General features: G+C 47.0%; 1 long non-coding RNA gene across 1 annotated transcript; it reads right to left on the bottom strand.

The window, feature by feature from the left end:
* Positions 1-7,766: 7,766 nt before the first annotated feature.
* LOC135058093 (uncharacterized) lies at positions 7,767-41,154 on the bottom strand. The gene is made up of 3 exons (XR_010244594.1): positions 41,028-41,154; positions 39,708-39,912; positions 7,767-8,240 (listed from the first exon to the last, which is right to left on the bottom strand). It is a non-coding gene; the product is annotated as an uncharacterized LOC135058093 (long non-coding RNA).
* Positions 41,155-72,089: the final 30,935 nt, after the last annotated feature.

Here is a 72,089-nt window from a genome sequence, read left to right on the forward strand (position 1 = left end):
GCCAATCAGCACTTTTACATGAATGCAGGGTTGAATAACCCGGGTTGGACACTTTAGAGTGCACATTGACCTGGGTCCAACCCGTGTATAACACTGCTTTTATACCAGGTTGAAATGCAGGGTTACTCCACCCGGGATATTTAAAAGTGGTGCTTTTATATTGTACCTTGACCCGGGTCGAGCTGGCTCAACCCGGCAATATCCCGGGATATATTTGCAGTGTGAAAGGGGTATAAGGGGTTTAAAGCTTCCTGCTTCTCAGTGTCCAGGTATCCAGTGCCATAAGTCACACAGCTCTGTGTGTGAGCTTTGAAGCTGCGCTCCTCTGGGTATTCAGCTACTGCACAGTACCTGCGTTCTCTGAGCTCCTCTATTTGCTACCTGCATTACAATCTGCATTTCCAAGGGATCATCCAGTGTCATCATTTCGTATTCAGCATGGTCAGCACTCCAGTGTCATCATTCCGGATCCAGCCCAGTCAGCACCACGGTCGAATTACAGTCACCATCGGTTCCAGTCCAATAATACAGATACCATCAGTTACAGATACCATCGGTTCCAGTCTGATAATACAGATACCATCAGTTACAGATACCATCGTTTCCAGTATGATAATACAGATACTATTGGTTCCAATTCGATATTACAGATACCATCAGTTCCAGTCTGATACCACAGTTACCTGTAGCACCATCTCTAGTGCTAGCCCAGGTTACCCAGTCAGGGGGCACGGCTGGCCCACCAAGTGCACGGAAACCCAAATCCCCTTGCGGGGTTCCCTTGAGAAGACCACTGGTAGGGTAAGACTCTGCGACTCTGCTCTGGGTTTCGTCAACTACTAATGCTAGTCTCTGCATCTTCCTGCATCCTCTAAACATTAAGTCCTTCCACCTCTATGAGAAGGCACTACATAAAACCTCTGAATTTTCAGCATAACACCGCTGCAGTCACCATTAACTCTGACACAGGTCTGGAGACACCATACTTACCTACTCTCCCAGATGGCTGGGAGGCTCCCGAAAATTGGGTGGCCTTCTCTAGCCCCCCGGAAGAGCAGACAGGTCTCCTGATTTTGGAGGCCCCCCCTGCCCGGCCACCCACTTAGCGAGTGAAGTGAACAGTCTCACTGAATCGCATCATCTTAGCCATGCCCCCTGCTGTGTAATGCTGGTAATAGTGGCATTGTAGAGTGGGGATGTGGCTACAATGATGCAATCACAGCCACCACCCCTATTATAAAATAGTAAATATGTATTTTATTAGAAATACACCACATCTGGCCCACCAGCAATTACATCCGGACTGCTGCCCTCTGTCACTGTCCCCTCTCCTATCCCTGTACCCCTGTCCTGTCACTGTGCCCCCCCCTCCTGTCTTCTCACTGTGTCTCTGTACCCCCTGTCCTTTCCCTGTCCTGTCACTGTTCCCCCCTTCTGTCCTGTCACTGTGCAGTGTGCCCCCCTGTCCTGTCCCCTTCATTGCTGTGTATGAGCCTCTCTTCCTGGGATGCAGTGACAGAAGCAAGCCGCCGCTCTCCACACTGCCTGGCTGGGGGGGGCACCTGTTGCTCTGGCTGTCATGTCAGTGACCTCCTTCAGAAATACCTTTTTCAATGCATTTATTAATTACATCAATTGTTATTTAAATATTTAAAGGCACTCACCTATGCCAGTGCCCACTGTCCAGTGTCGCACAGTGCAGCAGACAGTGCCAGTCTCCCCCTCACTCAGTCACGACAGTCCCCTATGTTCGCGCGCCGCACGCAGCGCTGCCCCAAGCAGTCCCTCCGCCCGTAATCACTGGTTTGTGGGCTGGTGGAGGCGGAGCTCTGCTAAGACTGACAGTTCTGTCAGTAGTGGGTTGCTGGCCACGCGCTGCCCCTGCGCTTGCCTCCGTTCCCAGGGTCCCCTTATTCCGGGAGAATCCCAGAATCCGGGTGATGGGAAAAGCCTCCTGGAGGATTTCCACCAAATCCTGAAGAATCCCAGAAATCCGGGAGAGGTGGGGGTGTTCTGTCTTCCGCTTAGCATGTAGGACCTGGAGCACTCATTTTTGCTAATTACTTCTTTACTGCACGGATGGGGCAGGAGGGAGAACACTAAACTGTAGAAGGAGGCATAGGGCTGAATAAAGGAGCCCCAGTACATGACTTGCAGGGTGGTAGGGGATGATTAATATGTAGGGGAAGGGTGGATAGTGGAGTGTGCTTAATATTCATCATTTTCTGGTGGGAGGGACGCTTGCTTGACTGCAGATATCTTTAAAAAACTAGAGAGTCCCTCCTTTCAGGAGGTACAGGGGACGTGGGGATCAGACTTCAGGAACCAGAGCAATTTACTAACGAAAACATAAAACTGCACACCAGGCGTGTGAAGCTGGAGCAGGGACCAGATGCTTGAAGGCTGATATTTCTGGTTCTGGGCATAGTAGAGACAAGCTACAAGTGTCCACCAAAAGGGGAGAGTCCCAGCTTTTGGAGTATACCCTCAGAAAAACTCTAAGTCAGACAGATCTCGAGATATCTGGCTGGTAAGAGCAATTATCAGGCTTGGATGGGGACCACTGCTTTGAAGGGGTGTAGTATGAGTTGCCGGCGGTCGGGTCCCCGGCGGCCAGCATACCAGCGCCAGGTTTTTCTTACAGCCTGCAGACAAATCAAAGAGGAAGAAGGGAAGTTGTAGATGTTTAGCATTATTATTATATGGTTATTTTGTGCTTTGCTACTTTCTCAAGAGACCACAAAGAGGCGCTAGTCACTCACATATATTTATGCTGATGCATGGTGATCATTGTGTCTTTATTAAAACTCTGCCATTCCACTAAAAACTTAATAGATTTTTTGAATAGTGTATTCATCTTTTTTTCTAAAAAAAGAAACAAGTGGAGGAAGCAACAAACAGATATTGCTATATTCACGTATATGCTTTTCGTAGACTTTAGTACCCATTATAAACAAATGCATCTCCTACTGGACACTGGGCCTTATTCAGACCTGTTCGCACGCTGCAGTTTTTTGCAGCTGTGCGATTGGGTCTGTATTGCGCATGTGCACGGGTCGCAATGCGTAGGCATGTCACTGGCCAGTGACGGCCGTCGCCGGGCAACGACAAAACGAACGAAGAAAGCGATTGTAGGAAGATTGACAGGCAGAAGGCGTTCGTGGATGGCAACTCACCGTTTTCTAGGAGTGTCCGGAGAAACGCAGGCGTGCCAGGCCGTTTTCTGGGAGGGTTCCTGATGTCATCAACATCCCGGATCGTTGCAGCGGGTGAGTAAGTCCTGAGCTGTGCAGAGAAGTTTGTGCAGCTCTCTGCACAAGTGTTTGCATCCCTGCAAAGCCCTAACCCCCTCCCCTGTAGACGACGATTACCTGGTCGCAGCAGTGCAAAAAATAGCCTGTGTGTGATCAGGTCTGAATTAGGCCCACTGTCTCTACAAACGTTTGTTCACCTCCCAATAGAGTTTGCATTCATAAACTTTCTTATAAGAGTAATGTATGCAAATGAAGACTTTTTTTTTATCTTATGTATTTCTTGCATCACACTTTTCTTTTCCATTTGTGCAGTAGATTATTACCCTGATTGTTCTGTACTTTTGAGAGATATCATCTCAACCTTGATGTAGTAAAATACATTTTAAAAGCAATTTATTACAGATTATTAGTTTAAGGTGACTCAACCTAATTCATTTTCCAAAGCAATGGTGTAGTTCTCTTAAAACAGTGTTTGCCAACCTCAATCCCTAAAGCATACCAACAGTCCAGATTTTAAAGATAACCATGCTTGAGGGCAGATGGCTAAATCAAAATAACAGCGGTACAAATTTTAGTCACCTGTACTCAAGTATGGCAATCCTTAAATCCTGGACTGTTAGTGTGCCTTGAGGACTGAGGTTAGGAAACACTGTCTTAGAATGAGGTTTATATAATCTTTAGAAATTGTTATTTGACAGCACTGTTTAATTGGTACAGTAGGGCCTGAGTTATGGTGACTGGCGCTTGAGATGCATAGCAGCACACTGGAGTCTGAGGCAGCCAAATACAAGGAAATGACAAGCGCTCTGTGGGAGCCAGGAATATAGGATACTAGTGAAGTTGTTCTGGCAAGGAGCAATGGACAGGGAGAGTCTTAAATAGGGTGCTCTGGCTGATAATAGGCCACTGGAGTCATTGCAGGCACAGGAATGGATGGAAAGCGATCAGCTGATTGAAGGCAAGATAGGGGCACCAATGTCATGGTGGCGGCAGACTACACATGTAAAACAAACAGCTACAAGCAGCAGCACAGCGTCGGACACATACAGACAAATTAGGAAGCAGATGCAAGCAACGAAGCGGCAGCACCTGGTAAGTTTACCAGTCCAGCATGTGACAGAAGATATGCAGGGGGAGAGAGAGATGATCTGCTGGAGTAGAGGAGGGATGGTCTGCTGGAGGACAGGAGGGATGGTGTGCAGGGAGAGCAGAGAGATAATGAGATGCGGTCAAAATCCCAGCAGTCGGGATCCTGACAGTCATAAGGCCAACAGCAGGATCCCGATGAACAAAATTCTGACAGATCCCACCAGTAAGTAGTAGGTTAGAGTTAGGCACTATGGGGAGGGTAAGGGATCGGCTGCAGGCAGGGCCATTTCTAGACTATATGGCTCCAAGTGCGAACAGTAAAATTATTCCCCTCCCCAATATTTAAACAAAGCAGGAGAGAGACATTTGTGTGCACAGATGGCGTGCATGTGTCCAAAAGGGGGCATGACCTCACTGAAAGGGGCATGGTCTTGCAGGAAAAGACTACCTTACACCTGGATTTTGCACCCTGCAGCCCCAGACATTGGCCACCACAGGAAAAAATAAAATACACTGACCCAGATAGAAAAAAAAAAAATTATGCCACACACAATAATGCAATAATGCCCCTTACAACACATTATGGCACACACACAAATGACCCTTACAACAAGTTATGCCACACACAATAATGCCCCTTACAGAACATTATACCCCACACAACAATGACCTTTACAACCATCACGGGGCAGAGTGTCTGTGTGTGGGGGGTGGGGGGGGGGAATTATGGGGTGTACATAGAGGGGGAGGGCAAAAAATTGAGTGAATATAAATATCATATGGGGAATAATGCAGTGCTTCTAAATTTGGGGGGGATAGTGTGTGAATAATGGGATGCACTTAAATCACAGAGTGGGTATATAATAGGGAGCACCTGATGCAGTTTGGGGGGGGGGGGGGGGAACACACAAATAATGGTGTGTGCATAAGTCATACTGCAGACCTGCTTTAGCTGTTCTTCTACTTCTGGGGGCCATGGGGCCACTGGACTGACTTGTAATTAGGACACCGTGGAGGTCTGCCCTGTCCTGGAGGCACCTGTAAGGGTGCTCACAGCAGGGGAAAACATCAGGCCCAGCTAATCCTCACATCAGCTCCAGCCAACACTGGACACCCCATGGAGACCCACACTCAGTCCTCAATCTACATTAGAGTCACACACGGTGCCCCACAACCAGTCCCAGTGCTCCCCGCTTTCACCTGACTCTCCCCGCGGCTGGAAGTTGCTATGATGTGGTCGGTGTTGCCTGGGTAACGTCTACCGGTGACCTGGCTTGCATGCTTCTGTGCGGGGCTCTGTAATTACAGCGCATGCATTGAGGGAGAGGCAGAGGAGGCGTGGAGTGGGTGTAATTAGTACACTTCCAGGTGGCCACGCAGGGGTTTGGGGCTGGGTGTTCACCGTTGTTCACAGACATATTGCGTCGGCTGTGCAGCACAGCTGATGGCCAATATTTCTACAGATACATCGGGCCATCCAGGTGCATATATGGGCAGTCCGCAGACAGCCCATAAGCTGGCCATATACTAGGTCGATATTGCGTATGAATGTACGATTTCAACACGTCACTCAATGCATCTTGGGGGTCATTCCGAGTTGTTCGCTCGCAAGCTGCTTTTAGCAGCTTTGCACACGCTAAGCCGCCGCCTACTGGGAGTGAATCTTAGCTTATCAAAATTGCGAATGAAAGATTAGCAAAATAGCGAATAGACACTTCTTAGCAGTTTCTGAGTAGCTCCAAACTTACTCGGCATCTGCGATCAGTTCAGTGCTTGTCGTTCCTGGTTTGACGTCACAAACACACCCAGCGTTCGCCCAGACACTCCTCCGTTTCTCCAGCCACTCCCGCGTTTTTCCCAGAAACGGTAGCTTTTTTTCGCACACACCCATAAAACGGCCAGTTTCCGCCCAGAAACACCCACTTCCTGTCAATCACATTACGATCACCAGAACGAAGAAAAAACCTTGTAATGCCGTGAGTAAAATACATAACTGCATAGCAAATTTACTTGGCGCAGTCGCACTGCGGGCATTGCGCATGCGCATTAGCGACTAATCGCTCCATTGCGAGAAAAAAATACAGAGCGAACAACTCGGAATGACCCCCAATGCCCGGTCCCGTGGGTTGAATGTCCCATCCCCTGATCATGAGTGCAGTCCATATTACCAGTTATAATCGTATGCACATTGTATTATGTTTAATGCACATACGATGCATCGTTCGCTGGAACATTCGCCAGAGTCTACAGCACATGCGTAGGACTCTGAAAAAATGGCCGCCGCGCCATTTTTTTGGAGTCCTGTGCAAGCGCTATAGACTCTGTCTCTAGTGCTCAGTGCGCTAGCAGCGACGGTGACGGCTACGGGAGAGGAGCGGGCCCACACACAGTCACCGATGGACGCCGGAAAGGTAAGTATAGAAGAAATGGGTGCAGTGTGTGTGGTATGGGCCCCCTCTGGACCCAGGGGCCCGTGTGCACTGCACACACGGCACCCATTATAGATACGCCATTGCACCAATGGTTGATTATGGCTAGAGAGGATTTTTTATTTTTTTCTGGCCCTGCAGACACTGATCAAATGTGTTTTAGTACACACACACTGACCACCAATGTTTTATTATGCAGTACTGACATACCCTGTTATCATATTCCATTAAACTATCAAATATGGATTTAATTCACACAAAGGACACTGCTTGTTAATTTTTAGGTAATTATTTTTTTTAAATTGTCCTTTGTGTCATTGAAATTTGTTTGCACATTCCTATACATTGGCAATCATGTACATTTACAATAATTGACACGTGTAAAAGCCATTACAACTTTATTTACAACAACGAAACTAGTGAGCATTTAAAATTTGGTCAAGCAAGTCCCCCATTATTTGGGGGCCTCAATTGTCTATTCCTCTGGCCACCCCCACTGTTGGGGGTAGCCAGAATAAGAGTCCAGTTAGGCCTCCATTATTTGGGGGCCATAAATGTATATCCTCTGGCCACCCCCACTGTTAGAGATGGTCAGAATAATGTCCATGCTATAAAACGTCTCTCTTTTCTTTCTAGATATGTATCTGGAATGGATCAGGAGAGATTTTATCTCCGGATTTATCGACCTCTATAAAGCGCATGAGTGCCTGTGGCTTGTGAAGTCGTAGGAGCATGCAAACATAATTAAAAGAAACCATGCCTACTAGGAGCTCGCCACCTACAGCAAGCCTTTATTATGATGTGGCATCAGTCTTGTGGGTTAGGAAAAAAAGCCAAAATCTCAGGACTGTGTTGCTGAAAGAACATAAAAAGAACGAAGAGTCCAAGAGGTCAGAAGCAAGGACTGAGGACATCTATTAAATCAACCTTTGGTACTATGAACCACTTTTGTTCACAGTCCTGCAGGAACCAGTCGAGGCTGAAGAGGGCTGTGCCGAGAAAGAGGATCTGGGTGAGTCACCTGAAGCCTCATCAGTAATTAGAGTCCCAGCAATCTCAAAAGGCAGAAATGACAATTGCTCTACAGTGCCCTCCAGTTCCCCTTCACTTTATCATATGTACTGTACTCCTCCTGCCATGGCACCACACCGTCTCCATTGAAGTAGGCTATATATTCCTCTCTGACCTTTTTGGACAGGGAATTGTACAGGACAAAGCATGCTAGATGGTAAATGCAGGCACGACCGTTCTTCCCCACATCTATGAACAGAAACTCGTAGTTGGCGTTCATCACCCCCATTAGAGCCACACTGAAGTACCCTTTGTAATTATAGTAGAACCACCCACTGGTGGGAGGTGGGGTAATGCAAATATGCTTGCCATAAATAGTTCCTCTGCAGTTAGGGAACTGCCAACGGCTCTCAAATTCATTCCCAATATCTATTCACTCTTCCATGCTTGAAGGGTACTGTAAAAGAAATGAAATAAAGGATATATATTAATGCATGCATTTTTTTTTTCTTTTAATAGACACCTATGATTCCCAGCACCCCGAAACCGAGTCCCTCAACAACTCTCACCGCCCCCCACCAAAGAAACAGCGCCAAAATAAACAGCACACGGAGGAGAACCACTAGTAAAACAGGCAAGGGATGCTCTATTGAAGCCTCTGGATGAAAGTGACTCGTTTGGAACATATGTCAACAATGCGCATAGAGCCATGGACACTGAACAGAGATAGTTATTTGAACAATTGACGTCTGAGCTCATTTTTAAAGGGAGCAACTGTCTCCTGACCATAGAAACCAGCATGACATCAGACCCCGTTGTTCCCCCCACCCCGCTCCACTCCCCACCCTGCCACCCCCTACTATTCCACCCGAACATAGCCCCAGACATATGAAAAAAAAGGAGATTAAAGGAATAACTAAGTGCGCACAGGAGCTGCTGGACAATTGCACTCTCTCAGAAGGTTCGCACTTCCTTCACCACAAGTGATCAAAAAACAATTTGACATTGACAAGAGGACTTATCCTGCGCTCCACAAGGTAGACACAATTCAGGCAATTCCAGAGTTGTTTTAAGACTCATATATGTGACATAAAATAGAGAAGAGAGATGCACATATAGTAAAGTACAGTTTTAATATGTCACATTGAACATTTAAAAAGTTAAATACATGAAGTTTCCATTTAAAAATAGCAGCGTGTTTTATCCACAGAACTCTCAGTGAAGAAGGTACAGTGGGTAATTACCAAATTAATAGAATTGTGACAAGACAATTCTAAACCAGCTTGCAGGTTTTTTTGGTGCAGGGAGTCCCGGAAATCCCTCATCCACGCTGCACTGGGACAGTAAATTCACCACAGTCTTCCACACAATAGTCCTGTGTCCACCGATGCATTTCTACCCCTTACAGGGATCTTTTTCAAGGTGCAAAATAAATCACACACTGCTTCCGGACTCATTTTAAAAGAGTTGCTAGCCAATCCTGTAATATTCCACACAGCTGGACCTTATACATCAAAATACCTAACAGCGTCCCGTGGTCCCTTGCTGTGTGGAACTTCCTGGTAAATCTGATTTGTTTATGTGTAACCATGGCGACAGTCGCACGTTTTCCTCTCTGCGCCTTCGCCAACCTCCGGAGACCTCTGGCTCGCCGCAATCATAGTTTCCCACAGCAGCACACTCAGGTGTCTTGGGTGTGGGATCTCCCTAAAAGGTCTTGACATAACACTGAGGAAGCCGCTGACACGTAGAGAGAGGCGGAGAAACGCATGTTATCTTCACAGAAAGGACACAGCTCAGAGCCAGACAAAGTTGCCTTATTCAGGGCCGGCCCAAGCTTATTTTTTTTAGTAAGCAAAAAATCTATTTTGGCGCCCCTTGATGGGATAAACGGGGTGTAGTCTTACAAGAAATGGGTGTGGCAACACATTTGTACTCCCCGTGGTACCAGGTGATAGTGGGTGACAGGGAGATAATAGGTTACTGGTGAGGCACGGGTGACAGGGAGATGGTGGGTGACTGAGGCAGGGTGACATTGAGATAGTGGATGACTGATATCCCCAGTGCCAGATACATATGTCCCCACAGCACCAGATATACCCCCAGTGCAGATTCACATATCCCCACAGTGCCAGATATGCCACCAGTGCAGATACACATATCCCCACAGTGCCAGATATGCAGCCAGTGCAGATACATATATCCCCACAGTGCCAGATATGCCCCCAATGCAGATACACATACCCCCACAGTGCCAGATATGCCCCCAGTGCAGATACACAAGCCCCCACAGTGCCAGATATGCCCCCACTGCTGATACACATGCCCCCACATTGCCTCCCACAGTGCCAGATATGCCTCCAGTGCTGATACACATGCCTCCCACAGTGCCAGATATGCCCCCAGTGCTGATACACATGCCCCCCCAGTTCCAGATATGCCCCCAGTGCTGATACACGTGCCTCCCACAGTGCCAGATATGCCCCCAGTGCTGATACACATGCCCCCACAGTGCCTCCCACAGTGCCAGATATGCCCCCAGTGCTGATACATATGTCCCCACAGTGCCTCCCCCACCCCCTTCCCCCCCGAAAAAAAAAGTGCTGCTCACCTCTTTTCTGCTGCTGGTGTGAGGGGAGGAGAGCGCAGCGTGCGCCTCTCATACCCCTCCGTCTCCAGCGGCAGTGTCTATCTTAAAATCAGCGCCGGCCCGTGAGCCAATCAGAGCTTGCGGTCCGGCAGCCAATCAGGAGCCTTAGCAGCCGGTCTGCGAGCTCTGACGGCTCACAGGCCGGCGCCGAATTTAATATAGACACCTCCGCTGTAGACGGAGGGGTAGGGGAGGCACATGCTGCGCTCTCCTGCCCTCTCCTCCCCTCACAGCAGCAGTCGCTGGAGACTTCAGAGTGCGTCGGGCAGTGGTGGCCGGGAGCAGATCGAACCGCTTGCTAGCCACCGCTGCTGTAGAGAGTGAGTCACTGTGACTCACTGTCTGCAGCAGCACCCACTACTGCCTGGCGCTCAACGCGGCTGCGTAGCCCGCGTATGCGTCGGGCCGGCCCTGGCCTTATTGCTAACAAAGTATCCAGCGTGCATGGACAGTTATTAACAACATTATACTAATATAGAAACCATCTGATTACTAACAGGCGTTGGGAAAAGTACTTGCTGCTTTTGTTACACTATTTTGGCATTCTTACTAACCCTGCACTTGGATGTGTGGCTAATTTAAGGACATGTGTTTTATTCATACAATTATTGATAAAAAGCAGTAGTGAATTGTATATGAATACAACTAAATAAGGAGCTTTTTAGTGAGTGTTTACATTGTATGCAGTGTCGGACTGGAGCATGAAGGGCCCACCGGGGTATGCAGTGGTAGGGGTCCATGATTAGAGGTGTGGCCAGCCTACAAAGGGGGTGTGGCCAGCCACCATAGATGTTTGGCTAATCATTGTAGAGTACCTGGTCTGGACTCCTTGATAATTTATATAGTAATTAATACTAGTGCATGCATGATAATGTGCCAGATTAATGACAGCAATGTACTGTAGAGAATACATCATAATCCTGTGCAGTATAAGATAACTCTTTTAGTTTGCTAGGGAGGGGCCTTAGACTGCACACCTATAGCTGCCAGTAATGTGAGGTGCTACCTACTGAGACTTGTAGTTCTACAGAAGAAAAAAGGGGGGTGTTGTAGGTGCACTGTCTCTAGCATTACTGATATCATATAGCTTAGCATATCATAAATAGTGGAGTTTAGTTATGAATTGATCAATGCATGAAGCTGCAACCCCGCGGCAAGTGGAGTCCCTTGCCGCGGGGCTGCAGCTTCATGCATTGATCAATTCATAACTAAACTCCACTATTTATTATATGCTAAGCTATATGATATCAGTAATGCTAGAGACAGTGCACCTACAACACCCCCCTTTTTTCTTCAGTATAAGATAACACATGTATAATATATAATTCAAGTGCACAGTCTAGAACCTGATCCCTAGAGGAGGAGGAGGGCCCCCAGGCAGTGGGGCCTACCGGTGGTTTCCCCTGTACCCCTGTGAGCCAGTCCGAGCCTGATTGTATGTTATATATACTTATTTAAAATATATGCAATGCTGGCCGGCATCGTTGTTTATTGATGTGATTTTATAAAATTAGAGATTAAATCCACAAACAGATTGAATAAGCACTGTCTCGTTGTGCTTTTATGTTTTCTGTTATATACTTAAGAGGTTAGTACCAATTAACCTTGGGAATAGCTGCATTCATCTGATCAATCACAGCGACAGGCATTTTTGGTCTTTGGTCTCCAAACAACTGCATCCTACCAATGTGCTCAAACAACCCACCACCTCCTACCAACTTGCTCCGCTACCCACCTCCTCCTACCAAACTGCTGCACCACCCACCTTCTCCAACCAAACTGCTGCTGTACCACCCACCTCCTCCAACCAACCTGCTCCACCACCCTCCAACCCAAATGTATATTCAGCTTTTCTGGAATCTGAGGAGGAGATTCCGGATTTGTATACACTGTGATTTCCCTCCTCAGTCATCTGCAAGTATCCTAATCCCTATATGTATGAGGCTGTCTGCTGATTGGTGGTTTTTGGCGCAGATTCAGGCTGGTTAAACACATGTTGCAGGTGCAACTCAATGGAGTCAGGGCCATTGATTTGCACCTGCAGCATGTATTTCATTAACTGGCCTGAATCTGTGCCAAAAACTACCGAGCAGCAGACACCCCATATTTATCAGAGATTGTGATACTTGCACATGCTTTTTGTGTAAACAAATGTGTCATGTGGGCATAGTTTGCAATATATTATATAGTTATACTTTTATATATTTGTATATTCTATTTTATAAAGAGTTTGTATTTAAGCAGCCATGCTGCCCACAAACCCAAGACAAAATAAAGTTTTAAAAGTTTTGCACTGATATAATTACACAATTAAAAACAAATAAAAAAACAAATATAAAAATTAAAAACAACAAATATAAAAAATAAAAAATTTAAAAATGTCATGTTTCACTATAAAAAAGCGGTGTGTGTGTGTGTGTGTGTGTGTGTGTGTGTGTGTGTGTGTGTGTGTGTGTGTGTGTGTGTGTGTGGTTTTTTTTTAACTTACCTTACAATAACGGAACTGCAGCACCTTGACAATTGCCTTGCAAGTGTCAGGGATAATGCACCCCAAAGCTTGAGTGGGTCCCAAACTTGAGGTCTTCAAACAACCGTCCTGTAGCCAGGCACCTCAGCGTAGCCACGAGTCTCTCCTTTGAAGGCATGGCCCTCTGGAACTTGGTGTCCTGCCTCTGGATATAGGGTGTCACCAAAAGCAGCAACTCCTGGGAGGTGGCGTCGTCCATTCGCAGGAAGTTGAGATAATCTTCTGGGTCATTCTCATTAATTTCCAACAGCAGGGGCATGTAGGATTGACTCTCCCTCTCCAGCAGCCAATCCTTGGTCCAGCAGGACCTCTCCCTCCTGCTCCTATGCTGGGTTCTCTTATCACTCAATTTGAGCACAGCATAGGACATCAGAACTCTATAGCGACAGTGGTCCATCACCACAAAGTGCAGGATAGAGCACAGGAAATAGAGCAGTAAAGCTAGGCAGAACAAAGCAATACACAGTAGCTAGCAATGTGGAGCGTTCGGCAGGGTAAAAACCAAGCCTCAGTAGTCACAGAGCTTACAGAATTGCACAGAGCTAAAATGGCGCCTGCTTTACATACCCCTTAGTGAAGGCTAGTCCACTATGTAAATTCAGCTCACATCTGTAAGATGATTGCATGCTTTTTGTGAGGCATACGATGGGTCATGAGATGATCTGTCGTATGGGGGCATGCAAGGGGTCATAAGATTGTATGCAAATTGTATGTACATCATGTGTCAAAAAAACACCAAATTATGTGCCAAGAGATTGAAGGGAAATCGTGAGACGACATTCATCAGATGCAGATCATCCTAATGTATGGCCAGCAATATACTGGCTATGGTCGCTGGCATCACAGCTAGGTGGGCAAATTCAATTGTCCGGCCAGCTGGGGATCCTGACCGACATGTTGAGCATCCAATGAGTAAGTGTGTACACTTACCTTGATCAGCTGCTCGGTCGGCATGACGGCAGGTCTGCCGACGTGTCAGTCAGGTGTGTACACACGCGGACACAGACACACACACACACACACAATAGTGCCACTTATACACATAATGCCCACAGTATTAGCACCCCTTATACATAATGCCAAATGTAGTGTTGCTGCTTATACATAATTCCCACAGTAGTAGCACCCCTATACATAATGCCCATAGTAGTAGTACCAGTTTTACATGTAATGCCCATAGTATTAGCGCCCGTTACACATAATGCTTACAGTAGTAGTGCCGCTTATACACATAATGCACATAGTATTAGCCCCCCTTATACATAGTACCAACTATTGTAGCGCCCCTTAAACATAATGCCCAAAGTGGTACTGCCACTTGAACACATAATGCCCATAGTAGTATCACCCCTTATAAATAATACCCACAGTAGTCGTGCCGCTTATACACATAATGCCCCTAGTAGTCGTACCCCTTATACATAATGCCCATAGTATTAGCGCCCCTTATACATAGTGCCAACCGTAGTAGTGCTAATTATACATAATGCCCACAGTGGTAGTGCCCCTTAAACATAATGCCCACAGTGGTAGCATCGCTTAAACACATAATGCCCATAATAGTAGTAGCGTCCTGTATATGTAATGCCCATAGTAGCAGCGCCCCTTACAGGGCCGTCTTTTCGTATGGGCTCAATGGGCTCTTGCCCAAGGGCCCCAGGAGTAAAAGGGTCCTAGGCTGATAGCTGAGGGTCCCCTCTTTCCAGGGGTACCAGATTTTTTTAAATCGGCCCCGGGGAACCGGAGATATCCGACTTCAAAGCAGTGGTCCCCATCCAAGCCTGTTAATTGTTCTTCCCAGCCAAATATCTCGGGTTCTGTCTGACTTAGAGTTTTTCTGAGGGCATACTCCAAAAACTGGGACACTCCCCTTTCAGTGGATACTGGCAGCAGGGCTGTTTCTAGGCAATTTGGCTCCCAGTGCGAGATTTAAAAATGCGCCCCCCCCCCCCCCCTAAGATCTAAAAAAAAAAAAATGCGCGCGTCGAAGGCGCGCGCGCTCCCGACAAGGGGGTGTGGCCTCATTAAAATGGGCATGGTCTCATTAAAATGGCCGTGGCCTCATCTGATATCACGGCCACCACAGGAAAAAAAAAAAAAAAGACCCCATTTTACACACTACGGCAGGCAAGAGTCCCCATTTTACACATTACGCAGGCACATATCCCCATTTTACACAGTAGGCAGGCAAGAGTCCCCATTTTACACAGTAGGCAGGCAAGAGTTCCCATTTTACACATTACGGCAGGCAAGAGTCCCCATTTTACACATTGCGGCAGGAACGTGTCCCCATTTTACACAGTAGGCAGGCAAGAGTCCCCATTTTACACATTACGGCAGGCAAGAGTCCCCATTTTACACACTGCGGCAGGCACGTGTCCCCATTTTACACAGTAGGCAGGCAAGAGTCCCCATTTTACACAGTAGGCAGGCAAGAGTCCCCATTTTACACATTACGGCAGGCAAGAGTCCCCATTTTACATATTGCGGCAGGCAAGAGTCCCCATTTTACACAGTGCAGCAGACAAGTGTCCCCAATTACACAGTGCAGCAGGCAAGTGTCCCCAATTACACAGTGCAGCAGACAAGTGTTCCCAATTACAAAGTGCAGCAGGCAAGAGTCCAAATTTTACACAGTGTGGCAGCTGGCAGGCAAGTGTCAAGTGGGAGGGGGGGAAGGGAGAGAGAGAGACAACTTACATATGAAGGATCTACCCGCTCTTCGGGTTGGCCGTCTCTCCTTCCTCGCGTCTCCTCCTTCCAGCTTCCTCGCGCCTCCTCCGTCTTCTCGAGTACTCCTGCTCGGGGGGGCGGAGTTTCGCGGAATGACGCGATTGTGTCGTGACGTCACGACGCAACCGCGTCATTCCGCGAAACTCCGCCCCCCCGAGCAAGAGTACTCGGAAAGACGGAGAACAGGGAAACCGGGACCTGCAAAGTGCCGCGGCGGGCGCCCCGTGCGGTTGCACGGCTCGCCCGCCGCAAGAAACGCCACTGACTGGCAGCTTGTCTGTACTATGCCCAGAACCAGAGATATCAGCCTTCCAGCAGCTGGTCCCTGCTACAGCTCCACATACCTAATATGCAGTTCTATATTTTCATTGGTGGATTGCTCTTGCTCCTGAACTCTGATCACCAAGTCCCCAGTATCTCCTGAACGTGGAACTCTCTAGTTGTTTCTGTATCCCATTAAAGCTAAGAAATCTATTTCCAGGAACTGTAGATATATGCAGTAAAGTAAGCTGCCCTGACCCCCGGAAAATGATGAATATTAAGCCCCCTCCACTATCCACCCCTCCCCTGTGTATTAAAGACCCACCACCACCCTGGAAGTCATGTACCGGGGCCCCTTCATTTAGCACAATGTCCCCTTCTACAGTTTAGTGTTCTCCTTCCTGCCCCATTTATGCAGTAAAGGAGTAATTAGCAGAAATTATTTCTCCAGGTCCTACAAGCTGAGCGAAAGATAGAACCGCCCTACCCCCCGCGGGACATCAAAGCTCCCGCTGATAGCACCCCCCACCCCTACCGCTGATGGGTGGGTAGGGGACCCACTGCATTGCTGTGCCCAGGGGCCTACACTGCTGTTAAGACGGCTCTGGCCCCTAATATGTAATGGCCATAGTATTAGCGCTCCTTATATGTAATGCCCATAGTAGTAGTGCAGCTTATACATAACGCCCATAGTATTAGCACCCCTTGTACATAATGCCCATAGTAGTAGTGTCCCTTATACATAATGCCCACAGTAGTAGTGCTGCTTAAACACATAATGCCCACAGTAGTAGCGCTCCATATACATAATGCCCAAAGTGGTAATGCCGCTTATAAATAATGCCTACAGTAGTATCGCTCCATAAGCACATAATGCCCATAGTACAAGCTCCCCTTATACTTAATGTCCATAGTAGTAGCACCGCTTATATGTCAGTCAGGTGTGTACCCAGCAAAAGACACCAGATAAGACCCAACCTTTCTTAGATGCCTATTTAGTTGAAGATCAATATATCATCCATGTGCAAAGAAGTGTTCAGCAAAACTGAAAAAGCATTGTGTGAGCTTGTTTTTTGATGCCCTGCACCCATTTATGATACAATCACAGTCTATGTATCACAACAAAGGGAAGGACGAGTCGACTAAAGCTGACCTATCACACACTCCAGGGCGTTGTAGGTAAGTTAGGGAAAGTTAGTGGGAGGTAGGTTTGGGATCTTTCCTTCAGACCTTCCACCAGGCTCAAGAACAGCTGCGCTGCTAATCCCCCAATACAGCCTAAAGGAGCTTAAGTATTGCATGGTGTGTGTTTTTTGTTAGAAGTATTGGTTGAATTACACATTGTTCCATTAATGAAAAATGAGATTTATGGTAAGAACTTACCTTTGTTAAATCTCTTTCTGCAAGGTACACTGGGCTCCACAAGGATAGACATTGGGGGTGTAGAGTAGGATCTTGATCCAAAGCACCAACATGCTCAAAAGCTTTGACTGTTCCCAGAATGCATAGCGCCGCCTCCTCTATAACCCCACCTCCCTGCACAGGAGCTCAGTTTTTAGTTAACCAGCCCAATGCAGTAGCAGGTAAGAGAGACAACTACAGTTAGTAGCCACAGACGACACAATTTCACCCCAGGAGAAAGTGTCAGCGGCTAATGCCACACCAACCCAAAAAAGCTGAGTGAGTCAGGGTGGGCGCTTTGTGGAGCCCAGTGTACCTCGCAGAAAGAGATTTAACAAAGGTAAGTTCTTACCATAAATCTCGTTTTCTGCTGCAGGGTACACTGGGTTCCACAAGGATAGACATTGGGGATGTTCTAAAGCAGTTCCTCATGGGAGGGGACGCACTGTAGTTGGCATGAGAACCCGGCGTCCAAAGGAAACATCCTGGGAAGCGGCAGTATCGAAGGCATAGAACCTTATGAACGTGTTCACTGAGGACCACGTAGCCGCCTTGCACAATTGTTCAAGGGTCGCACGACGGCGGGCCGCCCAAAAAGGTCCAACAGACCGAGTAGAATGGGCTTTAATGTGAGCAGGAGCGGACAGACCAGCCCTCACATAAGCATGTGCAATCACCATTCTAATCCACCTGGCCAAGGTCTGCTTGTGAGCAGGCCAGCCACGTTTGTGAAAACCAAACAGAACAAAGAGAGAATCAGCCTTCCGAATGGAAGCAGTCCTCACATAGGTGGTCATTCCGAGTTGTTCGCTCGGTAATTTTCTTCACATCGCAGCGATTTTCCGCTAATTGCGCATGCGCAATGTTCGCACTGCGACTGCGCCAAGTAAATTTGCTATGAAGATTGGTATTTTACTCATGGCATTACGAGGTTTTTTCTTCGTTCTGGAGATCGGAGTGTGATTGACAGGAAGTGGGTGTTTCTGGGCGGAAACTGCCCGTTTTATGGGAGTGATTGAAAAAACGCTACCGTTTCTGGGAAAAACGCGGGAATGGCTGGAGAAACGGAGGAGTGTCTGAGCGAACGCCATAGGCCCTCATTCTGAGTTGTTCGCTCGCTAGCCGCTTTTCGCAGCAGTGAACACGCTAAGCCGCCGCCCTTTGGGAGTGAATCTTAGCTTAGCAGAATTGCGAATGAAGTATTCGCAATATAGCGAAAAGATTTTTCTTTGCAGTTTCTGAGTAGCTCGAGACTTACTCTTCCAGTGCGATCAGTTCAGTGCTTGTCGTTCCTGGTTTGACGTCACAAACACACCCAGCGTTCGCCCAGCCACTCCCCCGTTTCTCCAGCCACTCCCGCGTTTTTCCCAGAAACGGCAGCGTTTTTTCACTCACTCTCATAAAACGGCCAGTTTCCGCCCAGAAACACCCACTTCCTGTCAATCACACTACGATCAGCAGAACGAAGAAAAAACCTTGTAATGCCGTGAGTAAAATACCAAACTTCTTAGCAAATTTACTTGGCGCAGCCGCAGTGCGAACATTGCGCATGCGCAGTTAGCGGAAAATCGCACCGATGCAAAGGAAAATAACGAGCGAACAACTCGGCATGAGGGCCATAGGTACGGAGAGCCCGTACCACATCCAAAGACCGCTCTTTGGCAGACAAATCAGGAGAGACAAGGGCCGGAACCACAATTTCCTGATTAAGGTGGAACGAAGATACCACCTTAGGTAAACACCCGGGACGAGTCCGCAGAACCACCCGGTTACGGTGAAAAATCAGATATGGGGAACTACAAGACAAGGCGCCCAAATCCGACACTCTTCTAGCAGAGGCAATAGCCAGCAGAAACACCACCTTAAGGGAAAGCCACTTAAGGTCAGCCGATTCAAGAGGTTCAAACGGAGAATCTTGCAACGCCTCCAAAACCACCAACAAATCAAAAGGAGCCACAGGCGGGACATAGGGAGGTTGGATTTGCAACACACCCTGAGGCAAGGTTGCGATTTTTCTCTGAAACCAAACCGACAAGTCAGAAATATGAACCTTGATGGAAGCCAGACGCAGGCCAAGGTCCAGGCCCTGCTGAAGAAAAGCCAAAGCTTGGCCGTACTAAACTTGGAAGCGTCATAATTGATAGAAGCCGGTTTCCGGACCCGCAGCATAGTTTGAATGACCGACTCAGAAAAACCTCTGGCCCTCAAGACGGAAGCTTCAAGAGCCACGCCGTTAAAGCCAGCCGGGCCAAGTCCTGGTGGACACAGGGACCCTGAATGAGGAGGTCTGTCGTTGTGGAAGTAGAAGGGGACACTCTAGCGAGAGGCCCCGTAGGTCTCAGAACCAGTGCCGTCTGGGCCATGCTGGAGCTACCAGAAGCAGAAGTCCTCCTTCCTGCTTGAACTTCCGTATTACCCTGGGCAGGAGTGACACCGGAGGGAACACGTACGGCAGCCGGAAATTCTACGGAACCGCCAGCACATCCACGAATGCTGCTTGAGGATCCCTTGTTCTTGCTCCGAAGACCGGAAACTTGTGATTGTGTCGAGACACCATCAGGTCCACGTCTGGAAGGCCCCACTTCGGGATGGAGGCCCCACTCTCCGGCGTGTACGTCCTGAAAGTCCGCTTCCCAATTCAGGACCCCTGGAATGAATATTGACGATATGGCCGGTAGATGGCGTTCCGCCCATTGAAGAATTCGTGATACTTCCTTCATTGCCAATCGGCTTCGAGTGCCGCCTTGATGATTTATGTAAGCCACTGTGGTGGCGTTGTTTGACTGTACCTGAACAGGTCGGTTCTGTATTAAATGCTGTGCCAGGTTCAATGAGTTGAATACCGCCCGTAATTCCAGAATGTAGATCGGGAGGCGAGACTCCTCCATGGTCCACCAACCCTGAAGGGAGTGTTGCTCCAACACTGTGCCCCAACCTCTCAGACTGGCATCCGTCGTCAGCAGGACCCAGTCAGGTATCCAGAAGGGACAACCCCTGCTCAATCGTTGGTCCTGAAGCCACCAGCTCAGTGACAGACGGACCTCCGGTGTCAAAGAGATCAATTGAGACCTGAACTGGTGAGGCAGGCCGTCCCACTTGGCCAGAATCAGCCTCTGGAGGGGGCGAGAATGAAATTGAGCATACTCCACAATGTCGAATGCCGACACCATGAGGCCTAGCACTTGCATCACCGAATGTATCGACACTTGTGGACGAGATAGGAAGTATCGAATCCTGTCCTGAAGCTTCAGGACTTTCTCCTGAGACAAAAACAACTGTTGGTTGCGAGTGTCCAATAACGCTCCCAGGTGCACCATGCCCTGAGCAGGGACCAGGGACGATTTCTTCCAGTTGATGAGCCACCCGTGGGCTTGCAGAAACTGGACAGTCAGATCCAGATGACGTAGGAGAATTTCTGGGGAATTTGCCAGGATCAACAAGTCGTCCAGGTACGGTAAGATCCTGATCCCTTGACGGCGGAGTACAGCCTCCATCACCGCCATGACTTTGGTGAAGACTCGCGGAGCCATGGTCAAACCAAAAGGTAACGCCCGAAATTGGTAATGTAGATTGACAACCGCAAACCTCAGATACCGCTGATGCGACACTGCTATAGGGATATGCAGGTAGGCATCCTGTATGTCCAGGGAGACCATATAATCTCCAGGTTCCAAGGCCAGGACAATAGAGCGAAGAGTTTCCATACGGAACTTGGATACCTCCACAAATTTGTTCAACGCCTTGAGGTTGAGAATGGGCCAGGAGGACCCATTCGGTTTCGGGACTAGGAACAGCGGCGAATAGTACCCCTGGCCCCTCTAAGCAAGAGGCACCTGTACTACCACTCCTGTTTCCAGGAGGGTCTGTACCACAGAATGAAGAGTCTTTGCCTTTACCTGATCCGAAGGAACGTCTGTCAGGCAAAATCGTTGAGGGGGACGGGTTTTGAAGGCGACGGCGTAACCCAGAGTGACGACTTCCCGTACCCAGGCATCTGAAGTGATCTTCAACCATTCCTGGGTATACCTTAGAAACCGGCCCCCCACCCTGGGGTTCCCCAGGGGGAGGCCCGCCCCGTCATGCGGCAGGCTTATCGGTCTTGGAAGCTGGCTGACAGGCAGCCCAGGCAGGTTTGGGCTTTGGCTTGCCAGATATGGAAGTGCGACCCTGTTTGGTGTACACCTGACCTTTTGCTTTTCCTGAGGGACGAAAGGAAGTACTTTTAACCTTCGGTACAGAAGGGGCAGTACTTGGTAGACAGGCTGTTTTAGCAGATGCCAATCAGCCACTATCTTATTTAAGTCCTCTTCAAAAAGGATATTTCCCTTAAAAGAGAGTACTGTACTTCCAGGGTTTTTCTAGAGACCAGATCCACAGACCACCGGCATCAGAAGCCGCCTCCTTAACATAGTGAGAAGCCATGACAATATACGACAAGCATTGTCTAGCATGGTCAGAAGAGATTTCAGCTTCCAACTCCTGGGCCCACGCTTCAATAGCTTCTGCAGCCCATGTCGTTGCAATAGTGGGCCTATGTACGTCGCCCGCAAGGGTATAAATCGCTTTTAGACAACCCTCCACGCGCTTATCCGTAGGCTCTTTAAGAAACGTAACGGTAGTGACAGGTAGAGCTGAGGAGACCACCGTCCTTGCCACATGTGAATCCACCGGCGGAGGTGTCTCCCAATTTTTAGTCAGCTCCAGCGCGACAGGATAGCGAGCAAATAGCTTCTTGTGAGGCGTGAACTTCTTTCCTGGGTTTTCCCAGGATTCCTGACGAATATCAACCAGATGATCAGAGTGAGGTAAAAGTAGTTTAACCACCTTCTGACGTTTAAACCTATCCGGTTTCTTAGGAGGAACGGACGGTTCTGGTTCATCTGTAATCTGAAGAATTGACCGTATAGCCTCCAATAAATCAGAAACATCCACTTGTGAAACACCCTCCCCATCAGATAGATCAGGATCGGAATCTGTGGGGTCAGTATAAACGCCATCCTCATCAGACGAGGTGTCAGGGACAGCAGTGGATTGTGAGGAAGTAATGGCCCACTTAGAGGATCCTTTGGTCTTAGGCGGGCGAGGGTTTGACTTCTTAGTAGTCAAGGAATGATTTAATTGCTGTAACTGATTGGACAAATGATCTGTCCACGGCAGATTAACCGCGGGGACCATAAACGGTTGCACCAGCACAGGAGATCCCATAGGGGGCGTTAGTTTGGTAACTAGTGTAGTCAGTAGCGTGGAGAAGGTAGCCCACGGTGGGTCATTCTGAACCCCAGTTGCTACAGTCCCACTGGGGGGCAAGGAACCCCCAGAACCAAAACCCTCAGCTGTTACGTTTTCCTCAAATGTATCTGCAACTTCATCACCACTCCCAGTGGGTTCAGCCCCAGAACCGTTACCCTTTTTGGCGGACATGATATATCGCAATACAAGGTAACAGTACAAATCAGCAGCACAATACCTGACCCAAACCCCTGCACAGTGTAGTCAGCAGAAACAGGAATTTAGTAGAGATACGGTGACTAAAATCACATAGAAAAATACACACTGAGTATATCTTGTGAATAACCTATATTAATAATAAACCTGACGAACCTAGCCTCCTCAGGTTATAGAATATAGGTATAGCAAGCTGAGTGAGAAACACGAAATGGAAGTCACACAGCAGGCAAATGCACACACATATAGTCACAGTTGTACAATGCAGAAGTTATGACATGCAATAATACTGCACTGGACTAGCTATAGAGCTATATAGAAAATAGATATAACAATGCACAGTAAAGACTGGATGTATATCACAGGGTACTTGTACTAAATAACCCTGACTAAATGCACTCTTTCTTAACTAGCACTGTCAACATACATGTAGAATACTTAAGTGTCCTCTAAGATGCACATGCAGGCGGCTTTACAGAGGAGGATTTGCCCAAACAGTCCCAGGAACAGTGTAGCTGAGTGTAATGGCGCCCAAACACTGCTGGGAGTGAGGGAGAGAGAGAGATATGCAGCTCCAGGGCAGGATCATATACTCTACATGGCGCCCTGGGGCTGGGGGAGGGGCTACAGGTCTAAGCCTTGCCCCTGCTGGACTTAACCACCGGTACTGTGGGCTGCATAAGAAACGGTTTATGAGAGAAAAAGACCTGTGCCCTTGCTCTGGTGGCCTAGTGGGGTCCCTGTACTGACACAGTGTCCACGCCAGCACGCGCGGCCCGCCTCCAACCGGCCACGCTGGATCGAGATAAAACGCGAGCGGGACCCACTTACCACCTCCCGAAATGCGGCCACGTGATCCCGGAGAGCCCCAGCTGTGTGTGTCTGACCAAGAAGAAAACCGGAGCCTCCTGCTGTGTGTACCCGGCAACCAGGGCGCGGGAGTCTACAGCGCCGCTCTGGGAGAGATGAAGCTGCAGCAGAGAATGTCCCTGACATCTAACCTCCGCTGCAGCCCTTGTAGACTTCACTTTTTTCTTCAAAAAAAGCTCTTTTCTTAGACTGCCTGGAGCAGCCTCCTGTTGACATGCCTGCTACTGCAAGCACCAACTACAAAACTGAGCTCCTGTGCAGGGAGGCGGGGTTATAGAGGAGGCGGCGCTATGCATTCTGGGAGCAGTCAAAGCTTTTGAGCCTGTTGGTGCCTCGGATCAAGATCCTACTCTACACCCCCAATGTCTATCCTTGTGGAGCCCAGTGTACCCCGCAGCAGAAACCCCTTTTTTTACTTAGAAGTGCATGACTTCATATGAAGGATTTTGAAACATTGTAACGGTTTGGGTATGTGTGACCGCCGGTCACCAATTACCTCCCATTGTAACTAATATACTGCTACCTAAGGCAACATTTATATTTTATTTAAACCACAATAATCTGTTATATTTTTAACACCACCCTAGCACGCTTTATGTATATATATATATATATATATATATATATATATATATATGTATATATATAATATATGGGTCTGGGACTCCAGGTCGACAAAAAAAAGGTCGACACACCTTAGGTCGACGCCAATTGGTCGACACACCTTATGTCGACATGGACAAAATGTCGACATGGTCAAAAGGTCGACCGGAACAAGGTCGACATGGAAAAAGGTCGACATGAGTTTTTTATGTGTTTTTGGTGTCGTTTTCTTGCCACTATTCGGATGTAAAAAGGTGTCTCCTGGAATCAAATATTTACATGTTGTACAAGAACACCTTGTACAACCTCTGGCTGTCCTAGCAAAGATACCGGCAGTTTCTGAACGTGTTCTAGAGATATGATTTTTTACTAATATAACTTCTTCCTATCCATATTTAAAACTTTTTCCTTAGTTCGAAGCAATTGATCTCGATCATACCCACGTGCTTGGAATTTTTCTATAAGTAAATCTAATTGGAATACTGCAGCAGCTTGACTGCTGTTAATTCTCCAAATTATTAACATTTGTGAGTAAAGCAACCCTAACTTCAAACTGACAGGATGACAACTATTATAATGGAGTAAAGTATTCCTGTCAGTCGGTTTTGAATATACAGTGGTCAGTGACGGAACTAGCGAGCGGTGGGCCCAGGTGCGACAAAATGCTTTGCCCCCCCCCCCACATCCCATCCAAGTCCACCCCCTCACCCCTGGAGAGGATCTGGTGAGGGGGACCTGCTCAGGGCCAGAGAAATGGATACCTAGCAACAGTGCCGTAACTAGACATTTCAGCGCTGTGTACAAGAAACGGCATCGGAGCCCCACCCCTGCATGCAAAACAGGGGCAGTGCGCGCCGTAGGCGTGCGCAAAAATACATAGTGGCGTGGCTTCGTGGGGAAGGGGTGTGGCCACAAAATAATACCAATTCATAAAACGGTGCACAGTAGTCTCCATTCTTCAAATTACGCCGCACAGTAGCACCACTACACCAGGTAGAGACCCTTTTACACCTTACAGCGGACAGATTCCTCTTTTTACACATTACGGCAGACAGCGTCCCCTTTTTACACATTACGGCAGACAGCGTCCCCCTTTTTACACATTACGGCAGACAGCGTCCCCCTTTTTACACATTACGGCAGACAGCGCCCCCCTTTTTACACATAACGGCAGACAGCGTTCCCCTTTTTACACATTATGGCAGACAGCATGCACTTTTTACACATAACGGCAGACAGCGTCCCCTTTTTACACATAACGGCAGACAGCGTCCCCTTGTTACACATAACGGCAGACAGCGTCCCCCTTTTTACACATTGAGGCAGGCAAATTCCCCCTTTTTACACATTGCGGCAGGCAGTCCCCCATTTTTACACATTGCGGCAGGCAGTCCCCCATTTTTACACATTGCGGCAGGCAGATTCCCCATTTTTACACATTGCGGCAGGCAGATTCCCCCTTTTTACACATAGCGGCAGACAGTCCCCCATTTTTACACATAGCGGCAGGCAGTCCCCCATTTTTACACATTGCGGCAGGCAGTCCCCCATTTTTACACATTGCGGCAGGCAGTCCCCCATTTTTACACATAGCGGCAGGCAGTCCCAACAAAGAAAGAAAGAGACAGAAAGAAAGAGACAGAAAGAAAGAATTATACTTACCCTCTCCGCTGGCTCAGGCTCCTCGGTGCAGCGTCAGACGATTCCCGGGCTGGAGAGAAGGAGGAGGAGTTAGGTGGAGGAGGGAGCCGCAGCAGCGCTGTGTCATTGGTGGAGGCACTGCTGCTGCTGCCCCTCTGCTTCACTATAGGCTGTTCTCGGAAGACAGCCTATAGTGAAGCAGAGGGGCAGCAGCAGCAGCGCCTCCACCAGTAGTAAAGCGCTGCTGCGGCTCCCTCCTTCGGCTCCCTCCTCCACCTCCCTCCTCCTCCTTCTCCCCCGTACACTACCGCTGCTCCTCTCATCTCCGGGCGGCTGTGCGCTGCGGGCAGCGGTTGCCCGCAGCGCACAGCGACATGTAATGAGTCAGTTTGACTCATTACATGCTTTGGGCCCCTGGACAGAGGCGGGCCCCAGTGCAACGCACTGGTTGCACTGGCGGTAGTTCCGCCTCTGACAGTGGTACTCACTTCTCCATTATTCAATGTAATCAGCACATCCAAAAAAGATAATGAAGTCTGACTCATAGTCACAGTAAATTTCACCACCGATTCGGAAGAATTGTGTGTCTCAATATAATTCATCAGTTCATCCTTACTACCTGTCCATATCATTAACAGGTCATTGATGAACCGTGTATAAAAAAATAATTTTACCAGCTATATTCAAATCATCAAAAAAGATTTGCTTTTTGATTTTAAACATATACAGGTTAGCGAGTGCCAGAGCTACCGACGACCCCATCGCACACCCGCTAACCTGTAAGTAATATTTATTGTCAAATAAAAAATAATTCATACTCAATATCAACCTTAATAATTTAAAGACCACAGTTCGCTGTTCAATGGTGAGATCACTGCGCACTTCCAAATGCTCTCTCACTGCTAATATACCATCATTATGCGGAATGATAGTATATAGACTGACAACGTCCATAGTTACCAAACATGCATCACAAGGAATCTGTTTTACTGTATCTACAGTATACAGTATGAGTAACATAGTGGTATCCAACAAAAAAAAATTCTGATTTTGTACAATAGGTTGGAGAATGGAATCTAAATAAATAGCAGTGGGCTGCAATAAGGAATCTCTAGCGGATACAATTGGGCGTCCCGGGGGAGATGTTAGTCCCTTGTGAACCTTTGGTAATGTATATAAGAGTGGAGTCTTAGGAAAGTCCGGAAGTAATAGGGTAAAAATATCTTCATCAATAAGATCCACCTCCAGGGCTTCCAACAGGATCACTTTCAACTCTACTTTAAATTGTGCAGTCGGGTCACCAACTAACATATATATATTTATATAGTTTCAGTATGAATTAACGGTGGCCAGGATTCCGGCCGTCAGTATTCCTGCAGTGGCATCCTGGCCACCAGTATGCCGGCAGCTGGCGCGAGCTAAAAGGCCAGTGGGCTCGCTGCGCTCGCCACAGGTTATATTCTCCCTCTGTGGGTGTCGGGGACACCCACAGAGGGAGAATAGCCAGTTGCGCCCATATTCTGGTGGTGTGTGTGATTTCACTGCTAGTCGGGATTCCGACATTGTAACCGCCGGGATCCCGACTAGCGGTATTTTAACTAGTGATGAGCGGGTTCGGTTCCTCGGAATCCGAACCCCCCCGAACTTCAGCCTTTTTACACGGATCCGAGGCAGACTCGGATCTTCCCGCCTTGCTCGGCTAACCCGAGCGCGCCCGAACGTCATCATCCCGCTGTCGGATTCTCGCGAGGCTCGGATTCTATCGCGAGACTCGGATTCTATATAAGGAGCCGCGCGTCGCCGCCATTTTCACACGTGCATTGAGATTCATAGGGAGAGGACGTGGCTGGCGTCCTCTCCATTTAGATTAGAAGAGAGAGAGTGAGAGTGAGACACTTGATTTACTGGAGCTTAGGAGTACTCAGAGAGTGCAGAGTTTACTAGTGACTGACCAGTGACCACCAGTGCAGTTTTATTATATTATTATTTAATATAATCCGTTCTCTGCCTGAAAAAAAACGATACACAGTGACACAGTAACAGTATACCATATCTGTGCTCAGCCTCAGTGTGCTGCATCATCTATGTATATCTAACTGTGCTGAGTGCTCAGTGCTCACACAGCTTAATTGTGGGGGAGACTGGGGAGCAGTAGCAGGAGTACATATTATTTAACAGTGCACACTTTTGCTGCCAGAGTGCCACTGCCAGTGTGACTGACCAGTGACCACTGTCTGACCACCAGTATATTGTGATTGTCTGCCTGAAAGAGTTAAACACTCGTCATGTGGTGTTTTTATTCTATAAACGCATTCTGCTGACAGTGTCCAGCAGGTCCGTCATTAATTATATAATATATACCTGTCCGGCTGCAGTAGTGATATATATATATATTTTTTATATCATTATCATCCAGTCTCTATTAGCAGCAGACGCAGTACGGTAGTCCACGGCTGTAGCTACCTCTGTGTTGGCAGTCGCTCGTCCATCCATAATTGTACACCACCTACCTGTGGTGTTTTTTTTTTTTTCTATCTTCTTGATACTAGTAGCTTACTTTAGGAGTCTGCAGTGCTGACAGTGTCCAGCAGGTCCGTCATTATAATATATACCTGTCTGGCTGCAGTAGTGATATATATATATTTTTTATATCATTATCATCCAGTCTATATTAGCAGCAGACGCAGTATGGTAGTCCACGGCTGTAGCTACCTCTGTGTCGGCAGTCGCTCGTCCATCCATAATTGTATACCACCTATCTGTGGTGTTTTTTTTTTTTTTTCTATCTTCTTGATACTACTAGTAGCTTACTTTAGGAGTCTGCAGTGCTGCTGACAGTGTCCAGCAGGTCCGTCATTATATAATATATACCTGTCCGGCTGCAGTAGTGATATATATATATTTTTTATATCATTATCATCCAGTCTATATTAGCAGCAGACGCAGTATGGTAGTCCACGGCTGTAGCTACCTCTGTGTCGGCAGTCGCTCGTCCATCCATAATTGTATACCACCTACCTGTGGTGTTTTTTTTTTCTATCTTCTTGATACTACTAGTAGCTTACTTTAGGAGTCTGCAGTGCTGCTGACAGTGTCCAGCAGGTCCGTCATTATATAATATATACCTGTCCGGCTGCAGTAGTGATATATATATATTTTTTATATCATTATCATCCAGTCTATATTAGCAGCAGACGCAGTACGGTAGTCCACGGCTGTAGCTACCTCTGTGTCGGCAGTCGCTCGTCCATCCATAATTGTATACCACCTACCTGTGGTGGTTTTTTTTTTTCTATCTTCTTGATACTACTAGTAGCTTACTTTAGGAGTCTGCAGTGCTGCTGACAGTGTCCAGCAGGTCAGTCATTATATAATATATACCTGTCCGGCTGCAGTAGTGATATATATATATTTTTTATATCATTATCATCCAGTCTATATTAGCAGCAGACGCAGTACGGTAGTCCACGGCTGTAGCTACCTCTGTGTCGGCAGTCGCTCGTCCATCCATAATTGTATACCACCTACCTGTGGTGTTTTTTTTTTTTTCTATCTTCTTGATACTACTAGTAGCTTACTTTAGGAGTCTGCAGTGCTGCTGACAGTGTCCAGCAGGTCCGTCATTATATAATATATACCTGTCCGCCTGCAATAGTGATATATATATATTTTTTATATCATTATCATCCAGTCTATATTAGCAGCAGACGCAGTACGGTAGTCCACGGCTGTAGCTACCTCTGTGTCGGCAGTCGCTCGTCCATCCATAATTGTATACCACCTACCTGTGGTGGTTTTTTTTTTTCTATCTTCTTGATACTACTAGTAGCTTACTTTAGGAGTCTGCAGTGCTGCTGACAGTGTCCAGCAGGTCAGTCATTATATAATATATACCTGTCCGGCTGCAGTAGTGATATATATATATTTTTTATATCATTATCATCCAGTCTATATTAGCAGCAGACGCAGTACGGTAGTCCACGGCTGTAGCTACCTCTGTGTCGGCAGTCGCTCGTCCATCCATAATTGTATACCACCTACCTGTGGTGTTTTTTTTTTTTTCTATCTTCTTGATACTACTAGTAGCTTACTTTAGGAGTCTGCAGTGCTGCTGACAGTGTCCAGCAGGTCCGTCATTATATAATATATACCTGTCCGCCTGCAATAGTGATATATATATATTTTTTATATCATTATCATCCAGTCTATATTAGCAGCAGACGCAGTACGGTAGTCCACGGCTGTAGCTACCTCTGTGTCGGCAGTCGCTCATCCATCCATAATTGTATACCACCTACCTGTGGTGTTTTTTTTTTTTCTATTTTCTTGATACTACTAGTAGCTTACTTTATGAGTCTGCAGTGCTGCTGACAGTGTCCAGCAGGTCCGTCATTATATAATATATACCTGTCCGGCTGCAGTAGTGATATATATATATTTTTTATATCATTATCATCCAGTCTATATTAGCAGCAGACGCAGTACGGTAGTCCACGGCTGTAGCTACCTCTGTGTCGGCAGTCGCTCGTCCATCCATAAGTATACTAGTATCCATCCATCTCCATTGTTTACCTGAGGTGCCTTTTAGTTGTGCCTATTAAAATATGGAGAACAAAAATGTTGAGGTTCCAAAAATAGGGAAAGATCAAGATCGACTTCCACCTCGTGCTGAAGCTGCTGCCACTAGTCATGGCCGAGACGATGAAATGCCAGCAACGTCGTCTGCCAAGGCCGATGCCCAATGTCATAGTACAGAGCATGTAAAATCCAAAACACCAAATATCAGTAAAAAAAGGACTCAAAAATCTAAAATAAAATTGTCAGAGGAGAAGCGTAAACTTGCCAATATGCCATTTACCACACGGAGTGGCAAGGAACGGCTGAGGCCCTGGCCTATGTTCATGGCTAGTGGTTCAGCTTCACATGAGGATGGAAGCACTCAGCCTCTCGCTAGAAAAATGAAAAGACTCAAGCTGGCAAAAGCACAGCAAAGAACTGTGCGTTCTTCGAAATCACAAATCCACAAGGAGAGTCCAATTGTGTCGTTTGCGATGCCTGACCTTCCCAACACTGGACGTGAAGAGCATGCGCCTTCCACCATTTGCACGCCCCCTGCAAGTGCTGGAAGGAGCACCCGCAGTCCAGTTCCTGATAGTCAGATTGAAGATGTCAGTGTTGAAGTACACCAGGATGAGGAGGATATGGGTGTTGCTGGCGCTGGGGAGGAAATTGACCAGGAGGATTCTGATGGTGAGGTGGTTTCTTTAAGCCAGGCACCCGGGGAGACACCTGTTGTCCGTGGGAGGAATAGGGCCATTGACATGCCTGGTGAAAATACCAAAAAAATCAGCTCTTCGGTGTGGAAGTATTTCAACAGAAATGCGGACAACATTTGTCAAGCCGTGTGTTGCCTTTGTCAAGCTGTAATAAGTAGGGGTAAGGATGTTAACCACCTCGGAACATCCTCCCTTATACGTCACCTGCAGCGCATTCATCATAAGTCAGTGACAAGTTCAAAAACTTTGGGCGACAGCGGAAGCAGTCCACTGACCAGTAAATCCCTTCCTCTTGTAACCAAGCTCACGCAAACCACCCCACCAACTCCCTCAGTGTCAATTTCCTCCTTCCCCAGGAATGCCAATAGTCCTGCAGGCCATGTCACTGGCAATTCTGACGAGTCCTCTCCTGCCTGGGATTCCTCCGATGCATCCTTGCGTGTAACGCCTACTGCTGCTGGCGCTGCTGTTGTTGCTGCTGGGAGTCGATGGTCATCCCAGAGGGGGAGTCGTACTCGTAAGACCACTTTTACTACTTCCACCAAGCAATTGACTGTCCAACAGTCCTTTGCGAGGAAGATGAAATATCACAGCAGTCATCCTGCTGCAAAGCGGATAACTGAGGCCTTGGCATCCTGGGCGGTGAGAAACGTGGTTCCGGTATCCATCATTACTGCAGAGGCAACTAGAGACTTGTTGGAGGTACTGTGTCCCCGGTACCAAATACCATCTAGGTTCCATTTCTCTAGGCAGGCGATACCGAAAATGTACACAGACCTCAGAAAAAGACTCACCAGTGTCCTAAAAAATGCAGTTGTACCCAATGTCCACTTAACCACGGACATGTGGACAAGTGGAGCAGGGCAGGCTCAGGACTCTATGACTGTGACAGCCCACTGGGTAGATGTATGGACTCCCGCCGCAAGAACAGCAGCGGCGGCACCAGTAGCAGCATCTCGCAAACGCCAACTCTTTCCTAGGCAGGCTACGCTTTGTATCACCGCTTTCCAGAATACGCACACAGCTAAAAACCTCTTACGGCAACTGAGGAAGATCATCGCAGAATGGCTTACCCCAATTGGACTCTCCTGTGGATTTGTGGCATCGGGCAACGCCAGCAATATTGTGTGTGCATTAAATCTGGGCAAATTCCAGCACGTCCCATGTTTTGCACATACCTTGAATTTGGTGGTGCAGAATTATTTAAAAAACGAGAGGGGCGTGCAAGAGATGCTGTCGGTGGCCAGAAGAATTGCGGGACACTTTCGGCGTACAGGCACCACGTACAGAAGACTGGAGCACCACCAAAAACGCCTGAACCTGCCCTGCCATCATCTGAAGCAAGAAGTGGTAACGAGGTGGAATTCAACCCTCTATATGCTTCAGAGGTTGGAGGAGCAGCAAAAGGCCATTCAAGCCTATACAACTAAGCACGATATAGGAGGTGGAATGCACCTGTCTCAAGCGCAGTGGAGAATGATTTCAACGTTGTGCAAGGTTCTGCAACCTTTTGAACTTGCCACACGTGAAGTCAGTTCAGACACTGCCAGCCTGAGTCAGGTCATTCCCCTCATCAGGCTTTTGCAGAAGAAGCTGGAGACATTGAAGGAGGAGCTAACACAGAGCGATTCCGCTAGGCATGTGGGACTTGTGGATGGAGCCCTTAATTCGCTTAACAAGGATTCACGGGTGGTCAATCTGTTGAAATCAGAGCACTACATTTTGGCCACCGTGCTCGATCCTAGATTTAAAACCTACCTTGGATCTCTCTTTCCGGCAGACACAAGTCTGCTGGGGTTCAAAGAACTGCTGGTGACAAAATTGTCAAGTCAAGCGGAACGCGACCTGTCAACATCTCCTCCTTCACATTCTCCCGCAACTGGGGGTGCGAGGAAAAGGCTCAGAATTCCGAGCCCACCCGCTGGCGGTGATGCAGGGCAGTCTGGAGCGACTGCTGATGCTGACATCTGGTCCGGACTGAAGGACCTGACAACGATTACGGACATGTCGTCTACTGTCACTGCATATGATTCTCTCCCCATTGAAAGAATGGTGGAGGATTATATGAGTGACCGCATCCAAGTAGGCACAGTCCGTACTTATACTGGCAGGAAAAAGAGGCAATTTGGAGGCCCTTGCACAAACTGGCTTTATTCTACCTAAGTTGCCCTCCCACAAGTGTGTACTCCGAAAGAGTGTTTAGTGCCGCCGCTCACCTTGTCAGCAATCGGCGTACGAGGTTACATCCAGAAAATGTGGAGAAGATGATGTTCATTAAAATGAATTATAATCAATTCCTCCGTGGAGACATTGACCAGCAGCAATTGCCTCCACAAAGTACACAGGGAGCTGAGATGGTGGATTCCAGTGGGGACGAATTGATAATCTGTGAGGAGGGGGATGTACACGGTGATATATCGGAGGATGATGATGAGGTGGACATCTTGCCTCTGTAGAGCCAGTTTGTGCAAGGAGAGATTAATTGCTACTTTTTTGGTGGGGGTCCAAACCAACCCGTCATTTCAGTCACAGTTGTGTGGCAGACACTGTCACTGAAATGATGGGTTGGTTAAAGTGTGCATGTCCTGTTTATACAACATAAGGGTGGGTGGGAGGGCCCAAGGACAATTCCATCTTGCACCTCTTTTTTCTTTCATTTTTCTTTGCGTCATGTGCTGTTTGGGGGGTGTTTTTTGGAAGGGCCATCCTGCGTGACACTGCAGTGCCACTCCTAGATGGGCCTGGTGTTTGTGTCGGCCACTAGGGTCGCTTAGCTTACTCACACAGCTACCTCATTGCGCCTCTTTTTTTCTTTGCGTCATGTGCTGTTTGGGGAGTTTTTTTTGGAAGGGCCATCCTGCGTGACACTGCAGTGCCACTTCTAGATGGGCCAGGTGTTTGTGTCGGCCACTAGGGTCGCTTAGCTTACTCACACAGCTACCTCATTGCGCCTCTTTTTTTCTTTGCGTCATGTGCTGTTTGGGGGGTGTTTTTTGGAAGGGCCATCCTGCGTGACACTGCAGTGCCACTCCTAGATGGGCCAGGTGTTTGTGTCGGCCACTAGGGTCGCTTAACTTAGTCACACAGCTACCTCATTGCGCCTCTTTTTTTTCTTCTTTGCGTCATGTGCTGTTTGGGGAGTGTTTTTTGGAAGGGCCATCCTGTGTGACACTGCAGTGCCACTCCTAGATGGGCCAGGTGTTTGTGTCGGCCACTAGGGTCGCTTAGCTTACTCACACAGCTACCTCATTGCGCCTCTTTTTTTCTTTGCATCATGTGCTGTTTGGGGAGTGTTTTTTGGAAGGGCCATCCTGCGTGACACTGCAGTGCCACTCCTAGGTGGGCCAGGTGTTTGTGTCGGCCACTAGGGTCGCTTAGCTTACTCACACAGCTACCTCATTGCGCCTCTTTTTTTCTTTGCGTCATGTGCTGTTTGGGGGGTGTTTTTTGGAAGGGCCATCCTGCGTGACACTGCAGTGCCACTCCTAGATGGGCCAGGTGTTTGTGTCGGCCACTAGGGTCGCTTATCTTAGTCACACAGCTACCACATTGCGCCTCTTTTTTTTCTTCTTTGCGTCATGTGCTGCTGTTTGGGGAGTGTTTTTTGGAAGGGCCATCCTGCGTGACACTGCAGTGCCACTCCTAGATGGGCCAGGTGTTTGTGTCGGCCACTAGGGTCGCTTAGCTTACTCACACAGCTACCTCATTGCGCCTCTTTTTTTCTTTGCGTCATGTGCTGTTTGGGGAGTGTTTTTTGGAAGGGCCATCCTGCGTGACACTGCAGTGCCACTCCTAGATGGGCCAGGTGTTTGTGTCGGCCACTAGGGTCGCTTAGCTTACTCACACAGCTACCTCATTGCGCCTCTTTTTTTCTTTGCGTCATGTGCTGTTTGGGGGGGGGGTTTTGGAAGGGCCATCCTGCGTGACACTGCAGTGCGACTGCTAGATGGGCCAGGTGTTTTGTGTCGGCCACTAGGGTCGCTTATCTTAGTCACACAGCTACCTCATTGCGCCTCTTTTTTTTCTTCTTTGCATCATGTGCTGCTGTTTGGGGAGTGTTTTTTGGAAGGGCCATCCTGCGTGACACTGCAGTGCCACTCCTAGATGGGCCAGGTGTTTGTGTCGGCCACTAGGGTCGCTTAGCTTACTCACACAGCTACCTCATTGCGCCTCTTTTTTTCTTTGCGTCATGTGCTGTTTGAGGAGTGTTTTTTGGAAGGGCCATCCTGCGTGACACTGCAGTGACACTCCTAGATGGGCCAGGTGTTTGTGTCGGCCACTAGGGTCGCTTAGCTTACTCACACAGCTACCTCATTGCGCCTCTTTTTTTCTTTGCGTCGTGTGCTGTTTGTGGAGTGTTTTTTGGAAGGGCCATCCTGCGTGACACTGCAGTGCCACTCCTAGATGGGCCAGGTGTTTGTGTCGGCCACTAGGGTCGCTTAGCTTACTCACACAGCTACCTCATTGCGCCTCTTTTTTTCTTTGCATCATGTGCTGTTTGGGGAGTGTTTTTTGGAAGGGCCATCCTGCGTGACACTGCAGTGCCACTCCTAGATGGGCCAGGTGTTTGTGTCGGCCACTAGGGTCGCTTAGCTTACTCACACAGCTACCTCATTGCGCCTCTTTTTTTCTTTGCGTCATGTGCTGTTTGGGGAGTGTTTTTTGGAAGGGCCATCCTGCGTGACACTGCAGTGCCACTCCTAGATGGGCCAGGTGTTTGTGTCGGCCACTAGGGTCGCTTAGCTTAGCCATCCAGCGACTTCGGTGCAAATTTTAGGACTAAAAATAATATTGTGAGGTGTGAGGTGTTCAGAATAGACTGGAAATGAGTGGAAATTATGGTTATTGAGGTTAATAATACTTTGGGATCAAAATGACCCCCAAATTCTATGATTTAAGCTGTTTTTTAGGGTTTTTTGAAAAAAACACCCGAATCCAAAACACACCCGAATCCGACAAAAAAAATTCGGTGAGGTTTTGCCAAAACGCGTTCGAACCCAAAACACGTCCGCGGAACCGAACCCAAAACCAAAACACAAAACCCGAAAAATTTCCGGTGCTTATCACTAATTTTAACTGCTTCTTTTATGTATGTATATATATATATATATATATATATGTAAATTCAACAAATACAAACTGAGCTGCTTTTAGCATGTTCTACACACGCACATGCATATATATATTCATACACGTGTCTCCTGACAGGTTTAAGGAAGCGATTTGTGAGCTGGTACAGTGTTCGGAAGAAGACTGCAACATATCCATCAACTCAGGGCCGGTGCTAGGGTGTTCGGCGCCCTCCTGCAAACTATAAATTTGCGCCCTCCCATACTTTACAAAGGGACAGAGTGTGCTGGAAAAAAGGGTGTGGTCTCACATTGAATGGGCGTGGACACACAATAGCACCCCCATTTCAATTTACGCCACACAGTAGCACAACTGTATTCACATTACAGAGCAAGTAGTAGTTCCGCTTATACACATAATGCCCCCAGTAACAGTGGCACTTATACACATAATGCCCTCAGTAGTAGTGCCACTCATCCATAATGCCCATAGTATTGATTTATTTATTTAATTTATTTATTAACAGTTTCTTATATAGTACAGAAAATTCTGTTGTGCTTTACAACTGAGGTAGTAGCACCCCTTATACATGATGCCCCCAGTAATAGTGCCGCTCATACACATAATGCAGCCAGTAATAGCACCGCTTATACTTAATGTCCATAGTAGTAGTGCCCCTTATACACTTAATGCCTTCAGTAGTAGTGTTGCTTATAAATAATGCCCATAGTGATAGCGCCACTTAAACACATAATGTCCATAGTAGTAGCACCCTGTATAAGTAGTGCCCAAAGTAGTAGCACACCTTATAGTTGTGCCACTTACACATAATGCCCACAGTAGTAGTGCCCCTTAAAATAATGCCCACAGTGGTAGCACAACTTAAACACATAATGCCCATAGTAGTACCACCCCTTATACATAATGCCCATAGTAGTAGTGCCGCATATACACATAATGCCCCTAGTAGTAGTGCCCCTTATACATAATGCCCATAGTAGTAGTGCTGCTTTTACACATAATGCCCATAGTATTAGCGCCCCTTATACATAATGCCCACAGTAGTTGTGCCACTAGTACACATACTGTACATAGTAGCAGCACCCCTTATATATAATGGTCATAGTAGTAGTACCGCTTTTACACATAATGCCCATAGTATTAGTGTTCCTTATACATAATACCCACAGTAGTTGTGCCGCTTATACATAATGCCCACAGTAGTAATGCCCCTTAAACATAATGCCCACAGTGGTAGCACCACTCAAACACATAATGCCCATAGTAGTACCAACCCTTATAAATAATACCCACAGTAGTCATGCCACTTATACACATAATACCCACAGCATTAGCACCCCTTATACATAGTGCCAACCATTGTAGTGCCTCTTATACATAATGCCCACAGGCAGCAGCACCACTTATACACACAATGCCCACTGGTAGCAGCACCACTTATACACACAATGACCACTGGTAGCAGTGGTACTTATACACACAATGGCCACAGGTAGCAGAGCCGCTTATACACAAAGTGCCCACAGGTAGCAGAGTTAGTTCTATACAGAATGGCCACAGGTAGTAGCTGCGTTTACACACACAGTGCCCACAGGTAGCAGCACCACTTATACACAATGCCCACAGGTAGCAGTGTCGGGGTGCCCCAGGTCGGGGAGGGGGGGTGCGGGGGTGCTGCGGGTGGGGGACAGGTGCAGGGGTGCTGTGGTAGGGGGGCGCGGGTGCCGCGGTTGGGGTGGGTGGGTGCGGGGATGCTGCGTGTGGGGGAGAGGTGGGGTAGCCATGGTTGGAGGAGTTGGGAGCAGGGGGGTGGGGGAGGGGCAGGTGCCACGTGTGGGGGTGCTGCGGGTGGGGGGACAGTGCGGGGGTGCCACAGGTGGGGGAGGGGCAGGTGCGGGAGTGCCGTGGATGGGGGAGGGGAGGGGCGAGTGCAGGAGTGCTGCGGGTGGGGGTGCCATGGGTGGGGGGGTGGTTGCGGGGGTGCCACGGGTGGGAGAGGGGCGGGTGCAGTGTAGCCAAGGTTGGGGGGGTGGGAGTCAGCTGCGGGGGTGCTGTTACGGGGGGGGCGCAGGTGGGGGTTGTGTGGGTGGGGTAGGGGCAGGAATGCTGTGGTTGGGGGTCAGGAGCAGGGGTGCTGTGGGTAGGGGAGGGTGCGGGAGGGGCATGTGCGGGGGCGCTGTGGGTGGGGGAGGGACGGGTGCCGCAGAAGGGGCAGGAGTGCTGCGGTTGGGAGAGCTGCGGGTGTGTGGGGAGGGTGCGGGGGTGCAGCGAGGGGGAAGAGGAGGGTATGGGGGTGCTGTAGATCTGTGACTGTATGACGCCACCCAGCGTTATACACCCAGGCACAGAGTCACATATCTGGGCTATTATATAGGAGCTCTATATATATATATATATATATATATATATATATATACCAACAAATATAAAACCACAGCACTCACCACCCCGGAAGCGGGGTGCAGTGTCTGCACTCACTCATAGGGTGGGGTGAATGTAGCCCATGGCCACCTACTTAAAAATATACAAACAGAAAGTTCAGCACTCACCAAAGCAAGCTCACTTATTTTCACAACATCAATAAATAAATGATGGGGTTTAGTTAGTGAATTGGCCAATGCACGGAAGCCTGCAAACCGTTCGCCAAGGTACCCCATCTTCAAGCAGGTCCTACACTATCACAGAGTCTCAAAAATTAAAACCTAGCAACTGTATCACACATAATATAACTGCAGGCTTCCGTGCATTGGCCAATTCATTAACTAAACCCCCATCATTTATTTATTGATGTTGTGAGGATAAGTGAGCTTGCTTTGGTGAGTGCTGAATTTTCTGTTTGTATGTATTTAAGTAGGTGGCCATGGGCTACATGCAGCCCACCCTATGAGTGGTGAGTGCAGACATTGCACCCCGCTTCTGGGGTGGTGAGTGCTGTGGTTTTATATTTGTTGGTATATTGTAGGGTTAATCTTTGGTTAACTCATATTAACTGTGGCCACAAGCTTTGTTCATGCACCCCTATGCAAGCCCAATTATCTTAAACCTGAGTCAGCTGTTCTTTAGTAATTTATCAGCCAGTGTCAGGTGACTAGTGTACCTTTAAAAGCCATGGAGTATTTGGCAGATACACAGTAAACCAAGTGGGCATATTTGCAGTTATATTATGTGTGATACAGTTGCTAGGTTTTAATTTTTGAGACTCTGTGATAGTGTAGGACCTGCTTGAAGATGGGGTACCTTGGCGAACGGTTTGCAGGCTTCCGTGCCTTGGCCAATTCACTAACTAAGCCCCCATCATTTATTTATTGATGTTGTGAAAATAAGTGAGCTTGCTTTGGTGAGTGCTGAACTTTCTGTTTGTATATATATATATATATATATATATATATATATATGCCCCCACAGTGCCAGATTACATATTTTTACCTGCGCGTTGCCAGGGGTTTCATGCGCATTGCCAGGGGTCTCCAGCACGTTGCTATGGGTTTCCTGCGCGGTGCCAGGGGTTTCCTGCGCGGTGCCAGGGGTTTCCTGCGTGGTGCCAGGCGTTTCCTGCGCATTGCCTGGGGTTTCCTGCGCGTTTCCAGGGGTCTCCTCCGCGTTTATTACACAGAAAAGAAATGGGGTTGTACTATAAGGTGCACACAAAAATTAATTAAAATTTAACTTTTATTGTTCTATTAAGAGACCCCCACTATTAGTTTATCACCAATACTCCATTAAATTGGAGTCAATTTAATATTTTGCACTTATTACTAATATCAAGCACGGTCTTTACAGTCTCACAATAATAATTGATTTTTAGGTGAGGCCACTTAGGGTCTAACATGAAGCACTACCATAACAAGATAAGTAGCATGGAATTACCAGGTCTTCATCTATCTATATTGATAGATGAAGACAAGATAGTGTTATCATTTTTAAGGGATTCAATATCTGGACGGAAACTAAATTGTGTAGCTAGTAGCACCTTTTTCGTTACATAGAAAAATAGGGGAGTATTCACGGCGGTCCTAGTGGAAGTAGACACATAATATTTACATATTGCTTTCCATGGCACTGAGGTCTTCAGTTTTCAGAACTGTGTCTATAAACATACACAACTCATGAGTGGGGCAACACGCTGCTATAATAGCAGCAAAAATGCCAATCTAAAGAAATATCATTTAAAATTAATCAGTTATCTGATCAGCATTTATTAACATATATAGATGCAATGGTATAGAGTGTCATAAATCACAAGGGATATGATATCCAGATACAAATAAGTAGTTATTATTATCATTCATAGTTACATAGATTAATAGGAAAGTATCAATGGCAGCTTAAGCGGAGGTGGATTTGTAACACTTATATGTTTAACATAATTGTAATTTTAGGATTTGTTCCCATTATTACACACTGGTCTAGAGGGGGTTTATTTGTTGCCATAGTAACAACTGAGACGCCAATTTAACAAATGCAACATGATTAGGTCTGCACGCATTAACACAGATATAGTCAACAGAGCGTCACAAGTTTCAAGGGATGTTATACCCGGACGGAAACCAGCAAAGTAACTTTAGTGTATTAGACAACATGAGAGTATTAACAGTGGCTAAAGAGGAACAGACCTATAAGATTTACATATTACCACTCACATGGCTTAGATCTGCTCTCGTAATTATACACTGACCTAGAGTGGGTTAATACGTTGGCATAATAACAGCAGAGACGCTAATCTAAAGAAGTGTCAGCAATACACACCAGCATTTCTCCCGAACCAATTTAGGTTCATGGAAATCAGAATGGGGGTCAGCGGTGTATAATCAACAGGGATCAGCTGCAGCGGTCATGTAATCTCAGGGCTGCACGGCGATTGGCTCAGTCACGGCATAAAGTTCCTGTCAGGAGAGGCATTCGGGTTAAGCCTCGAAAAAGCTAGTTGCGAAATGCGCGCATCGGCTTTTGATCCGCTCTCAATGCTCTTGCACTAACCATTTATATGTATTTGTGTGTAACTTGGTGATATCCTAATACCGCACGGCAACACGGGCACATCCGTGGGTCGGACAAATGCCGACCAAAAACCGTTGCGGTTAAGATATCCTTAATGCCTTATATTATTAGTACCTCTGGCAAGCTGTCTGGAGGACGTGGATAGCTGTTGAGCCGACAAGCATTGCACAGCGAGCACGGGAATACCCGACTGTCAGACGAATACTTACGAGTCTGAACACTGCCGCGATGCTGTCACAGATGTAATGATATAACAGCTTAGCCAGGGTGTTTTAATATTACATGGCTAACTGGGGAATACCCTAAAAACTAAATTGATATCTTAATCATTACATCTTTAGGCACCTAAGGCTCAATATTGGACTACCACTCTTTGCAAAACATATAGAGTGAACATTCGTCCTCAATTAACAATCATTAATGTACATTAGTGTGGTCTCTTTATTTCTAAAGTAACAATTAAAATTAGAGTGCACTACAGTGTTACTTGGATACTCATTGTGAAATATTTAGATCAATGTGATACTCGAACACACACTGTATATCCGCATAGCAATGTGGAACACCTGTGTAATCAATTAGTAATTGATTGGTGCAAATGCCAACCAAAAACTGTTGCGGTTAAGATATCCTGTAATGCCTTATGTTATCAGTACCTCTGGTAAGCTGTCTGGAGGACGTGGACAGTTGTTGAGCTGACAAACACTGCGCAGCGAGTACGGGAATACCCGACTGTCAGACAAATACCTATGAGTCTGAACACTGCCGCGATGTTGTCACAGATGTAATGATATAACAGCTTAGCCAGGGTGTCTTAATATTATATGGCTAACTGGGGAATGCCCTAAAAATTAAATTGATATCTTAATCATTACATCTTTAAGCACCTAAGGCTCAATACAGGACTACCACTCTTTGCAAAATATATAGAGGGAACACTTGTCCTCAATTAACAATTAGCAATGTACATTAGTGTGGTCTCTTCATTTCTAAAGTAACTATTAAAATAAGAGTGCACCATAGTGTTATTTTGATACTCAATGTGAAATAGATAAATGTGATATTCCAACACATGCTGTATACCCACATAGCAATGTGGAACACCTGTGTAATTAATTAATAATTGATTGGTGCACTTAGTATGTAGAAAAAATCTCTCAATTTTAGTCACGTGAACCTAAGAGCACAATCCTCATATTAGAGTGGTCAAATAGCTGTATAGGAAATATATAGATATCTCCGGTTCATCTCATATTCAGTCTGAGAAGTTTGGCACTAATACAGTGTGCATACACATATAATATTGATTGAGACAAATATATTGTAATTCCAACACCTCTTATCTGCCAGGTCGGCAGTAGGGGTTGACAGCTCTCATAAAACAAAGGAGAGTTTTTTGCTAAGTGTAGCAACAAATACCGGAGCGCAACCGGACACAGAGCAATCTAACATATTCATGTACTCAATGTAATAAAGTGTAATTAATTTCACATACTTACGCAGAGATACAGCAAGTTATCACAAAAACATAAGGATTTCTTTATCTAACATATATATGCACTCAATGTAATAAAGAATAATCAATTCAACATACTTACGCAGAGGTACAGACGTCATCGTAAAAAATATAAGGAATTTTTATTAAATTATCAGCAAAAAAAGATGACTCTGATATTAATTAAGGATTCCAGTAATTATTCCAGGACATAGTTGGCAATTTTCAAATAGTTGCACACTATTCATATAATGCAAGTACAAGCATAAAAAATTTAAACAATATAATCAGTGCCAGTGCAATCATTGGAGCGGACAAATCTTTTAAAATTTTCACATTTCTATCTTAGTGCACATTTCTTTGATTTTTCTTTCAATTTTAATTCTATATTTCGCATATGGCCCAAATTTGGGTCTCTTAATAGAACAATAAAAGTTAAATTTTAATTAATTTTTGTGTGCACCTTATAGTACAACCCCATTTCTTTTCTGTGTAATAGGTGTCGTTTAAGGTTGTCATAGGTAGCACCCCCGAAAAAAACTATTGGATTCTTCTAAATATATTATTCGGGGTATCCTCAATCCATTGATTAAGTTTTTGAGAGTGCAGATTTTTCTTCTATTGTTTGTTGTCGGTCTCCTCCGCGTTGCCAGGGGTTTCCTGCATTTTGCCAGGGATGTCCCCTGTGAGTTGCCAGGGGTCTCCTGGCCACTGTTCCAGTAAAGTATGAGAGGGTGTGTGTGGGCTTATGTATGTATAATTCTAGCTCCCACAGTGGATTGAGACGCGCTGGGGGCTGCCGAAGCGCTTCCGTACATTACAGTGTGAAAGAAAACCTTAAAATGCCCGCCGCCGGGGAGACAGGCGCTAGAGGTCAAATGTGACTTCAAGCGTCTGTCTCCACCTTGCGGGCAGCCATTTTTTAATTTTTTTTACATTGCAATGTACGGAAGCACTGCCGTAGCCCCCAGCGCATCTCCATTCACTCACTGCGGGGGCTGCGGCGGCTAGAGTAACTGCCTATGCTTTGGGCCCCTAGAGAGCGGTGGGCCCCAGTGGAAGGCACTGCTTGCATTGGCGGTAGTTCCGCCACTGGGACATTCCCATAACTCCCAACTGTGCTGATTTCAGCAGGACTGTCACGTTTTAATAGTACAGTCCCACCTGTGGGCCAAAGTGCCCAGCGGGCAGGGGGGAGGTTGGGGAGGACACTCTGACACTGCTGCGCTGCATTTCAGATATATATATATATACTAGGGAACTCATGGTGTGTTTAGAATCTGCAGTTTCTGCTGGATATATCCCATCTGACGTGAAAGATGCGCTTATACCGTCACATCCCATAGTCCCGTTACTCTATACCACACCGAAAATCCACAAAAGGTTGAATAAGCCCCCTGGCCGACCTATTATATCAGCCAGGGGTTCCTTATTTCAACCTGTAGCGATTTTTTTGGATGATATTTTCCAACCATATATACAGAGAATGTCCAGGTATCTATTGGATACCAGCACTCTACTTAGACGACTGGAGGCTCTACCTGAATTGCCGACCGGCACTTTGCTCTGCACAATTGATGTGCAGAGCTTATACACGGTCATCCCCCATGATGGGGTCTAGCGGCAGTTGATTCATTTTTGCATGCCCAACCTGATTATGCGGGACCTGATATCCCGTTTTGTCTCAAATTGCTTGAGATGACGTTATTAAAGAATTATTTTCTGTATGACGGCAAGTATTATCTGCAGTGCCGGGGGTGTGCGATGGGGTCCAGTGTGGCCCCATCGTACTCTAACATTTACATGTTTGGGGTAGAAGAAGATTTGCTTTTTGCCGATATTGAAATCTCTCAGTATATCTTATTTTTTGGTCGATATATAGATGACCTATTGGTCATCTGGCGAGGCCCCAGAGAGTTATTAATGGCGACATTAGACAATCATAACACTAAGGAACATCCCATTAAACTTACTTATTCTATCGAATCCAATACCATTCAATTCTTAGATGTTCAAATATCTATAGTCAATAACAAAATCTCTACCTCCCTTTATTCCAAACCCACAGATAGAAATAATTTATTACATTTCACTAGTAGTCATCCGTTGCCCCTTAAACGTGGGTTGCCTTACTCCCAGTTCCTGCGAATTATTAGGATTACATCAGATCCTGAATTTGCTGTCAATCAGATAGACGCAATGTATAACAAATTCTTGGATCGAGGATACAGTCCAAGGTTGCTAGATCAGGCTAAAACTAAGGCTATGGGTCTTGATCGCAACAATTTGTTACATGCACAAACAGTAAGGAATCAGCGAAGTGTCTTGCCATGGGTTAATAGCTTTAATTCAGCTAGTCGTTCAATTGTAAGGTCTGTCAAAAAACACTGGCATTTGATTCAGTCGGATCCAGAACTTCAGTTACAACAAACTAGACTAATGCCCAGTTATAAACGTGCAAAAAATCTGCGTGACATTCTGGTTAAATCAGATGTTTATAATCCAGTGCAGCAGACATCGTTGTATGGAGTTAGAAAGGGTTGTTACACATGTACCTGTACCACCTGCCAGTATTTAATATCTGGCAGCACGTTTCAACACCCACATACTGGTAGGACATACCATATCAGATACCGACTTATGTGTAATTCCAAATATGTGGTTTACCAATTAATTTGCCCCTGTGGGCTGTCATACATAGGTAAAACTGAGAGATCGTTTAAGGAACGTATGACAGCCCACAGGTCGGCTATAAAAGCAGCCATAGCCACCGGCAAAAGTGATCAGCCGGTGGCTAGACATTTTGCCTCTGCTCGGCATCCTCTTACATCCCTCAAATATCGGATGATAGACCAGGTCCAACCGTCCCTTAGAGGGGGTAATAGAGGTCTCAAATTGTTGAGACTTGAGACACAATGGATACAGCGATTGGACACAGTATCTGTTAGGCGCCGGGGTCCGCTCGTCAGTGCGGCCCGGCGCCTAGCAACCAGGGACGCCGTACGCGGACAGCCGCCGGCTCCCTGGCAACGCTGGACGCCGGGCGCGCTGAGCCGCACGGACCCTAGCAACGGGGACGCCACTGGCGGACCGTGTTCCCCGTTGCTAGGTTTTAAGAGTTAATGTATTCTCCTGCTCTCTGGCCATGCAGCAAGGCAGCTGCACGGCATTTATTCTAATCAGCCTTTTGGCAGCTGATTGGAGGACTCCTTGTTAAATACACTCCCAGGGCTTCTCACAGACGCCGGTAATAGCTTCCTGCATGCTGTTTCTGTTTGCTGAGAGTCTGTTCCAGTCTTGCTGTATCCGGTCATTCCAGTATTCGGAAGTCCTGAACTCGGAAGTTTGTCATCTTATTCCTGGAGTCCTGACTAATCACCATATAACATCCAGTGGTGTTCGTGAGTCGCGGCCTTGCCGTGTGTTGCGGCTTGTCCGCTTTATTATTTATTATTTGTGTTTTGGAGCATTCTGCGGAGGATTCCGCTTCCACAGGTCCACTCTGGTATCCGGCGGTGCTGGGTAGGAGTATTGGACAAGTGGATTTTGGTTGTCCTTTTCCCTGGCGGGTTTCCGCACATACTTCTGTTTTTGTTAGTTAGCTTGTTGCCCCTGGCCTGTTGTCAGTCAGAGGTCCTCTTGTCATCATCCTGCCTCGGATTTCCCTTTGTCTCTCACTAAGACCGGGGGGCACCGGAGTTGGGCAGACATAATCCGCCCTTCAAACGTGGCTGCCAGGGGCTCAAGAAACCATAGTCTCGCAGGGGATTCCGATAGCACGGGTGAGACAATAGAGTTAGGGCGCCAGGGGCAACTAGTCTTCCCTGCTCCCGTTACCTGCATTCCATTCCAGCGCTCTGGTCCTTGTCATAAAATCTCCTCCGGTCAGGAGTGCTGGAATCATAACATTATTACCGGCCATACCAAAACTTAAAATTAAAACGGAGTTTAATTTTTATTCAGTTTTTTGTAAGAAATTGTCGGCCTCATGAATCCAACAGGGTTAGGACCAAATCCTGGTCAGCTCTTAGTCAGTCAGATTCAAGAACTTACTCAGATGGTTCAGGATCTTTCCCTTCGGGTGAAGTCGCAGGAAGATCTTTTACGAACTTCCCCGAGGGTAGTTCCTGAACCAAAAATGCATTTGCCTGACCGTTTTTCCGGGGATAGAAAAGAGTTTTTTAATTTTAAAGAATCCTGTAAACTTTATTTTCGTTTAAGACCGATCTCCTCGGGTACTGAATCTCAGCGGGTCGGGATTATTATTTCTTTGCTCCAGGGGGATCCCCAGACTTGGGCATTTGGTTTAAAAGCAGATGATCCGGTGTTGCTGTCAGTAGACGCTTTTTTTGGGTCTTTAGGACTGTTATATGACGACCCTGATAGAGAGGCATCCGCTGAAGGTCAGTTGCGCGCTCTCAGACAGGGTAGGAATCCCGCAGAGGTTTATTGCACGGAGTTTCGCCGGTGGTCGAACGACTGTGGCTGGAATGACCCAGCCCTGCGCAGTCAGTTTCGCCTCGGCTTATCAGAATCAATTAAAGACAGTCTCCTCCAGTATCCCGCTCCTGAGACTCTCGATAAACTCATGGAGCTTTCTATTAAGATTGATCGTCGTCTCAGAGAGCGGAAGGCTGAAAAAGGAGCATCGGTCAGGTCATCTCCGTGTGTATATTCCATCCCTGAGGACATAGAGGAGCCCATGCAGATGGGTCTCTCCCGGTTGTCTCCTGAAGAGAGAGCCAGAAGGCAAAACTCTGGTCTTTGTTTGTACTGTGGGGGTAAGGGACATTTTGCTCGTAATTGTCAGAATAAGTCGGGAAACGCCTTGACCAGGTGAATTGTGAGGGGGTTCACCTAGGTCTGCAGCTTATCTCCTCGCATAACTCCCTTTTAGTCCCAGCTAAGGTTTCCTTTGGCAGCCTCAGTTCCTCGGTGTTGGCTTTTGTCGACAGTGGAGCCGCAGGAAACTTTATGGATTTAACTTGGGCCAAGGCCTTAGGCATTCCTCAGTTATTTTTGGGTAGGAGTGTCACCATGCATGGTCTAGATGGGAGTCCACTGTCCAATGGGGTTATTTCCCTCTGTACACCCCCTGTACTACTTACGGTAGGAGCTCTTCATTCTGAAAAGATCGAGTTCTTCCTTACCCATTGCCCAGCAGTTCCAGTGGTTCTGGGTCACCCTTGGCTGGCCTTTCACAATCCCACCATTGATTGGCGGTCAGGGGAGATTTCTCAATGGGGTGCCTTCTGTGATAAGGAATGTATTTCGTTTCCAGTCAGAATAGCTGTTGCAATTCCTGAACTCATTCCCGTGGAGTACCAGGAATTTGCTGATGTGTTCTCCAAGGGCAATGCAGACCTTCTGCCTCCCCATCGACCTTATGATTGCGCCATTGAGCTAATTCCTGGTGCCGCATTGCCAAAGGGAAGGTTATATGCTTTATCCGGGCCAGAAACTGCGGCCATGAATGACTATGTTAAAGAGAGCCTAGGGAAAGGATTTATTAGGTCATCTAAATCTCCTTTAAGTGCAGGCTTCTTCTTTGTGGAGAAAAAGGATGGCTCACTCAGACCTTGCATTGACTATAGAGCCTTAAATAAAATCTCAGTTAAAAATACTTATCCTCTGCCGCTGATTTCTGTCCTCTTTGATCAGCTGCGTTCGGCTGTGATTTTCTCCAAAATCGATCTAAGAGGAGCGTATAACCTCATCCGAATCAGGTCCGGAGATGAGTGGAAGACAGCCTTCAGTACTCAGTCGGGTCACTACGAGTACCTAGTGATGCCGTTCGGCTTGTCTAACGCTCCAGCAGTTTTCCAGGACCTCATTAACGATGTGCTCCGTGACTTCCTAGGGAAATTCGTGGTCGTTTACTTAGACGACATCCTGATTTATTCTGACTCTATTGAACAACATGTTACCCAGGTGCGTCAGGTTCTTCAAAAGTTACGTGAGAATCATCTATATGCCAAACTGGAGAAATGCGAGTTTCATGTCACGGAGGTATCTTTTTTAGGATACATTATTTCCCCTCGGGGATTTTTCATGGAACCAAAGAAGCTTCAGGCCATCCTTAGTTGGGCGCAACCCACCAATTTAAAAGCAATTCAGCGCTTTTTAGGGTTTGCGAATTATTACAGGAGGTTCATTCATTCCTTCTCCGACCTGGTTGCTCCCATTGTGGCCCTGACAAAGAAAGGAGCGGATCCTACCAACTGGTCGCGTGAAGCGGAATTGTCCTTTCGGGCCTTGAAACAAGCTTTTGTCTCGGCTCCAGTCCTTAGACATCCCAATCCAGGATTGCCCTTCGTGGTGGAGGTTGATGCCTCGGAGGTTGGAGTAGGGGCTATACTATCTCAAAAGGATCCAGAGTCTCAGGAACTACATCCTTGTGCCTTTATGTCTAGGAAATTCTCCTCCGCTGAATCCAACTATGACGTTGGTAACCGGGAACTACTGGCAATAAAATGGGCTTTCGAGGAGTGGAGGCATTGGCTGGAGGGAGCAACACATACCATTTCAGTATTGACTGACCATAAGAATCTGCAATACATCGAATCAGCTAAGCGGCTGAATGCCCGGCAGGCTCGTTGGGCTTTGTTCTTTACTCGTTTCAAGTTTATTATAACTTTCAGGCCAGGTTCCAAGAATACCAAGGCAGATGCTCTGTCACGCAGTTTTCTTCCGGTTCATGATAACAGTCCTGTTACTCCCATACTTCCATCTTCAGTCATTTGGGCAGGCCTCACACAAGATTTATTTACCCAGTTAAAACAGCTTCAACACCAAGCTCCTGGAAATTCTCCTGCTGGTCGTCTTTACGTCCCTGAGTTCCTGAGAGCTAATGTTTTGACTGAGTTCCATGATAACAAAGTTTCCGGGCATCCAGGGATCTCTAAGACATTGGAGTTAGTCTCCCGCTCAGTATGGTGGCCTGGTCTTTCTAAAGACGTTAAGGAGTTTGTTTCTTCATGTCAGGTTTGTGCACAGCATAAGGTTCCCCGTTCCTTGCCTATCGGGCAACTTATGCCCTTGAATGTCCCTCTCAGGCCATGGTCTCATATTTCCATGGATTTTGTGGTGGACCTTCCCCTTTCAGCTGGATGCAGAGTCATTTGGGTGGTAGTAGACCGTTTTAGCAAGATGGCTCATTTCATTGCCCTTCCCCGACTGCCATCTGCCCAAGGATTGGCAGTGTTGTTTCTCCTCCATATTTTCAGACTTCATGGGTTGCCCACTGATATTGTTTCTGATCGGGGTCCACAATTCGTTGCACAATTCTGGAAGTGTTTTTGTGCTTCATTAAAGATGAGATTGTCATTAACATCTGGTTACCACCCACAGTCCAACGGGCAAACCGAGCGAGTTAAACAATCATTGAAACAGTATTTGCGTTTGTACTCAGCCAAACTCCAGAATGATTGGTCCGAGTTTCTTCCATTAGCGGAGTTTGCTTACAATAATTCTTGTCATTCCTCCACCAACGTGTCTCCATTCTTTTCAGTTTTTGGTTTTCACCCCAGAGCTAATTCTTTTTTTCAACATTCCTCAGTTTCCTCGCTAACCTTAACCTCCCATCTCAGAGCCATTTGGAAAAAAGTGCACCTTGCTCTCAGAAAAGCGGCCTTTCGTGAGAAAAAATTTTCTGACCGGCTCCGACGTCCTTGCAATTTTAAGGTGGGAGATAGGGTATGGTTGTCGACTCGTAACATTAGACTTCGACAATCTTCAGCTAGGTTGGGACCCAAATTTATTGGACCATTTCATATCATTAAAAAAGTTAACCCAGTTGCTTTCCGGTTACGTTTACCAAAATCTCTTCGGATTGGTAATACGTTTCATTGCTCCCTGTTGAAGCCATACATTTCTTCCAATAAATTTCCTCGGAAGATCTCTCAGGGAAGATCTCCAGTGGATGTACAGGGACAACAGGAGTTCCTGGTGGAAAAGGTTCTCGATTCCAAGTTGTCCAGGGGCCGGCTTTATTTTCTGGTTCACTGGAAAGGTTATGGTCCAGAGGAAAGGTCCTGGGTCCTGGATAAGGATCTTCATGCCCCAAGGCTCAAGAGGGCATTCCTTGGAAGCCTGGCTTTAGGGGTTCCTTGACCCCTCCTCAAGGGGGGGGTACTGTTAGGCGCCGGGGTCCGCTCGTCGGTGCGGCCCGGCGCCTAGCAACTAGGGACGCCGTACGCGGACAGCCGCCGGCTCCCTGGCAACGCTGGACGCCGGGCGCGCTGAGCCGCACGGACCCTAGCAACGGGGACGCCACTGGCGGACCGTGTTCCCCGTTGCTAGGTTTTAAGAGTTAATGTATTCTCCTGCTCTCTGGCCATGCAGCAAGGCAGCTGCACGGCATTTATTCTAATCAGCCTTTTGGCAGCTGATTGGAGGACTCCTTGTTAAATACACTCCCAGGGCTTCTCACAGACGCCGGTAATAGCTTCCTGCATGCTGTTTCTGTTTGCTGAGAGTCTGTTCCAGTCTTGCTGTATCCGGTCATTCCAGTATTCGGAAGTCCTGAACTCGGAAGTTTGTCATCTTATTCCTGGAGTCCTGACTAATCACCATATAACATCCAGTGGTGTTCGTGAGTCGCGGCCTTGCCGTGTGTTGCGGCTTGTCCGCTTTATTATTTATTATTTGTGTTTTGGAGCATTCTGCGGAGGGTTCCGCTTCCACAGGTCCACTCTGGTATCCGGCGGTGCTGGGTAGGAGTATTGGACAAGTGGATTTTGGTTGTCCTTTTCCCTGGCGGGTTTCCGCACATACTTCTGTTTTTGTTAGTTAGCTTGTTGCCCCTGGCCTGTTGTCAGTCAGAGGTCCTCTTGTCATCATCCTGCCTCGGATTTCCCTTTGTCTCTCACTAAGACCGGGGGGCACCGGAGTTGGGCAGACATAATCCGCCCTTCAAACGTGGCTGCCAGGGGCTCAAGAAACCATAGTCTCGCAGGGGATTTCCGATAGCACGGGTGAGACAATAGAGTTAGGGCGCCAGGGGCAACTAGTCTTCCCTGCTCCCGTTACCTGCATTCCATTCCAGCGCTCTGGTCCTTGTCATAAAATCTCCTCCGGTCAGGAGTGCTGGAATCATAACAGTATCTCCGCGAGGTCTAAATGAGCAATTAGGGCTAAACTGCTTTCTAACCACTTAGGATACATTATTATCATACTCGCAGTTCAATAAGATATTCCATAGAGCTGTACGTATCGAAAGGTAGTTTAGTAACAACATACTTGTTTGAAAAGTTGTCTTAGTATAAGCATTTGTTTTCACATGAAAATGTTATATCAGATATGCATGTAAATGATATATGCTTTTAGCATGATGCTATCTTATTGTATATAGATCTCCATGTAAGTTGACATGTTGTCATGGTGATGGGAGCACAATGATGACGTTGGCTATACCGACGTCAGCGTCACTGGGCGGGCTTCAATCCCGGTTCCGGAGTCATGGCGCCATGCACGGTGGTGTTACAGCTATTTAGGTGAGTGTTCTTTCATGTAATGTTTGTAAGCCTGAGGAAAATGCGTAAAGCATTGAAACGTTGCTGAACTTTGCTGTCTACAGTGTATTTATTGGAAAGTCGCCGTGAGTGCCGCACTAATTGACTGTATATTGAAAATTTCTATATGCGGGCACTCGGTGTATTATTTGGAGCAAGTGGGAGAGCCGGCACCTGCTGATTTGTTATATATATATATATATATATATATATATATATATATTTATAATAGATAGAGAGAGGGAGAGAGCGAAGTGGTGAGCGAAATGGCAGCACTGGGAGAGGCTGGGGGTTGTCTAGCATCTCCTGGAGTTCTGGGCAAGGCCCCATCATGATGAAGATGGGGGCATGGCATTCCGAGCAAGGATATGCCCCCTTGCTGCTAAGACATGCCCCGTATTTTCAGGCATGTGCCGAAGAGTTATCCTGCACACAATTTGGGAGGTATGCATTCCTAATATGACTAATGTTAAACATAGCCTACATGTTTTTTTAATTGGCATTTGCCTAGAAAAAGCATTCTACTATAGCATGGATAGCTAATTTCTGCCTATAGTGGAAATGTAACGAGCAGCTATTTGTCAAAAACCCTTTTCTGCAATTTCTGCCATGATTTCTTTGTTTGTTGTAAGGCTGACATTAGCCTGGTTTAGCCTTTTAAAAACCTCACTGCTTTAAAAAATTGCAGAAAATTGTCAATTTTGACAAATTACTGCTCATTACATTTACATGTTTTATTGTACATTCAGCATATAGACATTAATGGGTAGGAGGCTTGGGCCCTCATTCCGAGTTGTTCGCTCGCTAGCTGCTTTTAGCAGCCGTGCAAACGCTAAGCCGCCGTCCACTGGGAGTGTATCTTAGCTTAGCAGAAGTGCGAACGAAAGGATCGCAGAGTGGCAACAAAATAATTTTGTACAGTGTCAGAGTAGCTCCAGACCTACTCAGCGCTAGCGATCACTTCAGACTATTCAGTTCCTGTTTTGACGTTACAAACACGCCCTGCGTTCGGCCAGCCACGCCTACGTTTCCCCAACCACACCTGCGTTTCTATCTGACACGCCTGCGTTTTTCCGAACACTCCCTGAAAACGGTCAGTTGACACCCAGAAACACCCACTTCCTGTCAATTACTCTGCGGCCAGCAGTGCGACTGAAAAGCTTGTGAAAGTATGTCGCGCGTGCGCATTGTGCCGCATACACAGAAGTGCCGTTTTTTTTTCATCATCGCAGCGCAGCGAACATTTTTAGCTAGCGATCACCTCGGAATGACCCCCTAAGTTATGTTATTTAGGGAGAGTTTTACTAAGCCTTGGAGAGAAATAAAGTGGAGAGATATAAAGGGCCCGGAAGCAAGAAACTTGGCAAAACCATGTGCACTGCAGGTGGGGGAGATATAACATTTGCAGAGAGTTACACCCCTTTTCCACTAGCTCTTAGAAACACGGGTAAATGCGCGGGGCGCGCATTTACCCATGTTTTGCCCTAGTGGAAAAGGGTTCCCCGGCAAATTCCCGGATCAAGTGATCCGGGAATCCTACCCGGGTATCTAGCCGGGTTGAACACGTGTTCAACCCGGCTAGCTGCCTAGTGTGAATGGGTGCCGTGTCGAGGCGACACGGCTCCCGTTCACAGTGTATAGGGAGGGCGGCGCTGGGAGATCATGTGATCTGCCGTGTCAGTAGTAGCGTAACCAACCCAGCAATATGCCGGGCTGGTGAGCGCTGTTCAAAAGGGGCTGTAGCACGGGTCGCAGCCGTGTCAGGTGACACGGCTGCGACCTGTGCTTTAGTGGAAAAGGGGTATTAGATTTGGGTGGGTTATATTGTTTCTGTGCAGGGTAAATACTGGCTGCTTTATTTTTACACTGCAATTTAAATGTCAGTATGAACTCACCCCACCCAAATCTAACTCTCTCTACACATGCAGTTTAACTGTACTTGCTTTGTTGCTTTACTCACAGACATGAATTAGGCCCAAAGTACTGTGCCATCCAATAAGCTCCTAACTGTCATATTACAGGCTGTGTTTGTAAAATAATAGGAGCTGATTGGTTGGTAGTTTATCTCTCTCTACAAGGCTTAGTACATCTGTCCCAAAGTACCAGTCAATCAGCTCGTAACTGTCATGTTACAGTTAATAATAATTTGCAGTCCATCAAATGATTTTGATTAATATGCAATTTAATGCATTACTTATTCTTCATCTATTTCCAATCATTTTTTTTATGCAGCAAATGAAAGATTTTCTTAAAATGATTTGAATTGCCCCCAAACAACACAGAAGTTCTTAGATAAAGGAAGCTGCAATGTACATAGTAATACTGGAGAGCTTTATCAGATGGCAGGTGATAGTTCAAGGACCACGGATACACACACCAAGGAGCAAACAACACGGAACAGAATAACAAATAAACAGTAGTTAAAGGCTCACAAAAAGAGAAGTCAGTGTGGCATAGGCAATTATTAGGAATCAAGGACAAACCACAGTTTATTTCAGCTGGACAAACACCCAGATTATAGGGCACATTTTAACAAGAATTTCTCATTAAGTATTAAGCCATAGTAAACAGCATGAATTATTACAGAAAGGTGGCTGTGTGGGGGAACATAAGTTTATGTATTCCTGTCACCCTCGGCTTGAGTTGAGGATCTGACGACTGACAATTGACTGAGGGAGCAGCTATCGGCAAAGGAAGGAAATGAGGTGGCTGAATATAGTTCTTACTCATGGATTGAAGAGTTGTCCCGAAGATGAAGAGGGGTAAGCAATGAGGGCAATGACTAAGAATGATACACTGAAGAAAGATTAATTCACTTTTAATGAGACTTCAATGATACACCGCAACTAGGAGATAAGCCAGAGTGAGTTCTGAAGAACAAAATGTTCTTGACTTGTAGACAGTGCTGAAGCATACTGAATGGAGAAGTGACTTGTGATTTGTAAACGATGCTGAAGAACACTGAATGAGGAGATGACTTGTGATTTGTAAATGATGCTGAAGAACACTGAATGAGGAGATGACTTGTGATTTGTAAATGATGCTGAAGAACACTGAATGAGGAGATGACTTGTGATTTGTAAATGATGCTGAAATACACTGGATGAAGAGATGACTTGTGATTTGTAAATGATGCTGAAGAACACCGAATGACGAGATGACTAGAAGAATGATGTTGAAAAGAGGATCACTGTGAGCACTAACAGCAAATGGAGAACCTCTACCAGATAGAGGACCCAGCAGTTAAACCACAAGGGCAGGTGCACTGGAAGCAAAGGACTGCAATAACAGAACTGACCTCCGGGTGGCCTCCACAGAACCAGGATACCAGGGGTTAACCTGGGAGCACAGAGCTAGAGTACCTTACAGAAGCAAGTAACTTGAAGCACTGGCACCTTTTTATAAGGGGAAACAGCCCCGGATTGGGATACCTATTGGCTTGGTCTCCAACATGGTGGCTCCCTGCACAGAGGACACATGTGGAACCCGCACATAGCCACTACCTCTGGCCTCAGCCTCCCAGACGCCGCACTCCAGCAACAGGACACTTGGAAACAGACACCTCTGGCTGCCATACTCCGCTCCCCAGGACCCGGACCCCGGCCTCCAGACGCCAGGCAGCAGCACCGGAGGACCTCGCTGCAGCAGCTCTTATACTCGGCAGCCACACCAGCCAGCTAGCAGGAAGGCCGCAGGGACCAGAACTGGAGGTAAGACTCTGAATGCTGACATATTCCTACTTGACTACCATTTTATAACTAAGTTTTCAATAGGCGATGTGCTCTATGAGCGTCGTTACCTAGTGTTTCCCCTCTCAGGCCGGGTGGTCTGCAACCGGGCATACACACTGAGTGATATGACATTGTTATTGCTCAGCGACGTCATTCAGCAGGCAGCTCTTGGACGACAGTCCAAATTGAGCTGTGTCACGGCTGAGTACTGGACACTGGGTTTGGTCTTGAGCACAGTGGACAGAATCAGGCTGGCTTAGTGAATGATCCGCTCCTCCAGATGTGGCACTCAGGCAGTATACTTTATGGGAAAGGTGACCAGCTATGGGTACTGGAACACTGGTGGTGGAAGCCACCAGTGCAATGGGTAGCTGGGTTGTCACCTAATGGAGAGTCATGTGAGAACTGGTGAGTTGACAGAATGCTGGGAGGATCAGCAATGCAGGAAAGTCACAGATCACTGGCTGGAACCAGTGTGATAGCTGTCGATAAGGCTGAGGACAACAGCAGTACTTGAAGACGAAGCTGAGGATGTCAGCGATACTTGTACACGAAGACAAGAATGTCGGCAATGATTGTAGCAGAAGCTGAGGACATCAGCAATACTTGTATCCAAAGCTGAGGATGTCAGCAACACAGGTTTCCAGATGCTGGGCAGCTGAGGTAGCGCAATGGGGATTCCGTATGCTGTGCAGTGGCACTACTGGTTTCCCAGTAGCTGTGATGCGGTGGTTCTGCACAATGGATACTGCAATGTTGTAGAAAGCAGTGGCAGGTTTTCCGGATACTATGGTGCACTACCTTGCGCAGCAGAGAACTGGAAGCTGGCAAGAACCAGCAAAGTCTCTAAGGTCGCTAGGGATATAGGCCCTCATTCCGAGTTGTTCGCTCGCTAGCTGCTTTTAGCAGCATTGCAAACGCTAGGCCGCCGCCCTCTGGGAGTGTATCTTAGCTTAGCAGAATAGCGACCGAAAGATTAGCAGAACTGCTACTAAATAATTCTTTGCAGTTTCTGAGTAGCTCCAAACCTACTCACAGATTGCGATCAGCTCAGTCCGTTTAGTTCCTGGTTTGACGTCACAAACACGCCCTGCGTTTGGCCAGCCACTCCCCCATTTCTTCAGACACTCCCGCGTTTTTCCCTGACACGCCTGCGTTTTTTAGCACACTCCCGGAAAACGCTGAGTTACCACCCAGAAACGCCCCTTTCCTGTCAATCATTCACCGATCAGCAGTGCGACTGAAAAGCGCCGCAGGATCCACAGCAAAACTGCTAAGTTTTTAGTTAAATAACTAAGTGCATGCGCCCTGCGTGCCTTGCGCATGCGCAATTAGCAACAAATCGCAGCATAGCGAAAATCGGCAACGAGCGAACAACTCGGAATGACCCCCCTAGGACTGTCCCTCTGGTTCACTGGAGGACTTCCAGTGAGTCTGGAGATGCCAGGATGTAGTGGCAGCGATGGCCCTTTAAATCATTCAGGGAGTCAGGAAGTGCATGAGATGACAATTGCAAATGCCACTAGGGATATAGGATAGTCACTCTGGATCACTGGAAGACTTCTAGTGAATCTGGAGCTGCTGGGATATAGTGGCAGCGATGGCCCTTTAAATAATCCAGGGAGTCAGGCAGTGCAGGAGATGGTAACTTGCACAGAGTCTATTATTACCAGTAGAAGATTCTGGAGCCCACTCCAGGCTGAGAGACACCAAAGCACTGACAGCCTGCTAGTCCTTGAGACCTGGAACTTATACCCAATGCTTACAGCTGAGTGGATGAGCGGCTCACATGATGTGGAAGTAAATCCGGATTGGACCCTAGAAGGTCAGCTGACCAGGAACTGTCATGGCGACATCCATAGCTGGTTTTGGAGGGAACTCCGGCTTAGTGTGTGCATAGACAGGCATTAATGGCCACAGGTCCCGAAAGCACAGGAAGGTATATCTGGTAACCACTGGACTTGTGGATGCTGGCACGGAAGTATAGGACAGCATGAGAATCCTCAATGATTGCTATGCAGGCACACCATGCAGAGACTTGCTGAGTTCTGAATTCACACAAAAGGTTAATCAATACAGATGCACTCGTTAGCAGAGAGTGAGCTCAGCACACAGAGAACTCATGACACTGGTGAGCTGTTTATCCCAGCCAGCAGAAGATTTTAGTCAGGATTGTGACAAGCTGCCTGCATGGCCGACAGCGAGGGTCGTTTATGACCTGCGGGGCCATGCATCGCTGGTCGTTGGTGGCATACACACTTGCCAAGAAAATGGGCAACATTGCTCAGGAAGGGTGAAAATGAGCGACGCAGCTCTTTCTCGGCAAGTGTTTATGCACCTTAACACTTTTCAGAAATCATGATTAGATTCATCAGTCTTTGTAGGAATTTTACATATGGTTCTGCAGTGCAACAGTATCAAACTAGTAAATGTGGCAAAACTGGAAATTGAGGTAAATAGCTGTATTGGCAGAGAGCCACTGCCGAGTCTACATACTGTAGGTATTTTATGTAGCAAAAACGGTTTTACAGTAAGTCTACATACAAAATCAGGTCTGTTTATTAGAGCACTTTTACCTTAAAATCATGCGGAATCACGACTCAGGAAACAAGGTTATTTACGAAGATAATTAGGGGGTTATTCAGGTCGAAACGCTAATCGATGCAACCACAATAAACCTGGCGGTGGTGGCACTGCGCACGCGTGCACAGTTAATGCGATTGGGTTGCATTAACTGCAAATGCCTCTGACTAACTGACAGGCAAAGGTGCGGGGCATTTGTCGACCATTGCGGGGGAAACAAAGGTGTGTTGGCGGTGTTTTTGGGATGTCTGCGTGTCGTCACACGAAGCTGCTCCGATCAAAAAAATGGAGGCGCGACTCCTGCCATTGCTGCTAGGCTGCGCCTGGCAGATGGCTTCCCTAGTTTCTGCGACCACGCACTAATTGCAGTGCGATCGCAATGAGAGCATGGTCGCAGTTGGTGGGTGGTTGGTAGCATGCTGAGCGGCCTTGCCCTGTGATGTGTGGCCCCTAGCATGCGAAAAAAAGGATTGCTGATTCCGCCATTTTTTTCAATACTTACCTCCCAGGAGTGGCAGTGACTCTGGGCACTAGGTGGTGCATAGGTCTCCGAGAAAATGGCACGGCTGATTTTTTCCCGGCGTTATGCACAAGCGCAGTGGAAAAAAATATGGGAAAATGGCTGCTGTGCCATTTTCATGGAGACCTGCACACCACCTAGTGCTCACTTTGTTTATGTTACAAATTAATGTATATCTATTATACATATGGTCAGGATGCCTTAGTTCATTTGTGGGATTGTGTATTAAGTTGAGTTTTTAATGAACGACGGATGTCAGGTGGATCATCTCTATGGTAGCTAGGATAAACAAATGGGGCAGCCATGTTTACACAAGTGTCCTCCATAAGTAATATAAGATTTGATTAGAGGGAAGTGAAATAAAAGGATCTTTAGAATGAGGGGTTAGCACACTTACCTTGAAAAAGAGTCCATAAGGACTTGAAACGCGTTGGAGCAGTACAGGTGATCTCTATATTGGCATTCAGGGGGACTGAACATCGGAAACCAGAGGACCACTTCCCGGGAGGCCATCTGGAATTCTGTTAATTATATCTGTTTGAAAACTTATTCAGGTTCTCAAACCTTCCGGTAATTATTCCCTCTCTACCATTTGAGATTACACCTGATACAGAGGGTGCTTTTTATGTGTGAGCTCCAGATCTAGGACCACAATTTTCTGTGTAGTCAATTTTATGAAGTGTTTTGTTTTTAGTCTGTGTATATTATTATTTTAAAAATGTGCTACACGAGATTTCGATATTCTTTATTTTTTATGATTACCACGATTGACATTGTGAGAAAAAAGAAAATCTAGAGGAGTGAACAGCGCCATTCAAATGATGGGATTACATGCTAGATGTTAAATCTACTACAGGAACGTAACTAAAATCAGTACTACCTTCTAGCATTTTCTAATGGAACTGTGATTTTTTTTCCTGTGTTAAAGAATCTGTAAATTTGAGCGCCTATGCTATATTTGCACATTATTGTTTTTTCTGTATGGCCCTAAGCTTCCTCTACCTTTCCCTGGTTCTCCGGATGGTCCTTCGACCACTCCCCATTCTGAAAGGTGGTCATTCACTGTGTCCGGCTACCCGAAAAATTTTGAGTCTCCCGCTGCTTCCAGGAGAGTAGGAAAGTATGGGAAAAACCCAAGAACGTATTAAGAGAGGAGGAGGCCTATGTACAGTCTCCATCTGGGCCCCCTCCTGTCTAGCAGGCAGCAGCAGTGGCAGTGACACTGACTTTGAGCACTAGGTGGTGTGCAGGTCTCCATGAAAATGGCACAGCAGCCATTTTCCCATATTTTTTCCCACTGCGCTTGTGCATAATGCCAGAGAAAAAAATCAGCCGTGCCATTTTCTCGGAGACCTATGCACCATCTAGTGCCCAGAGTCACTGCCACTCCAGGGAGGTAAGTATTGAAAAAAATGGCTGCAGGGTGTGTGGTGTGGGCCCATTATAGGTACGCCAATGTCAAGACAGTAGTCCAATTTCTGCGCACCAGAGAGAGTTCCCTATTTCTATATTTATATTGTTAAGCTTAAGGCCAGTCAACCTTCATGCCTGCTTCATCAACAACTTGCTAACACCCAATAAGTCTTTAAAAGACTATAAACATTGAATGAGTGTCAGCACTATTTTTTACGACTACTGTCATTTTGTGCTGATCTGCCCCACACACACTATCGCTCATTTTTATTTATATATCGTTCAATATATCACCCCTACGAGGATCAGAACAATATATTGTACACATCATAAAGTGCTCCATCGTACTTGGCCATTGTTCATTGAATTGTCCCATTAGATGTGCTGTACATCCAGTGTGACGATTCCACGCCCGTTTACTGTGCACAATGGATACAGTGTATCATAAAATCTCATAGTTGCGTCACATGGTGTATACCCAGCTTAACTGTGTAAAATGATACACTACACGTTATTTTGTTTATTCAAATATATGTTGCATTAAACCAGTAGTTTAGGCTTAATTTGGTAGTGTAGGTAAGTAGTGGAATCCTGTGACAGACTGTAAGTTTAGGGTAGGGACCTGCATGGTTGTATTTCCTTACAAAGTTCTGTAAGAGAGTGAGTGGTTTGAATATACAAGAGTAACCCCATTGTGAACTTCTGTCTTTCTTGTCTTCTGGGACCTTCTGGTGGAAGGTAGAGTTTCCATCTAGTGCGCAAGCACCCATAATTGAAACTCAGGATCTAAGGCCAAAAGTGCTGTCTATATGTGGATAGTTTCCACTTTACCCCAAAATTCCTATTTTGTAGAGTATCTGAACAGCAGGGCAATGCAGTCGACTCAGTGGAAGGATTGTACTCACGCATTGTCCTTCCTCCTAGGCCTCCTTCATTGTGTCCTGTGCCTTGTCATTCCGGGTTAGTTGATCCTGGAAACCATCTTCCAGTGTGTCAGTGACTGGAATAGAGGGGAGCACTCTTCCAACACATCCTCAGTAAATCCTAAGATTTGTAGCTGAGAACCACTGGTGATATATGTAGTTTGTATAACACCAAAAAAAGCAAACGCTTAGTACCGTTACTCCCTAATCTTGCCCTTATCAGGCACCTCTATTATGATGCCACAAGGGCGGATTGGGATGGAAAACCAGCATGGTAAATTTATGGATGCAGCCCAAATGGGAGGTAAGGGGGGGTCTGTTGTGGAGGTGGGGTCTGTTGAGGGATCTGGATTCATCCTCAAAGGCTCTGATTTATCCGATTTCTTTCCTTGTGTCTTTTGCTGCAGTTGCGTCTGTGACTTTATGTTAATGACGCTTCAATGCAGTTTCCTAATGTACATCCGGGCATCAAAATATGCAAGGACTGAGATGCCCACTAATATCTGCAGATGCTGTAATCATGCTTTGTTCATCTTTAGACCCCACCAATGGTCACACCATTGAAACTTTCACCAGCCCCATGCTGGAGCAATTCAACATCTCTATATGCATCCACTATCAGCAATATGCCCACAATAGTTACATCTGCATCTTATTAGCCAACCTCCTGTCAGGGCCAAAACTAGGATTTTTGGCACCTAGGGCAAGGCAGTAATTTGGAGCCCCCATGCATACACACACTTTGGAACCGTGCTTCTGACCCCTCCGTGCCTCCACTCTTCTTTCTTCTGGCTCTGTTAGGGGGTGGTGGCCGTGCTGCGGGAGTGAGCGGTCACCTGGTGGGCTTGCGATCAGCACCCTCAGGAGCTCAGTGTCCTGTCAGCGGAGATAGAGAACCATTAACTTCTAGTGTTGGTTCCTACTCCCCCCTAAGTCCCACAAAGCAGGTAGGCTATTGCCAGCAGTCTGCCTGTACCTAACTAAACTCAGAAAATAATAAAACTAGAAAACTCCTAAGAGCTCCCTTAGCTGTGACCGGCTCCTCTGGGAACATTTTCTAAACTGAGTCTGGTAGGAGGGGCATAGAGGGAGGAGCAAGTCCACACTGTTAAGCTCTTAAAGTGCCCATGCCTCGCAAGGGACCTGTCTATACCCCATGTTACTAAATGGAACTCCAGCATCTTCTAGAACGTAAGAGAAAAACAGAGTAATAAACAGTTGGCAAAGTGACAACCAGTACCGTCAGGGTGCATCCAGCAAACATTCCCTAGGAAAATGGATCGGAACACAAGGAAACTAACATACACTTCAGATACAGCATTGTGGGGACTCTGACCGGCCAACTACTGTAGGACTACAAAGCCCAGTATGCCAGTCAAGACCTAAGGCAAAGTTAAGAGGAGTGTAATGTTAGTGTATTAGAATGCTTAATATTTGTAGACACTCCCTTACTAATATGTGTAAGCCTGAATCTTCAGTGATGGTCCCTGATACCAGGGGGATGCTGGGAAGTGGGTGGTCCAGTGTGCCTGGAGTTGGTGATGAAATAAAACAGCACAGCAGTGAACTCACATGTCTCTGTGTCCTGATGACTGGATTTACAAACATATGAACAAAACATGGTGTCAGAAGAAGTTTAATTTGGACTGCTAGTGCTCTCAGAGTGTTAAAGAATCTTGCAGAAGTCTGTAAGGCTGTGATACTCAGTGTCTGCAAAGCCTGCCGTGTGCTCCTCTCTTCAAACAGTGAGTAACCATGGATAAACTGGCTCCTCCAACCGGCATGCTGATGTCTGGTAACTTAATAAACATATACCAAATAATCAATTAGGAAAATTCAGTACAGGCGCTATAGATATAGAATAACCACATTAATATATTTAACTTATTTTTGCAGCTCTCACACAGTGATCTGAAACAACTGAAAAGATAAATAAAATGAATATATAGACTTGACTATATAAGAGAGCACGAAAATAATATAATATAAAAACAATTTATTATGATTAAAAAGTCCAATTGGTAAATAGATCAAAATTTGTTATAATAATAAAACCACATCACATCACTTGAACCATTATAAACCAGTAGACTTATGTCCATGACCAGTCCCAATTTAAACGTATTTATAGATGTCCAAAGATTCTTACATGGACAAAGATGTAAATAAATGTCCCGGACCAATGAATGGCTCCCTGTATTGAAGAATAAATGTGGATGTATACCTTATTACGGGTACTGGCTTTTTAGATATAGTGGAGATATGTGCCGAAGTAGAGCTTGACACTCTGCTGGATATGATTTAATGATCCTCCTCATCCATGTAGTGCAGTCATAGCCCCCGTGATTGGTACATAAAATATCTCACCGCTAACATTTTTGTGCCTCCCGTCCTTTGAACTCCAAACGGTGCACTTGTAGCGAATGCAGGGAGACGCTGCCAGACCCTATAGCACAAGGGCTGAGGCAGCGATGTAGAAGATGGTGAATCCCGGACTGGGGCAGCGCAGCCGCAAGCAGCACGGGCGGTCTGCAGATGATTCGTCCCTGACTGGGACAGAGCGGCCGGCAACAAAAAAGGTGATCTGCAAGGAGGTGGATCCCAAAGCTGGGATGAAGCAGCTGTCCGCTGCACAGGTAATCACCACAGTGGCAATGCCGGTATTGAAAGCTGGTAACAAGGTGGGTGAAGTGGCTATCACCTTTACGCGTTTCTCCGACGTAGCTGGCTGTCGGTTTCCTCAGAAGCTAATCCTGATACTAGGGAGTCCCAGGTATTTAAAGGCATTATCCACCAATCGGTGCTGATTAAGCCCATATGTTAATTATCAACAGGTGCTCCCTCATCCTACAGGTCAACCCCATGCAGGTGTATAACAGGAATTTTAATTAAAACGTGTGGTTTTCATTGTATCAATGGTTCAATAGTACAGAAATTTACATACAATGCACATTACATAGAATTATACATATAACCATCTAAACCATTATGAATAAAAAAAAGGGGAAACAATACATTTCCATCCTAAATGATAATATGTGCATCACGGAGAGAAATAGAAACAATTTAAATGGGTCTTTTTTCAGGGTTAAGTACAACTTCCAGCATAATCATAATTAGTGGAGCCGCTGTGGCTCAGCACACTAATAGCCAGTACCAGTCAGTGCTGCAAGTGGGCGGGTACGGGCGGGTACGGCGTACCCTTAAGAGTTTAGCCGCGGGTACGCCGTACCCACTCCGCTGTGCCGCTGCTCACAGCGTTGATGTGCGCAGCGCTCACCAGTTGCTGTGGCTGGCCGGGTACTGCTACTGCCGCTGCTGCTCCTCCCCTTCCCAGTGTGCAGGGAGCGTGATTGTGATGTCATCACGCTCCCGAGGCAGTGGGCGCAGAGTGGGGCTGGCTGTTGAGGCTGCTTGAGCCGCGCGCGTTAGGAGGAGGCGGAGCAGGGAGCACATCAGTTGGAGGGACGTGGAGCAGCCTGAGTGAGGCAATGTATATCTAGCACTGTGGGGGCAATGTAAATCTGGCACTGTGGGGGCAATGTATATCTGGCACAGTGGGGCATTGTAAATCTGGCACTGTGGGGGCATTGTATATCTAGCACTGTGGGGTCAATGAATATCTAGCACTGTGGGGGCAATGTAAATCTGGCACTGTGGGAGCATTGTAAATCTGGCACTGTGTGGGCATTGTATATCTAGCACTGTGGGGTCAATGTATATCTAGCACTGTGGGGGCAATGTAAATCTGGCACTGTGGGGGCATTGTAAATCTGGCACTGTGGGGGCATTGTATATCTAGCACTGTGGGGGCAATGTATATCTAGCACTGTGGGGGCAATGTATATCTGGCACTGTGGGGGCATTGTAAATCTGGCACTGTGGGGGCATTGTATATCTAGCACTGTGGGGGCAATGTATATCTAGCACTGTGGGGGCAATGTATATCTGGCACTGTGGGGGCATTGTAAATCTGGCACTGTGGGGGCATTGTATATCTAGCACTGTGGGGGCAATGTATATCTAGCACTGTGGGGGCAATGTATATCTGGCACTGTGGGGGCATTGTAAATCTGGCACTGTGGGGGCATTGTATATCTAGCACTGTGGGGGCAATGTATATCTAGCACTGTGGGGGCATTTTCTATCTAGCACTGTGGGGGCAATGTATATCTGGCACTGTGGGGCAATGTATATCTGGCACTGTGGGGCAACGTATATCTGGCACTATTGGGGTCATATGTGTATCTGCCCCTCCCCCCATATGTGTATCACGCCCCCATTTTCATTGGCCACGCCCCATGTGACATTTGACCACACCCACACAGTACCCGTAGGACATTTTTTCTACTTGCACCACTGGTACCAGTGAGCACTAAGGTGCAAGTTCGAATCTCACCTGTGAATCATTAAAAAAAAAATTATATATATATTAGTTTAAAAAAGAGAATACACTTTTTTCTATGGTTAATATCAATTATTATCAAGTATTGATTTCTTCTTTTATTATTTTAGTTGCTGTTATTGTACATATCCCCGATTTGGCCCAACATCACTTATACAATAATTGCTACAGAAGGCGAATGCACTGATGAACCGATACTCGGGCTGGCTTCAGGACATCCCGGACCATTGTTTGAATCACCAACACTTTCTCCTCTGGCAGAAACACCCTCTGCACATCTGTGTCGAGGATCATTGCCAGAAAAGACAATCTCCTTGTTGGCTCCAAATGTGATTTTGGAAGGTTCAGGATCCAACCGTGTTCCCTGAGCAGATTAGTTGTGAGAACAATGGACTGCAACAACGTCTCCCTGGACAATGCCTTTATCAGCAGATCATCCAGATATGGGATTATGTTCACCCCCTGCCTGCGGAGAACTATCATCTCTGCCATCACCTTGGTGAACACCCTCGGTGCTGTAGAGAGGCCGAATGGCAGCACCTGAAATTGATAGTGACTGTCTAACAGTGCAAATCTGAGATAAGCCTGGTGCGGCAGCCAAATCGGAATGTGGAGGTACGCATGCTTGATATCCAGGGATACCAGAAACTGTCCCTCCTCCAGACCTGAGATTACTACCCTGAGAGACTCCATTTTGAATTTGAACACCTTCAGATAAGGGTTCAGCGATTTCAAGTTCAAAATTGGTCTGACCGAATCATCCGGTTTCAGTACCACGAAAAGGTTCGAATAATAATTCTTGTTTTGCATATGAGGTGGAACTGGAACAATGACCTGTGACTTTTCCAATTTTAGAATGGCTTCCTGTAGGATAGCCCTGTCTGTCAGCAAGGCTGGCAAGCCTGATTTGAAGAATCGGTGAGGCGGGAGTTCTTGAAACTCCAGTCTGGGACACAATATCCTGTACCCAGGGATCCAGGCTGGATGAGACCCAGACGTGCCTGAAACGCCTGAGTCTCGCACCCACTAACTCTTCCTCCAGGCTGTGCGGTCCACCGTCATGCTGAGGATTTTGATGAACCAGAAGCAGGTTGGGAGTCTGTGGGAGCAGGCTTTTTGGATTTCGCACAACCACCTCTAAAGGAGGTGGTAGGAGGCTTGGACTTTTTGGCCTTAGCGGTCCGAAAGGACTGCGAAGCAGCTGATTTCTGCGTAGGTGGTGTAGCAGAGGGAAGGAAAGGTGACTTACCCGCGGTTGCCGTGGAAATCCATGCATCCAATGCTTCCCCAAATAGAGCCTGACCTGTGTAGGGTAGGTTCTCCACACTTCTCCTGGACTCCGCATCTGCAGACCATTGGCGTAGCCAGAGTCCCCTGCGAGCTGAGACCGACATGGAAGATATCCGCGCAATCAACGTACCCAGGTCCTTCATGAATTCAACCATGAACCCCGCAGAATCCTGTATGTTACGTAAAAACAATTCAATGTCACTTCTATCCATTGTATCCAAACACTCTAGTAATGTGCCTGATCATTTTACTATGGCTTTAGAAATCCACACACAGGCAATAGTGGGCCTTAATGCCACTCCTGAAGCAGTGTAAATGGATTTGAGCGTAGTGTCAATCTTACGATCAGCCGGTTCTTTTAACGCGGTAGATCCAGGGTCAGGTAAAACCACCTTTTTAGACAGTCTGGAGACAGATGCGTCAACAATGGTCGGGTTTTCCCATTTTTTCCTATCCTCCTCAGGGAAGCGAAAAGCAACCAGAACCCTTTTTGGGATCTGGAATTTATTCTCTGAGTTTTCCCAGGATTTTATAAATATAGCGTTTAATTCTTCAGACGCAGGGCAGGTTAGCGAGGCTTTCTTATTGTCAGTGAAGTAAGCCTCCTCAACCTGCTCAGGTGGCGTGTCAGTAATGTGTAACACATCTCTAAAGGCCTCAATCATGAGTTGCATGCCCTTACCAAGGGATGCTGCCCCCCTCAGCACATCCCCATCACCGTCTGCAGTATCAGAGTCGGTATCCGTGTCATCTTGCATAATTTGGGCAAGTGCACGTTTCTGTGGGAACATGCTAGGGGATTTTGCAGGAATAGGAACAGAACCTTACCAAACTGACATAGACTCAGTATTAGCTACCCTAGTAGAGATCTGAAAGATCATTCATTTGATAGAAGTTAACCACTCAGGCTCAACAATAGGGATCTGAGGCAAAGCATTACATTCCTGTGTACATGGAATGAATTCCTCCTGAGAGGAAACATCTTCTGCAGCATATGACACAGAGCCCCTAGATATGACTATGGGAGATATTAAACACACACACACACACACACACACACACACACACACACACACACACACACACACACACACACACACGTAAATGTCAGACACAGTTTCCCCCCAAGTATGCCACAGAGAGACACAGAGATTGGAGCCAACCCACACACAGAGATTTCTGAGGTAGAACTAATAAAACTACTAGCGCTATCTGTGTACCTTAATAGACTACACAGACTTTACACAGCCTCCCCCCCTTCTACAACCCCCTGGTACCGCACAGGATAGCTGGAGTTGCTTGGAGGGACAGCTCTCCCTGTCACCATCTGTATACAGGAACTGCAGGCAGGAAAATGGCGCTGAACGCTGCTGGGTCCGCTCTGAGGAGAAGCTCCGCCCCCAAACATGGCGCTGCTTCCCGCTCTTCATTTTATTATACTGGTCTGAGGATGTCTGCTGGCAGTGATCCGGGGACCCTGACAGGCTTGCTGGACAGTGTAGGGGGTAGGCGCTGGCTCACAGTGCCGCACTATGTACCTCTGAGCACCGGAGCTCAGTTAGTACTGCGCCTCCTACCCTATTGCCGCCATCTTCACACCGGCTCCCCGCTTGCCAGGGGGGCCGGTGACTCACTCGCCACCAAAATCTTCTGGCTCCCTAAGGGGGTGACGGCATGCTGCGGGAGCGAGCGGGAGCCTGGAGCGGCTAACGATCAGCACCCTCAGGAGCTCAGTGTTCTGTCAGCGGACATAGTGGCTCAGACCCCTCAGGACAGACACTACTCCCCCCCTTAGTCCCACGAAGCAGGGAGGCTGTTGCCAGCAGCCTCCCTGTGCCTAAACTAACTCTTAGAAAAAAATAAAACTAAAGAAGCTCTTGGAGCTCCCCTAGCTGTGACCGACTCCTCCGGGCACATTTTCTAAACTGAGTCTGGCAGGAGGGGCATAGAGGGAGCAGCCAGCCCACACTCTCAAACTCTTAAAGTGCCAGTGGCTCCTAGTGGACCCGTCTATAACCCATAGTACTAATGTGGACCCCAGCATCCTCTAGGACATAAGAGAAAACTTCAGTAACATAAAGCCCTGGGTGGAATTATTTTTCAGAATGTGGTGTGGTACAATCAGGCAGCTCCTCTTATGGACATGTCTATATGGATACGACTCTAGAGCAGGGCTTTTTGTCAGATACCCATCTTTCAGCATTTTTGCATCTGCATGATGCAGAACTTTGAGGATCATTCAGATCCGATCGCTAGCAAGCGATTTTTGCTATCCTATGATCAGATAGCCGCCGCCTACAGGGGAGTGTATTTTCGCTGTGCAAGTGTATCGATCGCATGTGTAGCAGAGCTGTACATTTTGTGCAGTCTCTGCGCAGCCCAGGACTTACTCAGCCTCTGCGATCACATCAGTCTGTCCGGGACCGGATTTGACGTCAGACACCCTCCTTGAAAACGCTTGATCCCGCCTGCGTTTTCCCAGACACTCCCTGAAAACGGTCAGTTGCCACCCACAAATGGCCTCTTCCTGTCAATCTCCTTGCGAACACCCATGCGAATGGATACCTCACACAATCCCGTCGCTGACCGGTGATCCCCATTGCAGTGATCCGATCTGAATTACCCCCTTACTTTCTATTTACTAAGCCTTGGACGGAGATAGTGTGGACGGAGATAAAGTACCAGCCAATCAGCTCATAACTGTCATATTTCAAACCCAGCCTGTGACATGGCAGTTAGGAGCTGGTTGGCTGGTACTTTATCTCCGTCCACATTACCTCCAACAAAGCTTTGTAAATATATCCCTAAGTGTCTCTAACTACACTTTACTGATATCCATTTGGAAAATATGGTTCTTACTGCATGAAAGGTTCAGTTTAAAGCCTCATATTAATTTTTTTTACCTTTGTTAAAAAATTTGGATTTTCAAGATGGCGAGGCAGCCTGGCCTTGTACTTATTGGGATGAGGCAGGAATCCGAACGGGTATGGGTCATGAGGTCAACAAGATTTAGGTCGACATGCAGTAGGTCGACAAGGTGACTAGGTCGGCATGGTCATTAGGTCGACATGAACAAGGTTGACATGGAAAAAGGTTGACATGAGTTTTTTTACTTTTTTGGGTGTTGTTTTCTTTGTAAACTGACAGGAAACCCCAATTAGTGCACCGTGTCCGCTTGCCATGCTTCGGGCAAGGTTACCGTTCCCAATTGTACTCCACGTGGATCGTAAAGTATGAAAAAGTTCAAAAAAATAAATTTTTTTTGGAAAAACGCATGTCGACTCTTTTCCATGTCGACCTTGTTCATGTCGACCTAATGACCACGTCGATCTAGTGCATGTTGACCAATAGTGGTCGACCTAATGACTGTCGACCTAAGTCTTGTCGACCTAATGACCGTAAGCAATACGAACTGTAGCTCACCTTTTGTACAGATCCACTGGCAAGCCTCTGTCTTTGGTAAGAGCGAGTTCTTGTATGACCTTCTTTGTCGGCATACCATGGCTTTTTGTCCAGCTCAGCACTCTGCAAGCTCTATTGCTCATTGATTGACACAAGTGGATTTGTCCAACTCTCTGGACATGATGTTACATTTGCCACCCCCAACAGGTAAGGCCATTTCAATACATTACAACATTTGCTACACTCTCCATTGGATTATTCTAATGCTATGAACCACTAGATGACTCGCAAATGACACAATTACGTCAGCGACGTGACCCAGCAGGGGTGCCAGCATTGGCAAGTGCATACATACACACAGCAACGGGAGCAACGAATGACGGGTCGGGAGGGGGGGGGGGGGGGCATGCTGCATTCCAGGGAAGTGCAGTCAGGGGAGGCAGGGGAGGCAGTGCCTCCCCTGTCCTTACTGATTAAAATAATACAAAGAAGATACTTATGACACATATTCTGTGTCATAAGTATCTGCTTTAGCCTTTATATTATTTAAATCATTGTTGTCATGTAAAAGAAAGTTTTAAATTTAGTTTTAAATGTGGTCGGAGGCACCGCTCTCGGTGCCTCCCGCTGTCAATGGAGAAGGGCCGGAAGCGGGGGGCGGGGCCAAGCATCGGGCAGTAAAAGCCCATTAAAAAAAGCCTTGTTAAGCGGCACCTATAGAAGTGCCTCTTAACGCCCCTGTCACAAAGGCTGATCTGATTGGGCAGTGGGCAGGTTCGAACTGGCTCTCCGTCACCAAACCACCCCCATCCCGGAGCTGGCTGACGCGGCGAGCATCAGACGCTCCCTCCCTCCCTCCCACTACCAGCCGATAATGCCCCCTCTCCTCACCCCTAGAGATTACAGCTGCGCTGGCGCTGCGATGGCCCACATCATACGCAGGGAGCGAGCAGGGCTGCTGTAGGGGCGCCAGCAGCGCTCACTGCTCAGGGCAGCATTTCTCAAAAGTGTGCGCCGCAGCCACGAACATCGATCTGTGATGTGGCCCGATCACCCAGTTTGCATGCATAACTTGGTGATCGGTGCCTGCATGTGGGGAAGCAGTGCGGGTGGAGCAGCATCTATAAGTGAAAACGGATGCCGGCGCCGACGATGATGGATTGCCCTGTCCGCCCGCACTCCAAATACGCAAATGCAGCTGCAGAATGAGTGGGGGAGGGAGAATGGAAGCGCACCTACTCAGGACCTTGGTGCTCATTTCCATAGGGGCCGCAGCTCCTCCTCTACACATGCTGCGCTCCCTGTCATGAACTACTTCTGCAATCAGTGTTTAAAGGTCAGTGTGTCACCATGTCCTCCCCCAAAAAATGTGTGTCACTGTCCCCCCCCAAGCTCCTGTACGTTCACTCGCCCTCCAGTGTGTCAGCAACTCCCCCTCCCTCCAGTGTGTCAGCATGTCTCCCTCTCAGTCTCAGACCCAGTGTGTGTCTGTCTGTGCTACCATGTCTCCCCCATGCCCATGTATATGTGTCACCA

Source organism: Pseudophryne corroboree, chromosome 3 (assembly GCF_028390025.1).
Source record: "Pseudophryne corroboree isolate aPseCor3 chromosome 3, aPseCor3.hap2, whole genome shotgun sequence".
NCBI classification, from domain to species: Eukaryota; Metazoa; Chordata; class Amphibia; order Anura; family Myobatrachidae; genus Pseudophryne; species Pseudophryne corroboree.